Source organism: Colias eurytheme, chromosome 23, assembly GCF_061535395.1.
Source record: "Colias eurytheme isolate Ceu_HAF_F1 chromosome 23, ilColEury1 Martin Lab GWU primary, whole genome shotgun sequence".
In the NCBI taxonomy this organism is placed as follows: domain Eukaryota; kingdom Metazoa; phylum Arthropoda; class Insecta; order Lepidoptera; family Pieridae; genus Colias; species Colias eurytheme.
This window is the reverse complement of record NC_143002.1, coordinates 4,313,794-4,377,157: the sequence shown is the minus strand read 5'-3', so window position 1 is coordinate 4,377,157 and position 63,364 is coordinate 4,313,794. Positions and strand designations below refer to the sequence as shown.

The 63,364-nt window shown below is 33.3% G+C and overlaps 6 protein-coding genes across 6 annotated transcripts; 3 read left to right on the top strand and 3 right to left on the bottom strand.

Annotated features, from left to right (window-relative positions):
* Positions 1 to 2,867: 2,867 nt before the first annotated feature.
* Mcm6 (minichromosome maintenance 6) lies at positions 2,868 to 11,960 on the bottom strand. Its single transcript, XM_090115556.1, has 14 exons — positions 11,731 to 11,960; positions 11,161 to 11,584; positions 10,615 to 10,806; positions 10,055 to 10,227; positions 9,091 to 9,214; positions 8,433 to 8,571; positions 7,607 to 7,764; positions 6,899 to 7,051; positions 6,248 to 6,553; positions 5,372 to 5,553; positions 4,406 to 4,518; positions 4,016 to 4,144; positions 3,342 to 3,487; positions 2,868 to 3,022 (listed from the first exon to the last, which is right to left on the bottom strand). Exons 1-14 carry the CDS (start codon positions 11,820 to 11,822, stop codon positions 2,906 to 2,908), a joined length of 2,448 nt encoding a protein of 815 aa, XP_089971682.1. The 5' UTR covers positions 11,823 to 11,960; the 3' UTR covers positions 2,868 to 2,905.
* Positions 11,961 to 12,257: 297 nt separating this feature from the next.
* LOC149898253 (uncharacterized) lies at positions 12,258 to 13,298 on the top strand. The gene is made up of 4 exons (XM_090115621.1): positions 12,258 to 12,430; positions 12,505 to 12,610; positions 12,699 to 12,791; positions 12,882 to 13,298. Exons 1-4 carry the CDS (start codon positions 12,333 to 12,335, stop codon positions 13,296 to 13,298), a joined length of 714 nt encoding a protein of 237 aa, XP_089971747.1. The 5' UTR covers positions 12,258 to 12,332.
* A 1-nt stretch (position 13,299) lies between these two features.
* LOC149898252 (glycerate kinase) lies at positions 13,300 to 14,730 on the bottom strand. Its single transcript, XM_090115620.1, has one exon. It carries the CDS (start codon positions 14,728 to 14,730, stop codon positions 13,300 to 13,302), a length of 1,431 nt encoding a protein of 476 aa, XP_089971746.1.
* Positions 14,731 to 15,502: 772 nt separating this feature from the next.
* LOC149898251 (telomerase reverse transcriptase-like) lies at positions 15,503 to 17,739 on the top strand. Its single transcript, XM_090115413.1, has one exon. The coding sequence runs from the start codon at positions 15,529 to 15,531 to the stop codon at positions 17,662 to 17,664; it is 2,136 nt and encodes a 711-aa protein (XP_089971539.1). The 5' UTR covers positions 15,503 to 15,528; the 3' UTR covers positions 17,665 to 17,739.
* A 364-nt stretch (positions 17,740 to 18,103) lies between these two features.
* Positions 18,104 to 33,403, bottom strand: Tsf2 (transferrin 2). Its single transcript, XM_090115412.1, has 16 exons — positions 33,237 to 33,403; positions 32,925 to 33,124; positions 32,662 to 32,784; positions 32,058 to 32,219; positions 31,051 to 31,184; positions 30,537 to 30,703; positions 28,746 to 28,890; positions 28,069 to 28,257; positions 27,606 to 27,708; positions 27,178 to 27,360; positions 25,039 to 25,209; positions 24,116 to 24,285; positions 23,185 to 23,328; positions 22,256 to 22,443; positions 19,295 to 19,454; positions 18,104 to 18,764 (listed from the first exon to the last, which is right to left on the bottom strand). The coding sequence occupies exons 1-16, from the start codon at positions 33,274 to 33,276 to the stop codon at positions 18,494 to 18,496; spliced, it is 2,550 nt and encodes an 849-aa protein (XP_089971538.1). The 5' UTR covers positions 33,277 to 33,403; the 3' UTR covers positions 18,104 to 18,493.
* A 7,459-nt stretch (positions 33,404 to 40,862) lies between these two features.
* On the top strand, positions 40,863 to 43,608 carry LOC149898249 (uncharacterized). Its single transcript, XM_090115577.1, has 3 exons — positions 40,863 to 40,928; positions 41,058 to 41,213; positions 42,218 to 43,608. Exons 2-3 carry the CDS (start codon positions 41,086 to 41,088, stop codon positions 43,329 to 43,331), a joined length of 1,242 nt encoding a protein of 413 aa, XP_089971703.1. The 5' UTR covers positions 40,863 to 40,928; positions 41,058 to 41,085; the 3' UTR covers positions 43,332 to 43,608.
* Positions 43,609 to 63,364: the final 19,756 nt, after the last annotated feature.

The following is a 63,364-nucleotide window of genomic DNA, read 5'->3' as shown; positions in this document are numbered from 1 at the left end:
GAAGGAGCCTAACAAAAGTACCTACAATCATAGGCGGCTCGTGACAAAATTGTATGGCCGTGTTCACTTGAAATAAAACAACGAAAATAGGTACCTACAATAGCGTTAGCAGTACAAAAAAAATGAGCACCACATTATAAATGTCTATTTATACACTAAAAATTATAGAGTATTTCAAAACGAATTCAATTATTATTTAGCAATAATTAGAAAATCCCCGAATTTGCATTCGTGATCGTATTCATAGTGTTTGTCTACACTAATATTATAAAGAGGAAAACTTTGTTTGTTTGATTGTAATGAATAGGCTCATAAACTACTGGACATTTTACCAATGTTTGCAAGTTTGTGATTACTTTGATAGTTTACCGATTTATAATAATTGTATACTTATATCATTGTTTAAAAATATTCAAACACAATATGATATAGGTACTGATTTATCACTGGTTTCAGTGATGAACTGATGAGTCAATGTTAGCCACAATACTAATCACTTTCGTCATACATGTGTATGAACTATGATTGATGTGATTTGCAATGTGGTGAAATTTCATAAAAATCACGGGCCAATTTTTTGTTTTGAATCCCACCGAAAATACATATATTACTAATTGCGTTATTAGAATAATTAATTACTATACCCACGATCAATTATTACAATTTACAATATAGTCTCAAATGCATACTAGAGAAACATTGCAATTTGAATCAATTAAAATGCATAGCATACAAAAATAAATTCACAACACAAGAAATTCCGCGCGCAAATCATAGCGCGTGTCAATGAAATCAAGAATGTAATTTTATATCAAGCCGACGAGCGACGACGCCGAACTAAAGTACCTACAGTACCATTTACCTTCAGTGTACAATACAGTTTACAGACCTACGACGGACGAACAATAATGAGTAATAAATAAAAAAAAACATAGTTTCTAAGGTCATTAGTTTTATTTTATTTTATTGTTATTTTCTTTGAACGATTGGAAATGAAATTACTCAATTTTTACACAGAACTTTGATTTATTAGAATTATGCTCATTATGCATAAGATAACGAACGCGAATGCACGACATCTAGCGCGTCAATGTCTAAACATCGCCTTTCGTTTAGACATTGACGCGCTAGATCTGTAATAAGTATATAGTCTATGCGCTAGATGTCGTGCTTTATGTCGTGTTTCGCTTGGCAAAAGTCACGCACACTACTGTAGAAGTGTCAAATTTTTCCGGTATTTTACTGTTGTTTTTCTAAGTAAATATTGTAAATTATTGATTAAAAAGGTCGAACGCGCACACATTTCATTATAGAGAAGTGATAAAATGATTAGTTTTAAAGAAATAGTGTCTGTGTTAAGTGTTTAGAGGTAATCAAAAATGTATGGAGGGACGGTCGGAACATCAACCTTAAAGAAAAATCAAGCTTATTGTTTTAACTTCCAAGGCATATTCACAAAACGTACAAAAAAATTTCATTCAGGTAAACTGAAATCAGACCACCTGCTTTTTGGTGCGTTTTAATCTGATTTCTATTTGATAACTTTTTTGATACAGAAAATTTTAATTAGATAGAGATATTTATATTAGATAGATAGTGTCTAAACACACTATGCCGAAGTTCCGTGGCTAATTTTATGTGCGGCAGTAAGTGCCGAACTTACTACAGTGTCTAAAGCGCTGTCGTGGCGTACGAAACCGAACCGAATTTCGGTCGCTTTTAACGGTACATTTACATCAAACGAATGAATGCTCATTCTAAAAACCCACATAAGAACCCCACCAAAAGATCACGAAAGAATGCCCTTGCTCTAGCTCTATGTAACTATGTTCGTTTGATATAAACGCACCATGACGAATGCTCTATAGAATAAGTTACTGCAGAACACGCTCGACCGAAGTTCGGCTGTACGTAAGGCTGTACGCTATAACGCAACATAGTTTCGGCATTATGTGTCGTGAGTAATTCATTCAAATAACATTGCTTGCGTAATTGTGCTGAACTTCAGCAGTGTGTTTAGAGTTTAGACGCTTATGCTTAGAATACATATTATATAAACTGAGGTAGAAGCGGCATATGCGTAAAAAGTCAGTAAATTAGTCGTGTTGCATTTAGTCGGTTACGTTGGTAACTTTTTTTAGCTAAAGGATAAATAATTAATATAAAATATGTATATTCTATCTTTGTTTTACTACGGAGTATGCGAATGAACGTTACCTACTATGTATGTTTGTGTCTGGGTAGAATATTAGTGCTAGTCGCATAGACCGATTCTACGTCAGTATATAATATATCTATACTTACATATAATAAATCTGTAGAAGGGTCAATTCTGTACATTGAAAATATTGAAAAAATAAATAGCAGGGGGTGTTACTGGATCGATACCAAACCCAAATATGTGATTAAAAAAATTTTTGTCTGTCTGTATGTGAACTGTGAAGGCATCACGTGAAAACTAACGGTTCGATTTCGATGAAACTTGGGACAATTATACCTTATTATCCTGGGCATAAAATAGGATACTTTTTATCCCGGAAAAATACGTAGAAAAAAATAAATCTTATTTTTTCTTAATTTTTCCGCGCGGACGGAGTCGCGGGCGGAAGCTAGTATATGATTAAATGTTTAAAAATACTGTGAATTCTTAGTAGTGATAGATCATTTAACTTATTTTTAAAATAGCGTGAAATTGAAAAATACATCAAGTAATTAAATCACTACATAGTATAAAAGAAAGATCTGTAACTACGCAACGGATTTTGTTGCGGTTTTTTATAGAATGATTCTCGAGGATGGTTTTTGTATATAATTTATTATGTGTTAGACAAAGCGTGGAGAAAGTAAGTTAAAAATGAAACACAAAATAAAAAACTAAAACATTTATTAAACACAAGGCGGAATGTTACGCGTCGACAACATAATTGGGATGAACTACGAGTAAGGGGTCGTCTTCTACTTCTTGTTCTGACTTCTGAGTTGCTTTTAAACCCGTTGTTGAGAGCGGGATTATCACTTGATCCTGGAAATTTCATTTTTATATTAAAAATAATATCTTTTTACAATTTTTACGATCTACATTGTAAAAATTTAAACAGAAGAGAAATATGCAATAGCCTTTATATGAAATTGTTAATTTATAATTATAAACTACTACTTCAATTCTTAGGAACAAAAACACTGTTTTGGAAAATAAATTACTATTCAATGAGACATAGATTTAATTTTGCAGTAATATTCGGTAGTTATTTATTCATAATAACAAAAATTAAACATCTGATTTTTACAAACTTTCTAAATTTGTTACATTTTTTATACAGTTATTTTGCAAAAATACTCACATGGTACATAAGTCTATCAATGACCTTCTCGACCAAAGTCTTCCGTTCTAAAAGATCGTCTTCAGTTTCAATTTGTCCTTGAGCGACCAATTGCTCTAGATACCAGCTTACTAGAGCACTTTTGTGCATGCCTGCGCTTTCTTCACCTGAAAATAATGAGATTTCTATTAGAAAATAGTTTTAGACGATATTTTTATCTGTTGTATAGGTTTATCCAATATGTTAATAGTTTCATGTATCCTATTCATCAATCAGAAATCATAACAAAAATTGAATTGGATATTTACAATTTTGAATTTTAATTAGAATTTTGAACTTAATAGAGATACGCAATTAAGTAAGAACACGCAAGCAAATATTTTCGTTTAAATTTAATTTTTGATATATATATTTTTTTGGGAATTGATCCTTACTTTCTATATCACATGATTTAAAATTTTGTCTGATATAAAGTGGACATAGCCGCGCGTTTTGTTGATAATTCAAACAAGTGATATTACCTCTACTCTAGTGATAGTGATATTATTACCTCCAGTTACGACGAGCATGTTACAGAGAGATTTGTACTCTTCAAATGATAATGTTAGTTTTTTCTTTGATTAACTTTAATGTTAGTGATATTTACCTCTAACGTTAGTGATAGTGATATTACCTCTAACGTTAGTGATATTTACCTCTAGTCTCAGCCTCTCCCTCTTCCTTCCTCATGTACACGACCAGCATGTTACTCAGAGATTTGTACTCTTCAAATGATAATGTTAGTTTTTTCTTTGACCCAGTATCTGCACTTGACTGTTCAGTTGCTGAAATTATTGAAATGGGTTGAATTTTATGTTTATGTTCAATTTACATATTAAGATCAAAATAAATACATTTACCATTATTTGAATTAATTATTTAACTAAATAAGTTTTTTTATTAATTTATTTGAATAATAATGAAATAAAATTTGAGTGGTAATAAAAGGAGTAAACATTTAAATACGCCCAATACTATATTATAATTAATCTAAAACATTTACATACTTATAAATACGATGTTATAAAAATAAAAAGTATACATACCAGTGCCGTTTGGTGTGTCTTGATCGACGTCCATACTAGGCTCGTACTGCGGATCTTCTTCCTCTAAATGAATGTCGGGTTGTTCTACACGGATTATCGATTTGTTCAGTAACCTAGAGAGAAATATTTAGGTTAAAAAATAATTTGCGGTAAAATTATTAATTTTGAAACGTGCCTAAAATGGCAAAAATAAGTTAGGTTACGTTTATAGGTTTTTTATTATGATCTAAAACATAACATTTTTAACCCTATTCATATATTATAATATTGATTTGTTTCAACTGGGCGTGGACGTTGAAAATCGAAACTATAAGGAGTATCGAGAAAACGTATCGGAAGTACGAGGCGATCTTGATGAAAACTAAAATCATCAGATTTTTGTCATTCCTATTCGTTAATTTTGAATCGAACAAGTTTTTCAACGATATAACGATGTTGATTCATCATCATTAGTCCATATACGTTCCTACTACTGGGATATGGGCCTCTTATGAGGCTACAGGCGCCAATCCATTACGCTGGCCAAGTGCGGGTTGGCGGAAAACACACGTCGTTGAACTTTTAATTCTTCGACATGTCGGTTTCTTTACGATGTTTTCCTTCACCGTTCGAGCAGTGGTGATGTTGCATGTAGTTTACTTTCATCAAAATCAGCCTCATGACTTTACCAGCGGGCGTTTTTACATATTCCTCATAGTTTCAGATTTCATCTACCGTACCCATTTGAAAAAAAAATGTGTGCGTTTACTAGTGTACACACGTAAGAAGTGAAATTTCTTTATGACCTTATTTTTCAAAAAATAATTTACTATATGCAACTTTACAGAAATTCGCGTGGTAAGGATAAGAAAAAGATGGCGCGTAACGGAAAACTGTCATGCGTAACGAAAAAATGTTACACTAAATTTTTTTCCAACCCCGATAAAGAAGTTTCACTTCAATCACCCTGTATATACCCCATATGACCTGTAGGCCTCGTGCACGTGTTGCGCAGTGACGTGCCCGCTGCAGTGCATCTTGGCCATGGCCTCAGCCAGCCGCACCATGGACTCCAGCTGCCGCACCGTGATGCGCCACGACCCGCCGCCGCCCGTGCCGTCCCGGGAACGGAGTACTGTGTAGTACTCCACTAGGATCTTGCCCGCTTCCTGTGATGTACAGGGTGTTGTTTAAAGACGGGTTGCACTCCGGGAGTGCCAGCAGAAGTGAAAACTTGATTATTAACGTTGAACATGTTTGATATCCATCCGTCGTTGGGTATAAAATCATAAACGCGAGTTTATGATTTTATACCCAACGCCGCTAAAGAAGTTTTCACTTCAAAAATATTGGTACATAAGTACTACAACTAGCAAACCGGGCGAACTCCGTTTCGCCACCAGAGACACCTTTACTTTGCTATAAACCTCACGGAGCCCGAGACCTTTCCAACGAATGCAAAACCGTGGAAATCGGTTCGTGCGTTCTGGAGTTATAGCATCAGGAAGGAAAACCCAACTTATTTGTATATAGTAGATTAAAATTCGGAATGTTTCTCAAAGTTGTAATACATACCATATAATTTACAAGGTGTTTGTTAAAAATACAAAATGTTTTTTCTAAGTATTTCGAATATTTACAACTATTATGAATTATTGTGTTATATTATTGAAATGTGAGGGAATTGTGAGGAGAATTGAATAAATGATTTGATTAAGAAAACAAAAAATATTTAAAAGTTAAAACATATTTAACTTATTAAATAAAATCACTAGAGAGGCAAGACAAAGCAAACAGCCAACAGGCAAAAGCATATACAGTATAATGACATTTTTTTAATTTAAAATCAACATTTAATATTACCTCTGTAATAAGCGGCTTGAAACTCCTCGCAAACGCAATATACCTCAACAGATCCTCCCTCGTATACACACAATCATAAGTTTCCTCTTTATTACAATGTAGATCCACAATCCTTCTTGCAATCGCATAGTCAACCATTTCGCTACTTTCATCTATTAATATGAAGAATAGATCAAATCTCGACATGATAGGAGCACTGAGGGCGACATTTTGTTGAAGGGATTTGGCTCTATCGTATCTACCTCCTATGGGATTGGCTGCGGCTAATATTGATGTTCTAGCGTTTAGTGTGGCTCGGACTCCTGCCTGAAAGTGTGAATAGAAACTGACATTTATTGTTAGGTAAATAATTATAACCTAAAAAACAGAAAGACATTTTACATAAAATAAATTGGTATAAACAGCAAACTACGTATGATTTAGATATCATAATATTATATTTGTAAAATGATTGTATTGTCGTGTTGAATCGGTTAAATAAAATTAATCTCCGAATTATTATTTCCGATATTATTTAAGTGAAACTTCTTTAGGCGCGTTGAGAGTAAAATTCAAGGTCGCGTCATGGCAATACCATCAAGCCATGAAGGCGACGATTTTGGTTTCTTTGAATCTTGCCAAAGAAGTTTCACTTCTGACACGTTTTCTTACCTTGGCCAAAGAGATAGTCTGCTGTTCCATAGCCTCGTGTATAGCGACCTGGTCAGTTGGGTCCATCTTGTCGAACTCATCGATACAACACACTCCGTTATCTGCTAACATTAGAGCACCTGCTTCTATCACGAAGTCGAATGATTCTTCGTCCTGAAAATTTTACGTTGTTTAATAACACTAATGTTATCTATATGTATAATATATATATATGTAGCCAAAAATTATTATGATTGCAAAAAAATAATATTAATCGAATTAATTTAAAGAATAGGAAAAACATTGAATAATGCACACATGCTAAGGATTCAATGATAACACTGGATATATTCTATTGAACCTTTGTCCTTAATTTTTACAGATATTTTATGAAAATTATAAATTAAAAAGTTGTAAATGATTACGATCTATTTTAAACGAAAGATGAAAATAAAATAAATTCCACTAATCTATACTAATATTATAAAGCTGAAGAGTTTGTTTGTTTGTTTGTTTGAACGCGCTAATCTCGGGAACTACTGGTCCGATTTGAAAAATTATTTCAGTGTTAGATAGCCCATTTATCGAGGAAGGTTATAGGCTATATATCATCACGCTACGACCAACAGGGGTGGAGCCACGGGGGTGAAACCGCGCGGAGCAGCTAGTCTAATGATAAAAAATGTTAAATGACACATCAATATACTTTTTAAATAAAATAAAACATACCTTTACAACAGCCGCAGTAAGACCAGCAGCAGACGAGGCTTTCCCACTAGTGTATACCGCTCTCGGTGAGATCTCGCTCACTTGCTTCAATAATTGTGATTTTGCAGTACTCGGGTCACCCACTATACATACATTGATGTCTCCACGGAGGGTTGTACCTTTAATTAGTTTGGTATTTGTTTAGTCCTACTAATATTATAAATGCGAAAGTTTGTGAGGATGTGTGTTTTTGTTACTCTTTCACGCAAATACTACTGAACCGATTACAATGAAATTTAGCACACATATAGAGGGTAACTTGGATTAACACATATTACACATTAACACAGGTTTTATCCCGGAAATCCCACGGGAACGGGAACTATGCGGGTTTTTCGTTGAAAACGCGGGCGAAGCCGCGGGCGGAAATCTAGTTATAAAATATTTTCAATTAGTTTAGGTGTCACCATAAGTTTATTAGGTGACACATTAGTTTTAGTTTATAAGATTGTAAATTGTCGAAAATTAATGTTTTAGTGTAAATGGTTTGGTACGATTCATAATTTTTCGACTGTTTACAATCTTGCAAGATAGATTATAAATAGCATACCTATTATGTAACTGTTATCGTTAAGGATAGGGTATTTACCCTGCCTGCTTGCAGTCATGGCAATACCGTCAACTCATGGAGCAAGTCGAAGATTCTCATATCTTTGAATCGTAGCAAAAAAGTTTCACTTCTGACACTTGTGCTGGCCACACATGGTCTTTTTTATAAATTGCAATACTTCACTTATACTTTAAAATTGTTGCACATTTAGAGTATAATAATATAAAAATAACTAACCTTCAATGGTAGTTTTGGCAACACCACCAAACAGCATAAGTAGTACACCTCTTTTAACTTCACTGTTGCCATGTATACTCGGGAATAAACTTGTGATGAGATTATTATAGAGATTACGATCTCTGGACATTTCATATACCTGTATAACAAAAAAGAGATTTAGTAACATAAATTCAGTGCTAGAGTTCAGCGTTTGACACTGGCAAAAGCAAGTATTTCTATAAATTATACTATAATCTGGCACATGAGCTACATCATGTATTAACAAAATACGTTCAGTGGATTTTGTGTGAAAAAGGTACAAACATACATAATTATAAACTTTTGTGTTCATAATATTAGTACAAGTATCTGCTTTCTGAACTGGTGGTAAATATTTATTTATAAGACACATAAATATTATTTATGTGTCTTCTCTCAGCAATATAGTTGAATGAATAAATGTTTGAATATAGATAGTATTTATTTATCTATTTATTTATTCTTTATTGCTCTTAAAAATGACAAATTGAGACTTAATCTAGGATACATTGTAACAAATGGCGGCCTTATCGCTAAATAGCGATTTCTTCCAGACAACCGGTTGAACAGAGAGAAATTAAGTAAATTAGTAAAGGATAGGAGTAGAGAATATTTAGTCAGAATAATAAGTACAAACCTTATCCCATTCCTTATCTGTCATCTGTTTTCTCATATCTTCAGTAGTTAGATCGTCGGTGGCCAAATCTCCCGTGCCGAAACGTCGAGATGTCGCTTGTACACTACATGCTAGGAATGCTGTCCTGAAATTTTTTTATATTGCTTAAAAAATGTCGATTTAGTATTATTAATACTAGATTTATGTGTTTTTGAAAATAGAATGTATTATGTATGGCTAATAGTGAAGTTATTTATCATCTTTAAAAAGAATTATCGAATTCGTTTCAGCCGTTTTCGAGTTATGCGCTTACCAACACATTTTGCGATTCATTTTTATATATAAGAAGATAAAAAAAATAATAAAAATCTTTATTGACATAATAATTATACAGGTCTAGATAATGAATCCTTCGACTCCCGAACTAGTTTAAAACTGTGTCTCAGGAGCCAGAGGCTTCTCCCAATATTGATCATAGTATTATGTCTATAAACTAAACTAAAAGCTATATTGCTTAAAAAATGTCGATTTAGTATTATTAATACTAGATTTATGTGTCTTTAAAAGTATAATGTATTATGTTTGGCTAATAGTGAAGTTATTAATCATCTTTATTTAATAAATGTAAGAAGGAAATCTATATTCATTCGAATGTGGTTGGTGTTAGATTAATAGAAGAAAAAAAAGAAGGATTGCCCTCCGGGAGTGCCGGCAGAAGTGAAAACTTGATTATTAACGTTGAGCATGTTTGATATCCATCCGTCTTACGCTTTTTCGATCAGGTCACGTGTCCTGACGCGAGTTTAAGATTTTATACCCATTACAGAAAAAGTGCTCAACGCTGCTAAAGAAGTTTTCACTTCAAAAATGATGATTATTATAGTCTTACTACTGATTTATAATAATCACAGTTTTATCACACACATTAAATCACAGTTTGAACATCTTAATTCACAATATGAAACTTTATAATAACAATACTTACTTATAATGCAACTCTCTCACACCCAAAGCCTTCAAGCCCTTAATACCTTCCATTTGTCCTTCATTGGCCAGTTTAGTTCTAGTGGTAAGTTCGGCCTTAGCGCCCGGCATCGAGAGAGATCCTACATCAGGCACAACTATGAGTGTGCCTGTGAAATCGTAACGGTCACCAGCCTATAATAAAAATAACACTAAAGTAAGTTCTAGTTAATTATTATTATTATTTTAAAAACTGAAGAATGGAAATGTAAATTAATTATGAATAAAAAAATATGTCTTGAATAATTTCATATGTATTTTTAAACTTTAAAGTTATCAGCACTTTATTTAGAAATTTATGTTGTATTATTTTAGATAAGTACTACACAAAATTTTGTAAAACTTAATGTTAATGCAATGCAGTAATAACATTTAATTATATTATTTAACTTAAAATTAAGATACTTTACAATTTCAGATACACTTTAGAGTAGCACTTGTAGAAAATATTATAATCTATTAATTATCATATTTGAAGTAAGTTAAAGATATTAAATTACTCAGGTATTTGTAGATCTATACCTGTACAGATTCAACAGCCTCAGCTCTAAGTATAATTTCCAATGAGCGAGGTATACATCCCCTAGGTAATTCTGCCTGTGTCTCTTGTACTCTAATCTTTTGGAAGTCGACGAACACTGATTTATCTGCGTCCAGCATGAAACGGCGACGGTTTGCACACACTGGGTTACGGCAAATTGTTGGAATTGTGTACTGCAAATATAAAGCATGTTTATATAGTTCGTATTTTTAACGTGATAACGTTTTTAAAATCGTTTTAGTCGGGTGACATGTTCAGAAACTTGTCTCACACCAAAACCTCACGAGCGCGATCGCAGGTATAACGAGAGAGAGACGGACCGATCTCCTGTCTCATCTCGAGCGCTGCCACCAATAAGACGTTATCACGTAAACATCTCGATCGTAAACCTACTTTACAAACAACCAATTTTTTTTAAAAGATCTATGAAATATTATTATACTGAAATTAGTTATAGCAATATGAAACAACACAAAAAAGTGGAGAACATCAACAAATAACTTTACTGCTATCAAAATTATCCTTACCTTAAACTGTTGTTCCACATTTTTAATAACAGTCTGACAGTCCAAACACACAAAAGTACCCAATACAAGCTCAGGATGTACAGGGTGCGTCCTTACAATCTGTCCCGATATTCTGATGAGTGTTCCAATCTTAGCCGTTGTCAATTCCCTCACTTTATGCCTCGTCGGCACATCAACAAAGGACACATAACATTCTTTCCCTTGTAGCTCTTTTTTCATACCACTTTCAGCTAAACTTAACACATAATTCAATATAGCTTGATTCAAAAACGGATATATCCTGTAATATTCTTCAATGATTGTTGTGGCCAGATTTTGGTTGTATTTCTCGACATCGTCAAAACTTACTTCTAGTGTACTTAATTCTGGTTTTAGTAGCTCTCTAGCCTGTCTCTCATATTTTAGTTCATTGTCTTCTTTGAAACTGGAATTACAAAGATGCAAGTTACAGTAAGTATATTTACAAACCAACACGTTATCATGGAAAAAAATGGTATGAATCATGAATGTACTTAAAAATATTGGTCTCTAAATATTCACATAGCAATGAAAGTAAATAACAACACTTACTCTTCTAAGAAATCTTGAAAAAGTTTCTGACAACGAACTCCAACCTCGTCTTTAACTTGGCTTTGAGTAGCATATGTATCAGCGACATCCATTGCAACTTATGTTAATTACCACTGTTGAAAATAGTTTATAGTATATCACTTGGGCACTTTGATTGAGTTAGGAAATTAAAAACTAAACTGAATTCTGAAATAAAAATAAACGTTGCCGCCTGCCGGTGTTTGTGTATAGCATGACACATGACACTGACCATACACTGACATTAATTGGATTTGGCGGGAAAAGATGCGGTATTCGTTCAAAAACAAATATTGTTTACGGTTATTCCCCAAGTTTAAGATTTTGGACTGTTGTAAGTTGTTAGATACTGTGTTTGATACCCTGACTGGTTTATAGTCTTCTTAGGTATATTACAGTATTATATTATATTAATTATTAATATTACAAAAGGAGCGAATATTGAACGATGACGGTGATGTCTTTTAACCAGTCAATCATCACTGTCAAAATATGTCAAAAAACAAAAACATAACCTCCCTCAAAATGTTGATAAATTTTGTGACAAATAAAAATTAATATTTAAAGGTTTTTTGGATATAAAAATGAATGAAAATAGGTCCGATTTTTTATTTAAAGCAGCTTCAGTACTGTCACGGCCAGTAGAAAATAAAGTCAACGATATTCTCAAAAGTTATTACTTGTATGTATATCAAAGTTTGTTGAGATGTGATCAAAGAATTATCATTATATATTTACGTATATTTCAAATTATAGGATGCGATGTCCAGAATTCGTCTCCAACTATGACTCTAGCAGCAGTTTAAGCAAATTAAGATGTTCCCATTGCTGCTTAGAATGGAAAAGAAAGACAAAGTGTAGAGTGTGTATCTTTTAATATTATGGATGATGATTGTTAAATATTATACAGTAAAGCATACACTGTATTTATATGAAACATTTGATTTCAGATTAAATCAACTAAACTAAGCAAAAAACAAAAGCAAAGGATAAAAGCGAGTACTGACCCAAAGAAACAAAGTCTTCTTAATTCTAATCAACTGGTGTGTATGAGAAAGAATCTTATTAAATATATCCGATTGAGAATAATCAATAATCATATTATTTATTATATTTTAAAAATTTGCTTTCAGGAAAAGATATGTTCATTTTGTGGACATGTTACTTCAATAGATATCCCAAAATTTAACAAAAAGGTGAATAAAAAGGCAATTATAAATCAGAGGGAAGACAACAAAGTAGAAAGTCCAATCCAGCCAGATAAAAAACTTCCAATTAAAAAGCAGAAAGATTTATCAAAAAAGAAAGAAGCCCCATTAAATTCCATGAAGCCATTAAATGTTTACAGTAATACTTCTGACATATTTTCTTTGAAAAATGAAAATAATAAACTCAAATCAACTGTTAAAACCGAAACAATTAAAAACAACAAAAAGAAAAAAGATAAATTTGCTGGGTTATGTCAGCGAGCAGTTCTAGCATCTGCTAAAATAAAACAAGAGAAGGATAAAAACAATAAACTTAATTTATTTTTAAAACCATCTTCATAAGTTATTTTTTTATAAGGATTAAATGAATATCCATCACATTTGTGTTTGTATGCCCTGTAATAACATGTAATTCTCCATTTCTGAACTGTTTATAGAATGAATAAGAGTCATTATTTTTTAAATAAGTATCAACATCTAGATTTTCTTGTTTAGAATCTGTGACTAAATTCATGTAGCCTATAGCCCCTGCAGCATCTGTTGGCCCATCAATGCCATCTGTGCCAGCACTTAAGAAAAACACATCAGCATTTAGATGATTCTTCTGGTCATGTAGTAATGAAGAAAATTCTAAAGCCAACTGCTGATTTCTACCACCTATTCCTGATCCTCTAACTTCCACAGTTGTTTCTCCACCTAATATTAGGCAGATGCCTTCATTGAAATGAGCATCTAGCCCAACTATGTTATCATAAGAGATAGGTAAATCAATTTTATCAAGTCCAGATTTCAGGGATTGGCAATCTATTTTCTTGTTCATAAAGTCACAGAATAGTGCAGTCATTTTAAGATACTCCTTAGCAACATATTTAACGTTCCCTGTTATTGTATGAGAAAGGTCTAACGCAACATACCCTAAATTCTTTGTTTGTGATTTTGCTGCTTCTATACTCAATTTATTGGAACCAATAATGTAGTTGTGTACATTATTATCTGGAAATGATGGACTATCTTCACTTTTTTCTAATACATGTCTAATAGAAGCAGGCAGGTCATCATATAAATTATATTTATATATGATGTCCAAAGCTGCTGTTTTTGGGTCTTCATTTTTCACGGTAGGGCCACTTGCAATAAGATCTAGGGGGTCATTTACAATATCTGATAATATTAATGTTACAACTTGAGCTGGTTGAGCTTGTAGCGCTAATTGTCCACCTTTTATATCTGATATCCTTTTTCTCACAGTATTTAATTCTTTTATATCTGCTCCAGCATTTGCCAACTTTTTTACTAATTCTGTTTTCTCTTCTAATGTTATTGGTGTCTTGGGCAAGGGGAGTAGAGCTGATCCTCCCCCAGATAGTAAAACTAAGAGAAAGTCCTTTTCAGTGAGACTTGAGACTAAAGTTTTTATTTTTAAGCTGGTATATTCCGCTTCTTTATCTGGTAAATTATTTTTAGCACCCTCCAAATAGGTTAATAATGTTTTACTAGTATCACCACTTTTACTCCCAACAGGTACACTGATTATACCATTTTCTATTTTAGACCCAAATATCTTTTCTACTTCCAAAGCCATATTTTTTACAGCTTTTCCAGCTCCAACTATATATAAATTTTTATTTTTCAATGGATGGTCACAGCCAAAAATTTTAAGTTGTTCTGTGGCTGAGTTGTAATTTATAGTCTTTCTAATGAAGTTTTCAGGTAAAACCGGTGTAATACTGCTTTGAAATATTTTAAGCAGATGTTCAAATGTATGTTTAGCCATAGCTTTATTTTAAAGTACCTAGGTCCTGTAAAGAAAATGAAATGATTAAGAATAAGTGAATGAATATTGAGGTAAGAATAGGTAATTAATTTACTTACAGAAAAAAACTTCAAACCCAATATGATCTCATTCAATATACAGAGCAAAATAAATAATGTAGTGATCATAAAATTAAAATGTTTCTTTTTATCTTAAAACCAGATATGATTGTTATCAAAAACACAAATACACATACTTCAAATACCTAACCCACAGACCTAACCTTACTTATCTCTAAACTTATTCTTACTGATTACAGTTTTGTGATACATAAATTATAATTATAAAAAAATAATTATTGCTCTTATTGATCTGTGAAATAATAGTAAAGTGAACTTTGATGATATTAATTTATTTAATTAAACATATTCGTTGGTACTATAGATTTAAATTTTACCGCCAAAAATTCTGATATCGATATGTCAAAAAGTTAATAAATTTTTTTTTTCAGATGGTGTTAAAGCGTTGTTAAAAGTATAGAATTCGTATCAATACCGAAAACTTACTTATTATACCAATAATATAATAAGTTAATATATATTTATTTTATTTATTCCATCCATGATGACATTATTATATTCCTTAAAATGGAACGTCTACTTACTACCCCATCCCGTAGAGCGAGAATCCCCATCCGCAAGTCGCAACACATACATGTTTGAACAAGTCGCCGCAAAATTTGAATTAAAGCATAGTGGTCGCTACGAAAGTGAGATCTGTAAATTGTAATATTGTAGTCAATATTAAGATATTATTAAAATGATTGGTTCAGTTTGTTTTTCTTACAATTTTCTTAATAAACAAAATGCTAGATCATTCAATAATGTTTTCTGTTTAAAAATATTAAAAACAGAAAATCATGAGAAGTTTCTTTATACCATTTTTCAAGAAGACTATTCGGTAAGTAAATTACCGCAGATTATTCGCGAGATATTATCACGTTTGAGGATTAATATTAAAAATAATTGTGGTGACGACTTTAAAAACTTTTTAAATAATAAAACAAGCGGCAAGTCTTTGGAAATTGTTGATAAGAAACTAATATTAAATGGATCTATACTGTTTATGTTAAAAATTATGCCGAAATTGTTTTTTGGAAACAATCACAACATCAAAATATTTAAATCGTGCATTAGAAGAATAATTTATAGCATGAGAAAGGAACATATATTTTTTGGAAAACTCCTTGAAACCTGGGATTTCACGGCTGAAATGTGGAAAAATTTAGGAGTTGCTGAATCTGAATCTCAATATATTTTAGAAACTATTTTGATGTGGGTATTTCGAAATATTTTATCTGCATTTATATGTCTAAATTTCTATGTTACAACTTGTAAAGTAGACTCGGACGAAAACAAGCTCCATTATTTCTGGATTAATGAATGGCAACGATTTTATGATAAAGAACTATCAACTATGAGGATAAATAATATAATAACCAAGTATGAACCGTATTGTTTAGGAAAAAAGGTGAAAATAAAATATATTTTGCAAGAGCGAGTTGATATAAAACACATCAGTAAAGAAATACCCAAACTTCATCTCGTACTAAAATCTAACAATGATTTTAGGCCGATTGTGCGATATAAAAATGGAACTTTAAATAACACGGAAAAATATAAAATAAAAGAACGACTTGCTTTTCTGAGAATATTGCACGGAAAGCAAAATGATAAGCTGGAAGCGCAATTTGCCGCGCTTCATTCGTGTTGGATGAAAAATAATAAACCGAGATTGTATTTCGTGAAAACCGATTTAAGTAATGCTTTTGGATCGATAAACAAAGCATTGCTCCAAAAGATAATCTCCGAAAAATTTAGTCTGATACAAAAATCGGATTTATACCCTCTACATGTAAAAAATAAGTTTGCTCTACAATATAAGGAAATGATGGAAGAGCTTAAGAAACCGTTGCTCATTCGTGCTGGATCCACAGTATATGAGTGGAAAGCTGGACTAGTCCAAGGATACAAATATTCGCCAGCGTTATCCGAGCTATATTACTCGTACATGGATAAATTAATTTTTTCAGAACACATGAATATATCAGATAATCAAATAAAACTATTTGTCAGAGTCGTTGACGATTATCTTTATATAACCGACGACATTGATGATGCACATAGTTTTCTGAAGTCGTTATCCAAGTATAAAAATGTGAATTATAGTAAAACTGCCGTTAATTTCGAATTTCCAGACATAAAAATGTGCGAGGAAATAAATTTTCTGGGATATACATATAACACGAATAATTTAAATGTAAATAGAGCCAGTAATATTTATACTGGACAGATGTGCTATAAAATAACTTTTTCATCTGCAATAGAAGACATGGAAAATTTTATAGAGAACAGAATCGGTCAATCTGGAATTCCGTTAAACGATCACATCTTTAATTTAAAATACAACGACGAAGAAACAATTTGGCGTATAATTTTTACATCATTTTGCGTATCGGCAAATAAATTTTGTACAATTTTGTCCCTACTGTGTAAGGAGAGAGACATGTTAAAATATTTGACACTGTACAAGAAGAAAATCACTGTAAAATTATGTAATACGATGATTGAAGTGTTATTGAAAAATAAACCGCATGACTATCTCTTTGTGTATTGTATAAATCATTTTCGGTATTTATCGTTTAAAGCCTTGTTGTTATGTGCGAAAAAGACTCCGAAATGTAGTTCACTGATACCTTATATAGATGCTGAATTATCGAAAACAAATTGTATTTTTGGGAAATGGCGGGAGCATGCGTGTCGAATAGAAAGTTCTGGTGAAATCGGACGTCCTGCTGTCAAAATAGTTTGTAGACGACCAGACCTCAGAAAAATTATGAAAACATTTGACGATTTACCTGCTGGCTTTCAGTGTTATAAAAATATATTTGTATAGCGTATTTTTTTAATTATTTGTGTCAAGGAAATTGAGTGTTTTTTTTAGAAATAAAACTGGAAACTTTGTATAAAATTGTTTTATTGGCGAAACATAATAATAAAGTATGTTTAGGAAACCCTTTGAGTCATGATTTAAAATGGACGGATTAAATCTATGCTATAAACTAATATCAGGCACTTATCATTGGATGGATTCAAATATATTTAAACTTATTGAAAATATAAAACACAGTGCTTCTTATATAATAAGCAAAATATAAAATAAAAATACGAGATTCAAATTAACTTTTGTACAATTAAGTAAATCGTGCTTACTTATTATTTATAAATTGCAAGCAACATTTGTAATACCTATAAAAATGAATCTCTATTAGATTCCATTGAAAAATAAACATCATTAGAGATGTTATGTGCGTAAAGACACAAAACTTTAAGGACATTGGTTTAAGAAATATTTCTAATCTTATAAATTAAAAATATATAATATTATCAATTTGGACAGAATCTGATCAAAAGTACACACATTTCAAAGAGAAATTCAAAATTCGTAAAACATTTCACGAAATACATATTCCAATCAAAATAACATATTACAATTTATTGACGGTTCTAGCTGCTCGTGGAAGGGACTTGCCCGCAATTTTAAGTAAATTGAACACTGGTTGAAGAAATATTAGTTCTCTATAAAAAAAATTGATAACATAATATTTAGACCTTTTTCTTTACAATCATCTCAAAACACAATGCCATAGACAAACATAATATGTTGTCTATTAAATGGTATTAAGATTTATTGATTACAAAATATTTTGGTACTTTTTTCCTAATCATCTTAATAAAGCGAGCATAGACAACGCAAAAACAATGCCATAGACAAACACATATTCTCTATTAGCATGGGACAAAAAGTCTGGATCCGATGCGATATAATACGACGCATGCGGCGCGTCACACGAAACAATTCTAGCCGCCCGTGGAAGCGATTTGCCCGCGATAATTTCAGCTGATCGCTTGTAGTGTGGCAGGGGCTTTAGACGGACCGCTGCGTCGCTGAATATTAGGTCGGCGTATGGCGGTTGCGAGTAGAACATGCTGAAGCTGGAAATTTGGTGAAAAGTTTGTATTAAAAGTATAAAAATCTTATCTTAATCTTAATCTTATCTTAATACTATTATAAAGGCGAAAGTTTGTATGGATGTTTGTTACTCTTTCACGTAAAAACTACTGAACCGATTACAATGAAATTTAGCACACATAATATAGAGGGTAACTTGGATTAACACATAGGATAGGTTTTATCCCGGAAATCCCACGGGAACGGGAACTATGCGGGTTTTCCTTTGAAAACGCGGGCGAAGCCGCGGGCGGAAATCTAGTTAAGGTAATAAATAGATAGCACAATATATTATGCCATATTTAATAATTATTATAACTTTTACGAGTAACAATCGCTTTAATCAATTGAAACAGAATTTATATTATGTTGAAAAGCATAAAAGTTTCAAAACAGTATACAATAATTTTAATTTGAAATCGTTACATTACAATAAGTGATCGGAATTCTGCTTTGAATTTTTCTATTACTTTTATATTACTTAATATTTTCACTAACAACACATAAAACTCACCTAAAATCATCATTAACAGTGGCGCCATAGAACTGCTGCGCGTACAGCATGAGATTAGAGAAAGTATCCAATTCTGTGTGATTAGCGCGTCCCATGAGCACTGAACCTGGGACTTTACCGAGGTTACAGTTCTTGTATTCGTGCACTTTAGCTCTGGTGCCTGTAATGTACATATTGTTATTATTTTCAAGTGATGATAAATATTTTTTGCTATTTTTAACAAAATACGATATAAAGAAAGAAAGAAAGAAAGAAAGAAACATTTATTTGGCTCCATGATACAATGAAAATAATACAACATAAATTTAACGATGTAAACACAGATAACAATTTGAAAAAAAGAAAACAAGTAAACAAATAAAATCACGATATGCAACAATCTTATTACTACAGTAAAATAAAAAATGAAAAGTAAAAATTAATAAAAGAAACAGTATGTGGAGCCAAACCAGGTAGCCACTCAGTATATGTTGCAACACAGTTACAACACTGATTTTCAGTGGCCCCTCTTTGTAGTGATTGGAGCGGCAGTACGTTCGCAAATATATTACAGCTAATTATAATATAATATGTAAAGAAAGACACAAGATATACATACACATAAATAAATTTCACATTTTTGAACAATAACAATACATAATAAAGTAATACCTATACAGATAGAATGATAATATACCTACATAATATAAAATATGTTATGCCCTATCTAATCTAATATCTAATATTCTAATATTCTAATATATATTATAAAGGCGAAAGTTTGTAAGGATGTATGGATGTATGGATGTATGGATGTTTGTTACTCTTTCACGTAGAAACTACTGAACCGATTACAGTGAAATTTAGCACACATATAGAGGGTAACTTCGATTAACACATAGGATAGTTTTTATCCCGGAAATCCCACGGGAACGGGAACTATGCGGGTTTTCCTTTGCAAACGCGGGCGAAGCCGCGGGCGGAAATCTAGTGAGAAATACGCAACTACACGCAACTAAGGTTGGATTTTGAACTCCTGTAACAGGTGTTTTTTATATTTATTTTTAAAAGAGTGTAATGTGTTGGAGTTGAGTATTGGTGGTGGAAGGTTGTTCCAACACTTAGTTGCGGAGTATTTGAAACTTCCCCTGAAAGAAATTGTGAAACTCCTCGGCATGGCGAGTTTACGAAATGAGGAACGGGTCTCATAGGCGCTGCCTTCCCCCATCCAGGTTAGTTTGTCGTATAGATATTTCGGGGCTTTTGTTATGACCACTCCAAAAAGGAGTGACGCGAGGTGCAACCGCCTACGATATTCCATTTTAAGGCACCTAGCCTCTACAAGGTACGGAGTAATATGGGTCCTGGGAGGAATGTCCCAACAAAAGCGCGCACACGCGTTTTGAACACGTTGTATTGCATTCTTGCTACGGCATAATAACCTGGGACCGTACATAACGTCAGCATAGTTGAACTTGGAGAGTACCAGACTCTCACAGAGTCGGATTCGTACATCGACGTTTAGGTGTTGTCGAATACGATACAGGAGCTTAAGACGATAAAAACAATTAGCTATAGTTGTGTTCACATATTTTTCGAAACGAAGGTTTTCATCGAAGATCACTCCTAAATTTCGAGCCTCATTTACTCGTTCTATAGAATTATTTTCAATGAAAATAACTGGGTTCTCACACTCGATCCTACGGACCATATTAGGTGTGCCTAAAACCATATATTTTGTTTTGTCCTTATTAAGCACCAGTGAGTTCTCGCGAGACCAAGCTGATATACGATCTAGATCGCTGTTAAGTTTTGCGGTTGATGCTGCTGTCTGTGAGGGATCAAATGAAATATATAATTGAATGTCATCAGCATAGGCATGGTACTTACAGTGCTGTATACAATCAAAAATATCGGCACTGTAGAGAATAAACAACAATGGACCGAGTATGGATCCCTGAGGTACACCCCTGGTTACTGGTGTACACTGAGAAAATGAAACTGATCCGTCCTCCTTGTTCACGGCAACCGTTTGGCATCGTTTACCACTGAGGTAGCTACTGAACCACGCCACTGACTGCGAACTGAAACCATAGAATGTTAGCTTGGATAACAGCAATGGCACATTGAGAGTATCGAAAGCACGTGAGTAATCTAACAACACCAACAACGTACCCTTGCCACCATCGTGCGCGCTCAAAATATTGTCCAGCACGTCAGTCAACGCCGTAGCCGTACTTCGGTTCTTACGAAAACCGGATTGTAATTCAGGCAATATATTATTGCCCTCAAGATACGCCATCAATTGCTTATGCACAACTTTTTCAAGCACCTTTGACAGACATGGTAAAATGCTTATCGGGCGGAGGTCTTTATCAGCTAAAGGATTTTCTTTTTTGGGGATAGGTTTTACAAGTGCATGTTGCCATAATGCTGGAAAGGTACTGGATGATATAGAACTGTTAACAATGTCCGTTAGCACCGTTAAGGTCATAGACGTTGTTAGATGGAACATATCTAGTGAGATATAAGTTATACGAATTAAGTAAATTGACAAAATAGAAATAATTTAATAAGTAGTCACTATCTGCTTAAATTTCTAACGAAATATTCATTAAATTTCAACAACTTTAAAAATTTAGATTATTTAGATACTGGAATTAGTGCAGTAATTATGGTACTTTATATTATTGCTTATAACAGTCGTATCTACCAGTCATTGCACCTAATACCTTGGCACAGAACAGCTGCATGTCTTCCACAATAGACCAGCAGCCGCCACCTCCCCCCGCTGTCACGTACCGCGTGTCACACAGTACCCCCCCCGCACCACTTCCCCCGCTGCTCTCGACGTGCTACACTGCGTGTGCGCAGCCCCCCGCCCGTTGCCTCGCACCTCTTCCCCCGCACACACAGCAGCCGCAGGCCGCAGCCCCACCCCTCCCTTCCCCTCTACCGTCACCACTGCCGTCTGCCACTCACCGTCGGGGCACAGCAGCTGCAGGTCGTCGGGCAGCAGGTCGCGCGCCCACCAGTCCCGCCGGCGGCCGGCGGCCACCTCGTGCGGCGCGCTGTGCCGCACGAAGGCCGCATGCCCGCCGCCCTCCACCATGCACCGCAGCGCGCCCGCGTGCCCGTAGTACGGCTCGCTCGCGTCGCGCCGGCACCGCCTGCACACACACACACGACATCATTACCTCACACACATGTTACACGCGCGTGTACTGTGTACACTTCAGTCACAGAATACATAATAGTAGCTAAACGCTACAGAACGGACACTCTCCGCCTCCCGCCAAAATTAAACACCTCACCTCACCCCGCACGATCAGACTAAAAATGGTCCACATTTTTCCGTAAGGACGATACGCAACGAAGATTGACAACATTAATCAAATTGACTTAAAGTAATTTTATTATTTTGGATTAGTGATTATCGTTTTTCGTAGAAAATGGTTAGGTATTGTGCTGTTTACGGATGTATTTCATCAGAAAAACGCGAATTTTTTTTTTACGCTAGTCACAAATGTGCTAACCATAAAGCGTTAACACACACATTTGCAGTCTCTACAGTGTGACTGTCAAAACGATAATTTTGTATGGAGTGTCCGGGGTGTGCTTATACATTAAGCAATCGCACCCTACGTTCCAAGAGACTAATTGAACACGCGCGTATACACACAAATTGAGTCATACAGTTGTGTCATATTTGGACCATTTCAACATGAGCCATCTAGCGTGCACATAATTAGTTCAATGCACGTCGATAACAGTATCTTAAATAAAAACCTATTACAAAAATTCAACTTCACCATCGACCGTCAAATATAAATATTACGAAACAACATAATCACATACAATACACACCACAAAAACATCCCCGATTTTTTTTATCTATAAAACAAACTCACCGGAAAGAAGCGCCATGACACAAGTGGCACAGATTATCGTGCGGCACAGTACCCGAATCCACGTACTCCGTGCTCAGGGAGCCGGGCGCGCACGACTTAGCGAAGTATTGCGCTGCTGCGTGCGCTCCGTCACACCCGTATGGCCTGTTATTTGTCACTTATTATTACCAGTAGAACATAATATGATGATGTAGACCAACTTATTATTACAAGTTGAACATAATATGATGATGTAAACTGTAAAGTGTAGACCAACTTATTATTACAAGTAGAACATAATAATGATGATATTTGTAACTTATTCTTACAAGTTGAACACAATATGGTGATGTACACCAACTTATTTTTGGAGTTTTGGATATTAAATTAACATCTGTGTATTCATTTAGAATGTAAAAACTTTTACAAGTAAAACTTATAGTGATATGAATTAACTTATTTACGGAATTTTACATAATTATCCATCAGTCCCCGGAATCACAGACACAATAGATAATCTATTGTGTCGCGCCCCGATCGGGGCGCTCGGTGGTCAATGGGTTAAATTAAGATCTGTGTTATAATGTAGAACGTAATATTTACGTAACGTAATATTTCTCTACTAAAGTCATCTAGATATCAAAATCATTTGTGGTATAATTTTTTTAATTTAACTTATAATATTTCATTAATGAAATTGTACCGGAACTTTTTCCTTACACAAAACACCAGTTATAACAAAATTTAAAGCCACTTTTTTATTTCAGAGTCCAAACAAACTTAATTGATTTCTTATCTACTAAAACAATGATTTTTTATAGCTATTAACATAATATAACAACCGCACACATTATTTAAATTAAAAAAATATATATATAAATTTCAGCCAAATCAGGTCAGTGTTAAAAACGTAATAAAAATTTTTTTAATTAAACAATTTTTGTATTTATACCTGATCCATCCATTAGACATCAAATACGCGAGCGGGTATATCCAACCCGCCGCCATTCCTATACCCGTGTGACATGTATTCTTTCCTCTTAGATATGTCAGATCTGTGTCCGGATCTTGCTCTTTGGCTACAGCCACTGCGTAGTACCAGCTATGACCGCTTGAATACACCTGAGTTCGAAAATAAACATGTTAGTATCCATGTATTTTTAACAATTTTTCCATGTTGCTACAAAAAACTGCAACACTACACGCTTAAGAAATAAATATTATTATAAAAAAAAAAAAAACAATATCACACCCTGGACACTCCATGCAAAATTATCGTTTTGACAGTCACACTGTAGAGACTGCAAATGTGTGTGTTAACGCTTTATGGTTGCCACATTTGTGACTAGCGTAAAAAAAAAATTCGCGTTTTTCTGATGAAATACACCCGTAAACAGCACAATATCCAACCATTTTCTACGAAAAACGATAATCACAAATCCAAAATAATAAAATTACTTTAAGTCAATTTGATTAATGCTGTCAATCTTCGTTGCGTATCGTCCTTGCAGAAAAATGCGGACCATTGAGGCATGACTGATCGTGCGGGGTGAGGTAAGTGTTTCATTTTGGCGGGAGGCGGAGAGTGTCCGTTCTGTAGCGTTTAGCTACTACATATTATGTATTCTGTGCTATAACGTCAGCCCCCCTAGTCAAGTGGCTTTCTGTTAGCGTAGCGTTCAATAGAATAGACTACGAATGTATGAGATTGACGTAGGCTGTAGATAAACGTATCTACAGGTTACGTCAATCTCATACATTCGTAGTCTATTCTATTGAACGCTTCGCTAATAGAAAGCCACTTGACTAGGGGGGCAGGACACAACCAATCCGAGCGCGTTCTAAATTCAAATTTTAAACCTATATAACCCTCACCTCTTGCATGAAAGGCACCAGTCGGTGCTGGTACGCCGCGTGGAGCATATCAGCTGCGTCCAATAATGCCATATCCGCCGTGCCATCTGCGATAGCACGTTCGCAGTGTCTTGCTGAATGTGCTCTCCAACATATGAGTACGGGTGAAAGGAATGCCGCTTTTAGCGCCACCTGGTATGGGATATTACGTTAATTTTGAAGAATATGGAATTTTGACGACATATAAAGCAAATAGTTTTATCTACTTGCATGAAGGAAGAAAAAGGAAAGATTTTATTTTTATAAAATATGAATGAACAGAATATAGGGCATAAGGAAGTTGATACGAATTCAGAGGATTCAATGTAAGTATCATTATTTATCGAGTATAAAATAAATATACTGTAATACAAAGTTCAAAGTGATACATAAAGCAACTGCTAACCACGAAATAAAATAATAAATGCAGCTGTCTAACAACATGAAAAATAGGTTTATGTACTTTTGGTATATAATACGAAATAAACAAATACACACATCAAACACATTTAGCAATTACACCACTCACATGTTTGCAGCTCCAATAATAGTTTTTATTAAAATTTTAAAAGACACTTTAGTACATAAAAAAAATGTTTTATATTTAAAATACTTAAGTATGTGAATACAATATATAAATTTATTCTGTTTTTGCAGTGCTTCTCCTAAACGACTGAACCGATTTTAATACATTTTTGTGATGAAAAATTTAGAATATCTTCATCCTTCAATTCACACGCAGTTTTAAAACTCCTGAAAGAACTCCAGTAAGGAAGTGAGATAATTGACTAATAAATCACTTCAATAATGGGGCAATCAGCAGTCTAATGTGGAGCGATGTCTTCTTGTAGTGTAGCTGTTGTTCAAATGTTGTTAATTTTACACAATACTTATAGACTACAGGCCCATGTTGAAAAAGTTATGAGTCATTTGAACCACTAGGTGACCTATCTAGAACGATATAAGAGCATAAAATAATAAGATTCAGCACTTTGCCGTCACTTGTAAGCTGAGTGCAGATGAGAATTCGAAAGTACAGGTAGAATTTTTTTCCCCTGGTCTCCATGATTTTTATACAACGTTGCGGAATAATAAATTAAAAGCAGTATTAAAATAGTATGACACAGATGCCGTACAAAAATGGTGGTCCACAAAGCCGGAATTTATTTTTATTTTCCGACAATTATTGCCGGGGTAAATTTGGTCATTTAATTTTGTACGGCATCTATAGTTGTCTAATATATAATTTATGATACAGATACATTAATAATATGTTAATAAACTTCTATTGGCTTATTTAAAAGTACATATCAGTAGCGTGTAGTAGGTACATAAACTTTAACAAACAATATATTCAGTATAAATTAATACATGTATAATCTTTATACCTATGATAGGTACATATATGTATATTTTTTATAAATAAATCTTTAATGTGCAATATATTATAACATATTCCGATTTTAATCATAATAACTGGACCGCTATATTGCTCCTGTATAATAAAAAAAGACGTGTGACACTCGGGGACTGCCGCGGTAAAGCTATTGCATGCTATGCCTTCAAGCCACACCTCCGCGCCCGTCCCCGTGGGGAGCGTGAGGTTTTTTCGTTACGGAATTTCTCGATTCGGTCCCCGCGCTCAAGGCCCGCAATAGAAGCTATGCAATAGCTTAATAAAGTTAATATTTCTACCTACCCGCATTTTAACACACTTCTCCATTTCGGGATCACTAGTAACACATAGCACAGCCCGTTTCACCGGACAGTCTCGTATACCGATCACGGCTTTCTCTGCTTGTTCACCCACGTATTTACTATTGAGAATTTACTCTACCAAGTAAAATTACTCTTTCCTTTCCAACATTATTATGCATTCTACTAAGGTTATAAATGCGAAGTATGAGGATGGATGTTTGTTACTCCTTAACGCAAATACTACTGAACTTATTACAATGAAATTTCGTATGCCTGTAGCTGAAGACCCAGAATGAGACATAGGCTACTATTTATCCCGGAAATCCCACAGAAATGGGAACTTTGCTAGATTTCTTTGAAAACGCGTGCGAAGCCACGGGCGGATATCTAGTAAGAAATACATATATTTATTTATCCACCTACCCGCATTTTAACACACTTCTCCATTTCAGGATCACTAGTGACACATAGCACAGCCCGTTTCACCGGACAGTCTCGTATACCGATAACTGCTTTCTCTGCTTGTTCGCCCACGTATTTATTGTTGAGTATGTGCTGTGCAGCTTGTTCCTCTTCTTTGAGAACGCGGAAACTTATTGTTGCGTCCTGGGTGTCAATTAATTAGGTAATAGAATTAAATATAGTGTGGCATAATAAATGTGCTTCAATATTATGAATGTAGTTCTTGTAGTGTACAATTTTAATTTTATCATATTGTTCTGTATCTGTTATTTTAGTCAATGATAATAATGAGGTAAATATAAATATATATATTATTGTTATCTTGCATTTCAAACCAAACACTAGAATTAAAAGTTTCAGTAATAAATCAATTTCGGAAAAAGTCTTACCTGCAATAGCAAATCAGTAGTTCCTTCTGATTGAAACAGTTTAAACGGTAGTTCAATGGGCTGACCACGCCCATCTACTCTTGGCTTGTATGGCGATAATGTACTGAAAATGTTTTGCTTATATCAAAATGTAATCATAATATAGAAAACAGATTAGTATACAACAAATAATAGAAAAAATGTTTTATAATAAAAATCATTCGTGTATGAGGCACTAAACAACTTAACAAAGAAATTATATTGTACTCAGCATGTTACTGCTAAGGTATTCTGAAGTACCCAACTTTATGCTTATATTCTAACAAACAATATCTATAGTTAGACGCAAAATAAACAGATTTTAATTCAAAACTTTTTGCTGTTATGTTCATGAATTTATTAAGAGCTTTTGATTACATGCCCATTTGAACAGTATTGATGTAACTTTACATTCTTAATATACTACTATTTTTCTAAGTTTTACCTGTCCTCATCAGCCTGTCTATCAAACTGGTTTCTTCTAAACTGATCGAAATACCGCGCTTTCTCCGTAGTCGAAGATAACCAATTCCCATACGCGTCTTGTTGATACGCGTCCGTTCGATTCGACATTTTGTTCATTGGATTCGGTTCACCGTATAGTTCTACTATTTTCATTATTAGGTTTTGGTACCTGTTAACAAGTATTGTTGGTTGGATATAAGAAGATTTTGTGTAGAAATCCTAGTTAAGTTTGTGGTAAATTGTGTTTTTAAAGGGGGGTGTCCCAAGGATCACTTCTGGGATCATTGCTGTTTCTAATTGACATAAATGTATATTATTAATATTTAGCAAATGCGAAGAGTCCTTTAGATTTATATTACTGCTTGGAGGGAATAATACACAATATTATATTAGCTAACTATATTATAGAACTTATTGATATTTTAATTGGTATTATTACTTTGCTAAATTAAAATTTTTATAGATATGCATTTTCAGATATTTAACTTGAAATAAAAGTAATGAGTATTAAATGTCACATTGGAATTGATCATTAATCATTATATTATGTTGCATTGAATTGTGTTCTTGATTTATTTCTCCAATCCATTCTTCTATTTAATAAAATTCGCATTTATATGATTGTCTATGTAAATATGTATCATATTCTATACATACTTAGCCCTCTGTGCAGATGTAGCAACACTAGATGTCAACACTGCATCTGCCGGGACTCGACCCCAGTTACATGTCTCCCAAGACGTTACTGACGCGCGAGATCCATCACGACATATCAGTTCAAAGTCTGATTCTGTTACCCCACCTGTCACATTAAAATACATATTTATTAAAACTAGCTGTGCCCCGCGGTTTTACCCGCATTGCTCCGATCCTATTGGTCCTAGCGTGATGATAGAGACCATATGTTAACCCGGCCTGTTAGTAATATTCATGCAAAATTTGAAGTAAATCCATGCAGTATTTCTTGAGTTTAACCTGGACATACATACAGTTTTGACTTTGGTATGATTTTATTATATGTTTAAGATAAGTTTTTTCGCCTATTACTTTGAGCTATGCATATCTTAAATGAAAGGAAGGAAAGAAAATGACACCCAGTCAGATACGATTCTGTTATATATCTATGAATGATAATTTTTTTTTTGCAAATTTGTTTGTTAAAACGGGTAGTACCTTAATCGCCATAAGAAAAAGAAATTCGCTATTGCAATGTTATCCATTATGTTAGTGACCGGTGCAATATTTTAGATGAGATATTAGTTTTAATACTTCAAAGGAAATACTCGAGAATGAATAATGATTTTTTTTTTACTTTATGTTATATTATTTTTAGCACAATTACATTACTAGAAGTATGCTAGGTAAAATGCTGAGTGCAATATTAAAATAAGTAGGTTCTACTTATGTCCTAATCATGACAGTAGTAAAGTATTAGTGAAAGCTTTAAGTATTATTTTAGTACTAATGGTTGTAAATTTTTTGTTAGTTTGCCATTTCCTTTTACGCTAACCTATGCAATTTGAATAAAGCATATTTAAAGTACTACATATAATTTATTTTAATTATTCAGATACAGAATATATATAAAAGCTCCAAAGTAAACCACACCCACAGCTATCTAGCTATATAAAATTAGCGATCAAAGCATACATTTTTGTTTTCACATACCACCACCAAAGAAACCACAAGAAAAGAAAGATAGTAAGACCTCCTCTGAAGCAATCCAATCTACTGTTGGAATCTTCGAACCGTCTATAAGAAGAACAACTGATAGACAGCTAGAAAACTTCCACAGCATTCGGTATATATTGCATCTGTTAGTAGGAAAATTATTGATGTAAGCATAGTGAAATGGAGAAAATAACCATATATATAATTTATTTATAGCGACCAAGTTTGGTAAAATTGATATGTTGATATTCCAAAATTAGTCTCAAGAGCCATGCAAACTCGTGATTTCTCTAAGTTTAAAGTAAAAGTAAAAATTGGCAAAATCAGTTTCTCCAGATTAACAAAGAGTGTTTATTTCTCCAAACATTTGACTCATAAGTCATAACATTGCAGTATTACTGCCATGTATGTTGCTTATAAAATAAGATCTTCTGAAGTGTAATTAGTAAGTCCACCTTCGCCATGAAATATACAGGGTGGATTTATGAAACGGGTCAGTAAGGTGGTTAAATACTGACCCGTCGTCATAACTCCAACCTGTACATTTAACAAACTGTTCATTAAAATGTATGCAATATTATTAATACAGAACATATTCTTATCATTTAGAAATTAAAGATTTCAGTCGGACAGTCTCCCCGTGACCACGATCGCTGCAAAGTGTGCGAAATGTCGGGATAAAATGAATAAATCGCATTTAATATCAGTTAATATCTTTAATTTCTAAATGTATACTCGCGTAAAATCAAACAGGTGAATACTTCTTATTATCCTTACCCAAAATCTTGTGCGACAATAAAGTATGTTGTATAGTGGTATCTCTGACAAAGGCAATTTCTCCTGTTCCGTTACTAACGAGGCATTTTAGCGCTCCTTCATACCCCGCGTATGGATCCGCTAATGTACAACGTATTCCTGGACCGCCGGTACATAGCTTGCATAACCTAGGAATTAATGAATAAATGAATGAAGGTGAAAATTGTAGCGGAAGTTGTTTAAATGAGATTTTATTAAATATTGAATCTATATATGTAATAGAAATGAATCGCCAAACGTGTTGCTAAGGATAAAACTCAAGGACGTCTCTATCGATTCGGCGTTATTACGTTTTTGTTAAGACGCAAGGAACGTTATAACGGATAGAAAACACAAAAAAGGAGCAATAGGGTAGCAATAAATTTCATTTTTTCATTATTGTACTTTCTAATAAAAATACAAGTTAATGTTTTTTTATGTGCTATTGAGAATATAACAAGAAATATTTTTAACTAAATATATAAAATACACTCACTGGTCAGGATTATCTCCAATAGGGTTGTACATATCTTTCAGTGAATTAGGTGCACAAGATTCACCAAAGAACTCAACTGCAGATTTAACATGATTGTTGCAGTCTGTTATTTTTAAACCACCTTCTCTGATAAGCTAAAAAAATATGATTCAAGATGAATTGAACTGATGTTAGAAACAATGCAAAGTAAGAAAATTTATGTAACAATTGAAATTGTAAATTTTGATGAGCAAAAGCCCATTCTAATATAATACAATAAATTTGAATGATTGCTTTATTTGTGTACTGGAAATGTGTCAAATCTAGGAATTATATACATTTCCTAGAAGTTGTACATATACTTTTCATATTGCGTTAGGAAATTACAAAACGAATGTTTTGTGCATATATTATAATCAATAAAACACGTGCTTAAACTGTAAATCAAAATAAAGATCAAGTTTCACAAAATTTAGTTTTTGGAAGCACCCTAATTGTTAAGTTATTGTAGTAGTAGACGATTCGAAAGTGCTACTAAATAGTAGTCTAATTGAATAAATGAATGTTTGAGTTTGAGTTTTGTATTCCTCAATAGTGGGAAACGCCCTAAAGTCGATTCTGGCACTCGGCTGGCCGCGTCACGCTTGCTTCACTCAGCTCCAGCGCTAAATTACCAACAACCAAACACTATTGTTGCTTTGCTAAACCATTTTAACATAAAAAAACAGTACATTTCCCCTCGCTAGTTATTTCACAAATATTCAATAATTCTTAGGACAACATACATTTCCTAGGAATTGTATAAAATGACAGATCTAATACATTTCTGGTAACTTATGCATAAACCTATGGACATTAATTAGTTCTACTTAAAACCAATGCAAAAGCAGTAACACTGAAATGGGAAATTGAAATCTTGGAACTGGTTTAACTATTTTGAAACTTACTACTACTTAGTTAACTGTAGAATTTTCTGCTATAAATGAGGATATTTTTAACACTCAATATTTATTTATTCATGTACTTACCACATGTACAGGCATCACCCATCCAGCCAGCGATCCCACACCGGGGAAGCAGGCTCTCGCTCCTCGGAGACCAGCCAACCCGATACCAGGTTGCACATGCGGTAGGGCTCCCTTCTTTACCACTGCGACTGCATATTGATATGGTTCGCCAGCACCATAGAGCTAAGCATAATAATAATAGTTTAAAAAAAATAAAAAACACGCTTTTTATAGAAAACCAAATAGAAAATCTATTGTGTCGTGGACCGATCGGGCAGTTCAGGGCTCAATGGGTTAAATGTTTCTTTGTTTTTATTTTATTTCGTGTAATATACAGTTGATTTATGGTATTTTTGAATTTAATGTTTGGTTTCTATTTGGGTATACTTATAATGTATTAGGTTTTATGTTAAAGTGTGTTGAATCTATTTACGAGTTTTTTATTTATTTATGTTAGTGTGAAGTTATGTTGAACACATTTTAATGTAGGTAGATATTAGTAATATAATTTGCATTTGCCATTCATTAAGATAAATTGATTACATTTCTTTGAATTTTTTTATTTGGTAAGTAAATACATAAACTTAAACAACAATGAAAATAGCAATTTCTGAATTTAACATACCTCTTGTAACAGCGGCACAAGGGAATGGTATCGTCCAGCGACATACACCTCGCCTGCGTCTAAAGCAAGGAGGGACGCATCACCCTGGTCCACCCATGTCATACATTCCTCTACATCAAACGCCTGTAACAATATGTTAGTAAATCATGGAACTCTAATATAAATAGGAGAAATACTTCATTTTTATTTATCAGTTAAAAAGTAATTTATGCATTTGATGTTTGGAAGCATACAAATAAGTTCATTGGAAAATAGGTACTTACCCTTTTACATTCAATTTCAATGAAATCTTTCCCAAACAAACCCTTGTCCTGCAACACGGCTTTCGCTAGTTTTTCGCATTTCGTTTGTTCTGGTATTGATGTTGTACACCAAGTGACCATGTCCCTGCCTTCGACTTTTTCTTCTCTGTGAATACCATTTGAAAGACTTTCGCTACCGTAATAACTACTTCTTACGGTTGCTAAAAACAAATATTAATGGGTTTTCAACGTCCTACAGAAACTTTTAATACATTATACCGAAATGAATATATTCCACGTCCATGAATCCAACAGGTTACTCAAAAAACTTACCAATTAATAGCGATGATAAAATTATACACAAGGTCCACATTTTTATATGTTTCTACACGAACATTTTGTTTATTTCAAGCAATTTTTTTAAACTTTTTGTGGACACACCCGAAATACTGAATTGTCAATCGTTTGAAGCCGCTGCCCGCTTTGTTGCTGAGATCAATTTTCTGTCAAGTGTCAAACACAAAACCAATTCACCAATGAGCATCAAGAATTTTGTGTCGCTGGTCAATAAATCTGCGTTCATACCAGGGGGTGTCAACTCTATACGTCGAAACAGCGACATACCTACAAGGGCTATTTCAAGTGTGGCGATAGTTAAAAAAAAAAACGGGACGTAGTATGCCAGACTAAAAAATTTCATTTTTCATACCACTAATGTCAAGCTAATGTCACTTCTGACTGATGACGTACTGACAGACTGACTATGACCAAACAAGATGGAGGAGTTGTTTGTTTTGCCGTAGCGTCCTGTTGTGCAAACTGCAATCAAAGATAATTAAAACACTACGATAAACTGTTTTGTTGTAAGTTTTTTTGTTTGTTTCGACTCAGTGCGATCTAAATATCTTGAGATAGTGACTCTGAATTGTGTGTTGCGAGATATTGACTCAGTTTATGCGTTTTGAGATAGTGACTGTACCTACCTACCTGTGTTTTTTGAGAAATTGACTCTGTTTCTGTTTTTTGAGAAAGTGACTCTGTTTGACTGTTTGTGTACATATTTCGAGAAAGTGACTCTTAGAACGTGACCATGTCGTCGGTAATAAACGCCGAAAGTCGACGACGATGTTATAAGTGTGGACGTTCACCGGCTGAGGACTCACTCACTACATTGTTTCGCTTTCCTAAACCCGGAAAAACGAACACATTACGGTATGTATTCATATAATTTATGATGAATTACCTACATATTGAATATTGTATGTATGAATTGTATCAGGGCTTCGGTTCGAATACTTAATATAATATAGTAGTTTTATAACATTTAGATTGATTCTGGTTCACTATCAACCATCCTATTGTCAGTTTATTTTGATGTAGTTATAATTTTGTTTCAGCTGTGAATTATGGGCAAAGTACTGCTTTCCTGATAAACAATACTGGTCACCAGAATTCCAGAATAAACTTCATACAGAACATAAAATGCTCTGCAATAGACATTTTCCAAGGACATCATTTAGTGATTACCCGGAAACTTCAAAGAAGCTTCACAGATTTGCAGTTCCTAGTGACATCAAAGAGGTAATTCAGTTATTTATTTAGTACACATAATATAACAAATATAATCTTTTAAAATTGTCACATAATATTAAGTTTATAGATGTAGTTAGTAGTTTCATATTAAAATGTTTGCAGTATGTAAAACAATAAATGTTGGTTCAGAGCTCTATGGGATATACTACTAATATTATAATTAATGTGAAAATTCATGAAGATGTTTGAAAGCTTATTACTTAACAAATCTTAAACGGCTAAGCGAATTTGGATTTAACCTGTCACTCAGAAAGAGCATAACCTGCTTAAAATATAAGTTAGTCTTTATCTCAGGAAAATAAACAGTTCCCAAGCGATACACAATAAGTTTTCTGTATTAGATAAGCCAGCCCAGCTGGAACCGCATGCAAAGCCTATAGAAAAACAAAGGTTATATAATGTTTAAGGGATTTTGAGATTGTATGTTAGATTTTACAACTATTGTTGTAGTAGTAGATTATGATTATTACTACTACAAAGTTTTTTTACTTAAATTTCAGGCTGAACCTCAACCAGGTCCCTCATATTGTCAGGTGCAAGTTTTGAAAGATGTGACCAACTGCTATTCTGAACCAAAACCAGTACCAACCTATAAAAAACCAATACTTGAACCTCTACCTGGGACTTCGCATGTGTTGCATGCTTCATTTGAAGAAAATAAAGTGCTGAGTGAAATTAGCACTCCTCAGACACTAACAAATGAAAGGCAAACTAAAACCCCAAAAGAAAAATATCTTTTGGCAAAATGCAGAAAACATTTCAAACATATTTGCCAATTGCGAAATAGAATAAAAAAATTGAAAAATAAGGATATTCTAAAAGAATTAAATAAAAACGAGTCAGTTGATAAGTTAATGAAAAAATTGACTCCTACATTTGCCTTGTTGCTGCAAGCACAGATAAAAAACATAAAAAAAAAAACCAAAGGAAGGAGATGGACAACAGAAGAAAAAATAACAGCACTGAGACTATATAAAAGATCACCAACTTGTTATAGACTGATGAGAAGATTGTTTTGTCTACCAGCTCCATCTACCTTAAAATGTCTTTTGAGCAAATTCTCCCTCGAAGTGGGAGTCAATAAATGTATTTTCTCTGTGTTAAAAAGAACAGCAGAACTTCAATGTGCATCTGACAATGAATACATCATCATGTTTGATGAGATGTCAATTAAAAAAAATATAAAATATAATCAAAAGACAGATACAATAGAAGGATTCCAAGACCATGGACTTCAAGGCAGATCACCAAAATTAGCAACACATGCTCTAGTGTTCATGTTAGCTGGCATAAGAAAAAAGATTAAGCAGCCTGTGGCTTACTACTTATCCAGCGAGTATGTAACAGCAGACCGTCTAGCAGTCTTGATAAAAGAGGTAATGTTATCAAAACAATCCAAAATACTAACATTAAAGCTACCTATCTAATAAAACACAGAACTCCATTTTACTGTTATCTTTTATCTTTCTGAAATATTCTGCACACATATATTTAGAAAAAAGTAATTTGAAACATAATTATAATGTTAAAGAATAATTTTAGATATGTACTGAAAGTAAGTAATATCATAACCCAAATCAGTTTCCACAAATTAAAATAAATAATCATGTGTGTGTATTATTAATTTGTCAATTTTTTTTAGATAATACGTGAATGTCGTCAGGCGGGTCTTAGCATAGCGGCAACGGTTTGCGACATGGATGGGGTAAATCGACGAGCTTTGTCCATCTTGGGTGCCACTAGTGAAAAACCCTCCATTACTATTGATGATATAGAGATTATCAGTATGTATGACCCGCCTCATCTTCTTAAGTGTTTCAGAAATCTATTTCTGAAATACGATATCCAGTGCACTACACAAATTACATCAAACAACAAAAGTGGAATAGGTAAGAACTAATATTATGTGTTCTCATTTAGTAGATCATAATAATGCTAAATACCTACACATTAGTTTTTTTTTAATTAAATGAACTTCTTTATTTTAGGTGTTGCAAAATGGAGCCACATAAAAACTTTTTATGATCTGGACAATCAGAACCCCAATTTTGTATTTGCTCCAGGCTTAAAATTAGAACACCTCAATCCAAACAGCAAGCAAAAAATGAAAGTTAAATTGGCGGCACAAATCTTAAGCCATACGGTTGCTGCTGGGATGTTGGCGAAAATTTCAGAAGGTATATAAATAATATAGTTTTTACTTTTTAATAATATTATTTCAATCTATTAACAGAACTCTGTTTTTTGGGGCTCCATACCCAAAGGGTAAAACGTGATAGTAAGACAGTTTAAATTTTCACAGATGATGTATTTCTGTGGTTGCTATAAAAACAAATACTAAAAAAATAAATATTTAAAGGGGCTCCCTATACAACAAACATGATTTTTTTGCTCGTTTTTGCTCGATATTTATAACGGCAACAGGTAGACGCTTGAAATATTCACAGAATATTTAGTTACATATTCACTTTAAGAATAAATAATTAAATTAAAATAAAACAAAAATTAAGGGGGCTCCCATACAACAAACGTGTTTTTTTTGCAGTTTTTATAGATAATGGTGCGAATTCCTTCGTGCGCGAGTTCGACTCGCACCATGCCGGTTTTTTTTTTATTATTCGTTAAGCAAATAGTTTAAATACATTTTTACTTTCATTTTCAGGAGTACTGACTTCAGAAGCAGCTGTAACTGCAGGTGTTATTTCAAAAATGGACAAGCTATTTGATTCTGTCAACAGCGACTCCTCAGATTTGCGCCGCGGGAAAATACATGCGACTAATTTAAAAGAAACAACACCACATCTCCAGTTATTTAAAGAAATGAAATTATTTTTTAATACTTTAAAATTCTTAGGCTGCACACGCACACCGCCTTCAAAAGAAGGGTGGGTGTGGACTCTGAATGCAGTCGAACTTTTATGGAATAAACTACGTACTAAACATTCAAATGTTCAAAGTCTTGCCACCCGCAGACTACAGCAGGACCCATTAGAAAACCTGTTTGGCTGCATTCGGGGTAATTGTGGTGCTAATTACAATCCCACTGCTGGACAATTTGTTGCAGCCTTAAAAACTTCTATGTTAAGCAACCTAGCTCACCTAAGCACTGGAAACTGCGAAAGCGATTACTGCGAAAGTATAATTGATAATTATAAAGAGATATTGACCAAATCCACAAACATATGCACAAATGATACAATTTTACAAAATTTTTCATATTCCTCAGATTTCTCTGAGGAACTTGAAAATGTATGTACTGCTGAACCATCAACTGGTGAAGCTCAGGCATGTGCATATGTTTGTGGATTTTTAGTTAAAAGACTTGATTGTACCTGCACAAACTGTCTTAATATTTTAATTTCTAAGGAAAAAGGGTCAGTAGAACATTTATTTATTCAATTTAAAGAATACTCCGAAAAGCAGAGCTTGAATTATCCCCATAAAAATATAATAAATTATGTGGAATCCTGTGCTTTGGTGGCAAACAGAATGCTTGAAGATATAGGACACGAAAAGCAAGTACTTAAAAGAGTAAAAGAAAAAATTATAGAATCAGTTGATCATGAGTTTTTAAAGGCTTGTCCAGCACATTGGGAAAAAAATCTCAATTATTTTATTGACAATGTATCATATATTTGTATAAAGAGGCACTGTACATTAAAAAATCGTCAGTTCTCAGAAGAAGCTTCGAAAGCTTCCTTAAAGAGAAAAATTGATATTTTAAAACACAAATGAAATTGAAAAATAAAGAAAATTATTATAATTCCTGAGTTTTTTTTGCTAATGTTAATGTAGGTCATGTTTTTGAAGTTACATTTTTCTTTCTGGTTGTGCAATAGAAATGAAAAGTTATAACAAATTAGCATAATATATGACGTAGGTACTACGTCATATATTATGCTAATTTGAGATAATTATTCATTCCTATGGCACATCTAGAAAGAAAAATTCAGTTTTGAGTAATTTTCTCTAAAATATTTCAAATATCCCGCCCTAATCGCGTTCTTTAGTTGTTCTGGGGGTGCCACTAGATGGCGCGCAGCAAAACTGTCTTTACTTTTTTTGTACGAAGTCGTCGTTCTTCTCCCTAGAGTATATTTGTTCTGTGGTTCATACGTAGATGCGCAGTACAGGGCTCAGGGTGTAGGATACTCAGAGGAATAAATAGGTTTATTCCTCTGAGGTAGGATATTATATTTTTACGCAGTACGCAGAAGATAAGTTCCGCTTGGTACTCTTGGCACTACCTTGCCGTTATTGATTACATACAGGGTGTCCCAAAAAGTAGTGATGAACGGAAGCTGGGAGGTAGAGGACCAAGAGGGCTATCCGAATCACCCCCATGTGTGTTATGCGATTTTTCGTATTTTCGGAGTTATTACATTTTTTTCAATTTTTCATCTATCGCCGAGTACGATGAGATTTTTATTTATGGTGACGTGAATTATTGCGCTAGATGCTTGATTTTTTTTGTGTGCTAAGCTGAAAGATAGGCCAATTCAGTATGGTAACATTTACTATCGTTAGATCTTCGAATGGAATAAAAAAAAGAATTAAATGCCAAGAAAGATAAAATTACCCAGTATGTTCATAACTTCAAGGGCCCATAAAAAAATAAAATCACATAAAAAAGGTTTTCCATTTGGCTTTTAAAAACTTGCTCTATCGATCAGGTAGCCACCATCAAAATTTCATTTTATTATTCTGAAGGCTTCAATCGAAAAATTGAAATCTAAATGTGGTAAGTGCAAAATTTTTATTAACATGATGATCATTAAAACCAATAAATAGGTGTTTAATTACCAGAATTTTTTTAAATAGCCCCGCTGTTGCTCAGTGCAAGTGCGACATCACCGTAAAAAGTTGTCTTTTAAATGTCTGAATGCTTTTTTATCATTTTTAATGGTTTCTTCTGCTACTATGAATTTCCGGGTTATTTCGTCCAAATTGGGGCATTCTCTCAAGTAGCCGAGGTCTTTTTAGTATCCCCATTGAAAAAAAATCAATGGGGTTTATTCGAGGGACCGTGGAGGCCAGGCTTTAAAGCAGGCGTCACCGGCGCATGCGCAGGCTGCAACGACCAATCCATCTTTCAGGGTATTTTTGCCCTTTAGCCTGGCCTCCACGGTCTCCGGACATAAACCCTATTGAATTTTTTCCGTGGGGATACTACAAAGACGAGAGACTGCCACAATTTGGACGAAATAACCCGGAAATTCATAGTAGCAGAAGAAACCATTAAAAATGATAAAAGAGCATTCAGACATTAAAAAGACAACTTTTTACGGTGATGTCGCACTTGCATTGAGCAACAGCGGGGCTATTTAAAAAAATTCATTTTTAAACACCTATTTATTGGTTTTAATAATCATCATGTTAATAAAAATTTTGCACTTACCACATTTAGATTTCAATTTTTCGATTGAAGCCTTCAGAATAATAAAATGAAATTTTTAGGGTAGCTACCTGATCGATAGAGCAAGTTTTTAAAAGCCAAATGGAAAACCTTTTTTATGTGATTTTATTTTTTTATGGGCCCTTGAAGTTATGAACATACTGGGTAATTTTATCTTTCATAGCATTTAATTCTTTTTTTTATTCCATTCGAAGATCTAACGATAGTAAATGTTACCATACTGAATTGGCCTATCTTTCAGCTTAGCACACAAAAAAAAACAAGCATCTAGCGCAATAATTCACGTCACCATAAATAAAAATCTCATCGTACTCGGCGATAGATGAAAAATTGAAAAAAATGTAATAACTCCGAAAATACGAAAAATCGCATAACACACATGGGGGTGATTCGGATAGCCCTCTAAGTCCTCTACCTCCCAGCTTCAGTATATCACTACTTTTTGGGACACCCTGTATAATATTATGATATTTTAATTTTATATAAAAATTAAAAAGCAACCATAAAAGTTGCGTTGTTACGTGACTGTAACTTGTAAGCTGTTTTATAGAATATCTATTCGTTTTATTATGTTTCGAATTTAAACGTAAATTTAATAAATAGGTGAAATCGTGGTGTAATCTATTTATTATTATTGTAGATTAAAGATTAATCTTCTGTCTTCAGGCGAATTGATTGTCTAGGTCTACCAAATCAAGAATGGCCATTTTATGTTTATGAGCAAATTATAGATTAAATTGTAGATTTATATATATATTTGTTTACTTATATACTACGTATACAGATTTGTGCATTTGTGGTTTCGTGTTTGGATTCAGCGAGAACAACTCTTGTTTTATACATATATATTAACATTGTTAGTACCTGTTAGTACTGGAAAATCTACAACCTTGATCGAACGAACCAGATAGAACCATAGAACTTAGAAGTGACAACTGACAGTTGACAATTCTGAAAGGTTTATCGACAGGCGACAGCACATGTGTTATTTCTTGTTCCAGAAAAATATTGATATTGTGCGTATTGTGAGTTTTTTAAATTTAATGCGACTGCGATACCTTATATTTCAATTAATTAAAATATATCATCAAATAATAGCGAGTTATTTCTCAACTCTATTAAGAAGCAATCTTTTCTATTTTCAGATTACTTTTGAAAATTTGCAAAAAAAATATGGTTGTGTTTACTTGTGGTCATTGCGGAGAATCTGTTCAAAAACCGAAAGTTGAGAAACATTATTTGACGAAATGCAGAAACAAGAACCCAAACTTATCGTGCATGGACTGTTTTAAGGATTTCCTGTGAGTATGAAAAATCAATAAAATTTGTTTTTGTTTATATTATAGTTTATAGATTCAATAAACATCGTACAAGTGTCAGAAACATGAGGGTGATAAGTTAACAGTTTTTATTTTGTTTTATAATGATTATTGCCCTTATTTGTGTATGCCACGTTGGCTGCTAAGTGCTAAATGAAAGTAATATTTAGCACATGTAGGTGTCGCAGGCAAATTGTGTAATTATGCAGTTAATAAACGGCATAATGGTGTAATAATGTCATTTATAAACAGCATCTGTCACTTTACAAACGCTCAGCATATTGTAATATACTGAGAATTTATTTTTTCCAAACATAAAGTTACCATGCTATTCGTAAACTATCTAATTATTTATTTGCGTGTGACATATTATGTGTATTAATAATAGGCATTAATCATTATTGGTCTTAAAATAATTACTAACTTTTCACCTACAGAGTTATTTCATCATGATATTAATGTATTATTATCATAGGTATTATTTCAAATGCTAATCTATCACTGTCCTATATTTTGTACAGTTCTGTACTGTAGTTCTAGTATGTTGTATACATAACTTTTTTTTTTTCCTCGTTTCATCTGCAATCAGCGGTTTTCGCTATAAGCGGATGTGTTGTCAGGCAAAGTTTGGCATGTAGAGCGAGCCCTCCAGTAAGGACAACTGCTCTTCAAGTAATAAAGCTAGATTACATCTTTTCTTTTGAGACGTTTGTGGTAGGACCTTTTTATCAGTTCCTACCACAAACGTCTCAAAAGTATACATAACTTGACTCACTGAAATCTATCCATTGAAATGTTTAAACTTTAACATTTGTAACATAGGTAGGATTAGTATATTGTATGACTAGGAGTATTATTTATTTGAAGTGGTTAAATGTTTTATTATGTTTGATAAAAATATAAAATACTCCATCTTATATTTTGGGTGAAACTAAATGTATTTATGTATAAGAATGTCTCTCAACCAGTTTTTGGTATGATTACAGGGGAAATGATTATGAGTCACACACAAAGTGTATAACTGAAGAGGAGCGTTATTCAGGAAAAGGATTTCAAGCCAAAGAAAAGAAAGGTGAGAAGAAGCAAAATGCTTGGGTGGAAATGTTGCAGGCTGTGCTCGATGAACAAAAGGATGCATCCAAAAATGTTTTGCGCATAATTGAGACTATTAGTAAACATAACAATACACCAAGAAAGAAGCCTAAATTCATCAACTTTGTTAAAAATGTTTGTGGACATAAAACAAACCCGAAAGACATAGATGCAGCTTGGGACCTCATTTCTGTGAAATTAGGAGAACTATCCAAATTGAACTCGCAAAATCAGAACCAAAATAAAAAAGAGAATGAACCCAAAACAAATGGAACAGATGAATCTTCAGAAACAAGTGCCAAAATAGAGAATGGTCATGATGAAATTAAAAATGATGAAAATGATGATAGTGCTAATGCAGAAAATGGAAAAGCTGATGAAGGTGAAGAAAATAATGCGGAAGAAATAAATGGAGATGCAAAAGAGCCTGTGAAATTGTCTAAGAAACAAAGAAAAGAAGAGAAAAAGCGACAAAAGTATGAAGCAGAGCTTCTAAGTGCTGAAGCACCAGCTGCAGATGATGCAGAAGAAGATGGCGAAACAAAGAAGAAAGGCAAGAAGAATAAAAATAAGGCTGAAAAGGTTAATGATGAAAATGTACCTCTTGATGGTAAAAATAAGATCAAAAAACGTAAGAGACAAGATACAGTGACAAATCCAGAAGTTGTTGATAATGGAGTAGTCACTAAAGAGAGTAAGAAAAAACTAAAGACTGAAGAAGAGGCTGAAGAAAGTATTTGTCTTCATGACCAGAATGTTGCTAGAAGTGAGGACACAGAAGAAAAGAAGACTGGTAAATTCGATTGGCATGAGGTTATCATATCTGTTCTACAGAAGAAAGGCAATGAATTGCCATTCAAAAGGCTACAGAAAAAGGTCCTGGGGGAATATTCTGAATACACTGGTGGTGAGGTAGATGACAGAATTGCTGATAAATTTATAAAGAAACTGAAGAGTGCTCCAAATGTGAGGGTTGATAAAAACAGGGTTACGCTTATTGAAGAGTAAAAGGGAATTTTAATAAATGATTTTCTTTCAACATATAAGCAGCCCACTGCCATAGAGGGAGTTATTATTTTATTATTTGTCTATTGACCACCCAGACATGCAATAATGATGTAGGAGAACCAAACATAATTATAATGTACTTATACAGTTCTACCAAACACATATTGTAACTGATTTGATATTTCCTACATAGAGTTATGTACATTTTTTGCAACTATATCCTGTTTCATAAAATATGTTGCAATCTTTAAATATAAAATAAATGATAATATAATTACATTTCGTTTTTATTATTGTATAATTCTTCTTAAATACACTGGATAAATGAGATGTCTATTATAGATGAATATTATAATCTTATAATTTGAGTCTGTCGATGAGTTGAAATTGTGGTATTTCCTAATTATTTGTGTTTCAATAGAACAATTCATTGTTCAAATTATATCCATTGTTTGTAATGGAGTACAAACTGCACTTGGCAAATATGAATCCGATGGCTTTATGTTCTAATTTGAAATTAATAACCGAATAATAATAATTTAGTTCAAAATTGGGCTTTTGTTATATTGCAGTAGGGAAACTCCATAAATTAATCGATTCAATTTATTTACTTACATGTTTTCACATGTAAATAAATGGAATCGGTGAAACAATGATTGGAAATCAAGAGCAATTAATTTTAGATCAGTTTTAGGTCGTAGATAGGATTTGCTTATACCTATAATATTATTCTGTGTTTCTGCTCATTTACGATCACTTTACATTCTAAACGACTTAACAGCGAGGTACATACATATTGATATGCCTAATGTTCAATGAAAAAACATTGATGAAATGGTAAATGTTGAGAGAAATGTTTATCATTTATGTCTGTCCATATTATCACAATGTTATTGTCTGCTCTACCTATGTTTGTTTTATAGATAATAAGAATTGTTATTCCTACAATTTCGCATAGACCTATAAAAAGGTCTTTGGCATTTGCATGTCGGATCAACGGTTACAAACAAAAATCGCCATTCCCCCTATCGGCCATCATTTATCATTCCTTTTCATGCCCTTTATTCCCTGTTCTATTTCTAAAGTAAGATTAATGGTTTAGTTTCAAGCAATGCTAAATTTAGCTGGCCGTTGATCTCAATTAAAATCGGGTTGTAATAAGGTAAAAATAAAAAAATGAATCTACGCCTATCTACCAGATGTTGAAGAGGTAAATGAACCTTCTTTTTCACTTGTATGTAGGTACCTATCAATTACGAGCTAGTCATAGTCTATTCTGAGGTGGAAAGCCTTCGTATAATTATAGTGGTTACAAAGTATTACTTATATTCTTCTTATATTGATTTTAAATAATAATTTATCATGTACCTACCCATTCAGAAATTTTTTGATAATTTATAATTACATAGATTACCTAATATTATAATGATAGTGAAGTCAATTTATTCAATGTTTTATTTCTGGTTATTCTGTGACAGTCACTAGCGTTTCCGAGGTTTATGAACACTTGCAAATCGGAAATCAAAGCAATTTATTGGTCTATAAATCTTTCCAGTAGACATATATGTATGTATATTCGATTTTGTTTACATCGGTTCGAGAAGGGCTTCTTTACGAGTAATGTCTTAACCATATAATTGATTATTATCTTTTACTCATCTCATGGCAACTTGCCAAAAGTGTTTCTACTTGACATTGCTAACTAAATAATATTAGAGGGATATAACTAAATAATGAGAAGAAAAATATAAATAACGAGGGCGTAATCTAAACATGTAGGCAGGCACCTAATATAGGTACCTATGTTATGTACAAAGTAAAACTGTTTATATTAAAATATTCTAGTTATCCATGTCGCAATAATGGCATAAGCATCGTTTCATAAAAAGATGTCATACTGTGTTTATAGCACTCAGCTGACGAGGCAATATAGTCACTTTATGTTATGTCGGCTCAACATTGTAGGCGGTAACTTGTTATTGCCATAAGCTCTTTTGTGGAAATATTACAATGTACATATTTAAATATTACCTAGATACCAATTTGTGCAACATTGTTAAATTTACGGTGTTTTATATTGCGTAGGAACTTAGTTGTTGTTTTAGTCTAGTCTTTATGGAAAGCGTGTTCGCGTGTTCGTAAGCTTTTATTGAAGCGCTGTTTCGACTTTCGAGTCTATCCATATTAAGTCAAAGTATAGTAAAAGCACGTTAAATGGTACCTAATAATGTAAAAGTTAAACTTATGCAAAATCTATGTACATGTAAATTTAACCTAAAATCATCTATTTTATGAAAGGAAAGTGCTGAAAGCTGAAGCTAATGATAAACTTTTAAGGCGTTACCCGGCAATTTCGACTATGTTCAACCTCTATAAAGTCTGGTACAACATAAAGCACAATACCGAAAAAAATATATAAAATAGGATGGTCTTTGATCTTTAATTGCTCGCGAGGACTTTTTTCCAAAGTTAATAGATTTCTAGAAAAAAAATGTGCCGTGGTCATCGATTTTTCCGCAAATACTCTATAAACTTCGTAACCTGCTGACTTAGAGCTCTGAAAATTTTATGTTTAATAAATTATCAGTTACACAACAGTCCCTGACGAGGATTTTTTGTTTCACTGATTGGTATATTTTTAAATACAAAATGCGAGGAAAAAAGTAGGTGCAGCGGGAGAGGTTTGAGATCCGTCAAGTATGGTCAAGGTTATTAGCGCATGTATAAGCCTTAAATGTATTTAACTAAAATAAACTATTGGTATTTACTGAGTTGTGATCTTGATTCTTGACTACAAACAATAATTGTTAGTAGGGTACCTATTCCAATACGCTAACGGACTAATTTTTAGTTTTATTTTACATTTAACGATCGAACGTTTACCTAATAAAGAAGAAATGCACAAAAAGCTGCTTCAATAATCTAATTTGAGAAAATTACACGTCCTGTAATTTCTTATTTATTTAATAGTTAAACAAGGGGTTCAAAAACTTTACCTATTTATATTTTATTCGCTCTTCGTCATTAATCTGAACCTGTTAATCAACTTAATTAAAAGTTTCACAAAGTTACCCTTTAGGTATCTACTGAATATACATGACAACAGGCGGTGTTTTTGCGCAGATAGTACCTACACCTAGTATAATATTTATAAATATGGATGTAAAATATAGCACGGTCTAAACATTTTTGAGAGGCAAGACGCGTTCACTATTTTCCTTAGAGATTCCATAGATGGAAGTACTTCCTCGTTGAGTCGTCTTGCAGTTTTATGCCAAGAAGTCATACATAGTATGTACATACATAAAATGGCAAAGCACATAATATGATACTTAGGTACATAAACATGTAAAATAAAATCTTCAGTGGTTGATTGCTTTGATATTTTCATTTATAAATTTCTGCAAGTAGAAAAGAAATGTATTTCTCTCTGTGCTATATATCTATTATATCTTAACCGATATCCAAATCCATTATATTCAGAGTCATTCTGCAATTAATTATTGTACGAGATACTCGTTCGCTAGTCTAGCTTTCGTCAAAGAGTAGGTAGGTACCTAGAGTTAACATTTCTCAGCACACAACGTACGAATTTGATCCGTATTATTAATATTCACAAAATATATAATCGTATAAAAAGCTACATGTACTTAAATCGCACGGCTCAAGCTAAGCTGATCCTTCTTATCTTTCAGCGTCAACATCTCGTATGCGTAATCCGATTACATATTTGAGTGTAATGTGAGGCTTAGGACGAAGTTTGGAAAACGTCGATTGATGTGAAATAATAAGTGACCTAGTAGTTAAAACTATGTCGGGTGAACACCCACTATTCTCATAACTTAGACTATGTAAATAATAAATTTTCCGTAACTAAATACATCAGAAGGCAGAAGCTTAATCACTATAGTATTATATTATCTGTGGTCACATCCCTGCTTCAATGAGTGAAGGGACTTAATAACTAAAAGATTATATCAGTAGCCTGATTTGGGTAAAAATTGCAAGGTGTAATATAACAGATAACATGGCCCATGTAACATGGGTAATGTATGTCGTATGAATTAAGTTAAATATGAAATGAAGGATGAATATAAAATTATTTTAAAGAACGTGGTTGAATATCCTTATAACAAGCATTGTGCTAACAGATAAACCAAAAGAGCAATTTATAGAACTTTTCACTATTGTGTCTTTGTTCAAGTTTCACGTAAAATCTACTGAATAGATGTTGTTATCCACTTTGTAAGGGAAGTTTTAATGGATAAAACTTTTACTTTTCAAACCTAAGTAACCTGAAAATCTAATAAACCCTTACATTCAAAACTATTACGACAGCCTATCTGAGTGTAATTTGAGTGACTTTCAGTTAATATTCATTGTAACGGGTAAATGATAAGGGGTCTGTAAGCAGCTAAGGTCACGGCAGTAAATCCACTCCCGAGTTATAGTTGTAATGGTTATTCCAGGAACATTTTGATGTCTGAGTCCGATGTAAATCGAGTTTATAGCTTAAAGGAGCTTGCACACTAAATTGTAATTTCAAATATTAATAACGAAGATACATATATATATTAATAAAAATAAAAATTTATTTAATTTGATAGGTACAAGTAGAAGTTTAGATCTCTATTAACTGGAAGGAAATCGTTGATGTAGACGTACGTAGGTATTACGTTATGCTAACTTTAATCATAAAGATGCAGTATATTAATGTACATTTACAGACCTCATATTAATATCTAAATCGTGCATAAAAATATTTATCAAAATAAATAAATCAATAATAAAACCCGTGTCACACAACGCGACCAAAATTTACGAACTGTTTAATTAAACCATGTGCACACAATATGCTAAATATTCGGACCAGTAAAATGGAGCGTAGTGTGGAGGCTTGCTAATGTTTTCGCTAAACTGTACAACCGCAATTTTGTCGAGATTGTTCAATTTAGATACGTATCATCTGCGTGTTTATTTAGTATTTCGTTCGCTTTTATGAGTTACTTTACGTATTCCGCTCGAGTTGCATGTTGTTTACTTGATTAACACGAATTTGGGTGTATAATATAAAGTTATTTTATGATTATTGTGGACCTATGTTAAATGAAATACTCTTATTGTATTTAATTTATTCATATAGGCACGCGTTTACGTGATAGCCTGTAGGACGTAGTTATGTACATACCTACATCGCCTTTACATAGCACTTGCCACCATGATTCATGAAAGGCGTCTGCTCGTTTGCCTTCTTATAATATTAAAAATGCCGTAAATAGGTATCTGTAGAATTATACGCACTGTACTATCTAAGTAGGTATTCAAATAACTTTATGAAATAATTGTATCTAGAAAAGTATCTACAAAACAAATGAGCTCAATCCCAAGAGGATTATTGTGATTTACTGAAGAGTTCCATAATTTAGCTTTTGTTCGGTTAGCAATACATATTTTATTCTTCTTTTTTAAATTAAACTTAAAGGAAATCCATATAAAAAGATTTAGAATGTAAAAAAAAACAGTATTAAAGCCGATATTCTAATGACGTCGGAAAACTTAACCTTATTTGCGGCGTGCTTATAACCCATCTAATATTAAACTTCAATATCTTATTATTATTTACGTTCATATATGAGTAACATCGTCAAGCCCTGGTACATGTTATGTTTAAATTGAGCTCAGCTCGTAGTACGATATTTTAATATATTAAAGGGTGTACTGAATAAGTAAATATCTTTCATCCGAAGCAAGCAGATGCGACCCATCTCATACACATATTGATAATATTACTCGGCGTAGCTTAGCATATTAGATATTTTAAACCAATTGGTTTTTGTTAGCTAATTGAGTTTATAAACTTTAATTTTTTAAACGGGTTATCGTCGGATACATTATTTTATACATATAAGAGCGAAGCTATAAAGTTGAAATGCGAGGTAAGCTTCATTTTTCAAACACATTCAGGCTCATAATGGTAAAACCAGTTAAAATAAATGGTCAAAATAAAAATAAGTTTATCAATTAATGTAGGTTGTTACTTACTTAGTTATAATTGAATGAAGATCGCTGAAATTTTTTTTTTAAATAATAAAAAAATATATTTTAATTAATGAATGGGCGACCTGATAACCAACTTTAATATCAATCGATACGTCTGTATCAATTAGAGACAACCAAATTTCCTTTGTTCCTAAAAAAATCTAAAACAAACAATTATGCCAAAAAATAAATATAGCTGTAGTCCCTTATGAATAATTTATTTAGGTCTATAACTGAATAATTAAGATAAACACTGACATTACTGACCTGTTAAATATTTATATATTATTGTCTATGATTTATTTAGGACGTGGAAATGAAAATATTTGTTTGGGACTATTGTGTGTTGTTGATTTTAAATAATCGCTGATACTGTAACGGTTATGCTGACTTAATTAATGTTACATATAGGGTAAAAGTGGGATAGATGCCGCACTAGGATAGATGCCCCATTTTCAAAAAACCTCACTTCCCAGAGTCCTGACTACGAATTAATGATTTAAATAGGAGCTCCTATCACCCCGCACCTCGTGTACGCATGAGCTGTTGTTTGGTGAAGACGTGTTTCGCTAGTGCGTGTTATAATATCGGCGGCGAACTTCACGAACACGTTAAAATTTAAAAAGGTTGATATTTGCCTTTGCATAACTTTATAAGTATTAATAAATTTCACTATATTTCTTATTATGTCTATACACTGGTTCATTAATCTAAGTGAAAATAGTGGCTCTTTTGTTTTTATTTAATAAAAAAACTACTGGGGCAGCTATCCTTATCAAAAAGGATAGTTGCCCCTTTTTTTTCGAGGGATAGATGCCCTTAGGGGCCTCTAAGGGCATCTATCCCTCAATACATATGTACATGTTAGTATCGATAATCACAGGTACTGTTTATATTTTTACCTGATTGCGTCAGAGGTTTTCTCTATGTTAACCGATTTTACTCGTTTAATTTGCTTTTTTTTTGTTATGTTTACTTACTTATTAATGATCTGCCCTTATACTGATTGTAGGAGAACCACGCCACGAAAATACAAAAGAAAAGAAGGAGTGCGAGCGCAAGTATATTCTTGGACAACAGAACAACTATGTGAACTTGACATTTGCTGGTTTATCATATTAATTTTATTAGATTTCGCGTTTATAGAGTATGTCAGGCATCTATCCCACTCTGCAGGCATCTATCCTCCTTAGTATTTTCATGGTGGGGCAACTATCCAACTAGGTAGGCATCTATCCTCAAAAAAGGTGTTCTACAAAAATATTTATTACACATTATCTATAAATGATAGGATAAAAAATATATATAGTAATTCAAAACAGATAGTTAACCTAGCTATATTCATACAAAGTGTTCGTATAAGATTCATGTTTTTTAAATTATGAGGCTATTTCAAAAAGTGGGGCATCTATCCCACTTTTACCCTATTTATTATAAATATATGCAGTTTAGGCAGTGTATTGCACGCCTCATAAGCGAAGCGTTGAGGTGGGTACTACTGTCACTTCGCGCAAAACATCTGATTTTTCAAACTTAAAATGTCTTTATGTATCATACATTGCACTTGTAAGATAATACATACACACATATATTAAGAAAAAACACTATTTTTAACGTTCATGATATTTTTGATGTCATTTTTGTTATTTAAACTAGTTAAAAAACAGTTTAAAAAAGTTCTGTCTTGGACGTCCGTGTGTCTGTATGTGCGGATCCTTTTTCTTGTTAACACGATAGCGACCGAAATACTTTACTAATCGAGTCTTTTTTTTTCTCTTACGCTTGAGTATGCTCAGGAATAGAACCCTTTCATTTTTCAGGGTCTGATTCGATGTGGTTTAATTGTTATTAAATAAACAAAAATAATAATTAATAAATATTTATTAAAAAAAAATTATGAGGCGTGCACTTTTGGATTTTCCAAATTATTTTGATCATAGTATAAAGAGATCTCTCTTAGGTAGATAGAGACCAAGCTCTACTGCTGCCTTCCATCTCGTCATATAAGTGGTTGAGAGAATTTAGTATAAATTCCCACTGAATCAGTGATACTTTTAAATATAAGTACTCGTAATTAAGTCGGTTAAAATAGGAGAATTGTTGATTTAGTAGATAGCACTTAACCTACTATAGATGGTGAACAAAAACTCGACATTAAAGAGAGCTCGAATAACTTCCAGAGCCATTTTTAATGAAAGGTGTTAAAATGGTTTGGGAATTAATTCCCGTCGTATAACACAAAATTCATTAGGAGTTTTTCAATTCAGTCATTAAAACAACTTCGCGCCCTACAAATGAAATAAAAAAGTTTTACAATAGCACTTAAAGCCCAAGAGGGTGAGAAAGGGCTAGTTCATACTGTACGATTTTAAGGGTTATTATCTACCCAGGTACTTATATTCTAAATGCGAAAGTTTGTGAGAATGGATATGTATTACAGGCAGTATGGATGTTTGTTACTCTTTCACGCAAATACTACTGAAGACTACTGCGGCTTCGCTTGCGTTACAATTTAATCATTTCAATCCGATTACAATTAAATTTGGTAGGTAGCTGAAGGCCCAGTATAAGACATTATAGCCATACTTTTTATCCCGTAAATTCCACAGGAACGGGAATTTTGCGGGTTTTTCTTTGAAAACGCAGGCGAAGCCGCGGACGGTAATCTAGTATTATCATACTTTAACTTCCTAGAAGAATGACAAAATAACAAGAATATCATAAGAAGGAAGGGGATAAGAACAATTCCATTTATTCTATGTTTTATAATATGTAGATATCTTTTTGCATAACGCAGGCGAATTGAAAATGATTGATAGCTTGAAAAGTTATGGGAAAAGCTTTTTGCATAAGTAAGCAGTTATTTATACGGTGGAGACGAACACAATAAATTGAATTATCATTTTTATCAAAGAGGAGGAGGTTATCAATTCTATAGTATGTATTTGTTCGAATTTAGTTGTTTCTTCGAAATGTGTGAAGTTTAAGTTTGTAGATTTAAAGCAGTGTCAGAAGTGAAGCTTTTAAGTCGTTTCTGAAATAATTATGTAAATAAAATCAATATAACGGAAAGTTTTTCAAATGAATTGCAAACATTTGTGTTCATATGATATATTATTATGATCCTTTCACAACCGAACATGATCAAATTTCATTATCAGGACAATAGGGTGCCTGGATGGTTGCTGATAACAATAATTGATATGTTATTCATTCGTCTTATATTACTCGACATCGTTGTTACCCGCAGCTTCGCCTGAATGGTCCTAAATCAAAATCTGCTGCGTAATTTTAAAGACATACAGAATGCAGAAAGCGACTTTGTTTTACTATCTAGTGAAGATTAATAATGACTATAAAATGAGATTAAACAATTCCCTTATGTAGGTCATACCACTGAATTTTAATCTCCCTTATTAATGAACTTTTCCACCATGCATTGTGATGTAGACCCTGAAGCCAATATAAATGCAAATTGCCTTCATTTTGACTGGATATAATGAAATACTGTTGCATTGACAGCTTCATTAACAAATAATAATACCCTACGTTAATCATAAAAATAAAAATAAAAAGGGCGTGTGTGCCGAGCACACGTGTTTGAAGTGAAACTTCTTTGGCAAGATTCAAAGATACCAAAATCGTCGCCTTACTCCATGACGTGACGGTAGAATAAGTTTTACTTCAATATCGTAACAATATATGTGTTGTTTTCATTATAGTTAATCGTAATTTGTAACTCAGATTCACTTGCCAAATAATTATTTTGTTTTCATAACAATTATTTTGTTGTTAGTTAAATATATTTGGCTATAACACAAATTCGGTTCTTAACCGTACAGCTGCTTTAATTTAATTTAACAAGCGGGAATTATCTCAAATATATTAAAACGAAATATTACAGTCCTGGCATGATGCCAGAATGTTCCACATGAGCATATGTTAGGGAATAAATTAATGCATTTGGTTTAGTGACGACCACATACTTAGGCATAATATATAATAATGTAGGTACATATATAACATATTATACTAGTATGATTTACGTATTTTAGATTGCTCTCCATCGCGGTGGTGGTTGGGTGTAGGTACATATGTATTAAAGTGAAACTTTTATTACATCGTCTCAAACTTTTTGGTCTGTGTAGCGCATGTCGCGTGTATCGCGGCTGCCGAGTAGGTATACCTACTCGGCAGCCGACCGACACGCGACATGCGCTACACAAAGCAGTGTTCGGAACCGTTCGAACAGTTTCACTTTTACCGTGGTTTCATAAAACCACACAACATTTTTGTTGTTTTTGTAATTTAATGCATTTGAAAGTTTCTGTATTATATTGTGTAGGATTTATAGGATAGAACGCCAGTTGATAGAATCCTTTAAAGCTCGTCCGTGTTATGAATTTACTAACATTAAGGCACTAAACAAACTAGACACAGTGCTCTATTTTATATCTTAATTTAGAAGAATTCAAAGGCATGATCGTGGAGAACTTCAGATAATATTATAATCTTTTACTAAATGAGCCAGTTGGATTTTTTATTGAAATAATTTTTAACTGGTTCAGAAATGACAGATAAATTGTTAAATCCTGCCTACCTCTAAAACCGCTTATGTTCGTTGTCGGATTTCGACTGACATTTTCCTTGATTTAGCTAGTTAGGGCTACTATCTACTATCTAGTAATGGCCCTTTCTACACATCTAGAAACTTCCATGCTAATCTTGTTTTAGTGCTCTTAATGGTATTAACGGATTTAAAAAGTTAGAGATATAGAGAAATTATAATATTATTTAATGTGGAAACATTTGAAGTCTTTAGATATGACTGCGAAGTAATTTTCCGACTTAGTTGAAGAGTTGTTATTTACTTTCAGCGTATTCAGACAAACTCAACACAAACATTGGTTTACTCAACTAAGCATCTTTTTCAAGTGCTTTTGAAATATGGACTGTAATATTAAGAACTACTAGCAGCTTGGGACTTTGCTTTTATAAGCCACATATTTTTATTGTACTTTGTACTTTTTTACGAATTCAAACTCAAACTCAAACATTCATTTATTCAATTAGACTACTATTTAGTAGCACTTAATTTACTCTCCAAAATATAGACCGAAAAAGAAAATTGACCCCACATAAAACTTCAACTTGAAACACGAACCCCTACCATATGCATTCACGTAAAAGGTATCATTTATGAACCTACCGATTATCTTGCATTGTAAGATCGATCTCAAGTTGTGGTTCCATTGCACGATTGTAGACCATGCTACGGGATCGTTAAAGCCTTTGAATCCATCGTGTATTTCGATGCAAATACGTAGTACAATTTAAATAGAATTTCCGATCCTTGTGAATTGTTATTTTATTCGTAGCTAGTGAATCTATTTCGATACGGCGTATTGAATTGGTTTGTGAACTATTGTGTGGTCCGTTTTTTTCGGACATAGAGACAAGGACATACATTACGGGTATGAAAAGTGCTGTGCTTCAGGTCCAGACTTTTCAATGCTAAAAGTTTTAAATAAATATTCGACGTTGAATATTTGAAAATAATAAATGTAAACAGCTTCTTTTTAACTGATTTTGTGGTGACGTGGCCGGGGTAGTGCATTTAAACAAATTCATTTTTCGATAGCCTTAATATCTAAGTAATCATTTTATACCTTATGCATTCTTTGAAGATGGTAGATTTACGGTAGAGTTAAGCCTGCGTAAAGGTCGTCTCTAAATTTTGGTTACGCAAAGAAAATATTTATCCATCCAGGAGTTTTTGTTAATTTCCCGTCTCCTTCAAGCGATGTTAATAAGTGGTTCTCGCTGTAACGCCTTAATTATGAACGGTTCTGCTAACTTGATAATGAAAGAGGCCAGAAGTTTGTTTGTACTAGTTAAATGATTTAATTTGACTCTTAGATTAAAGGGATTTGGTAACGAAGAAATGGAAGTGGTGTTTTGTGATGAGATTATTTAAGCCGTTTATCGTTATTGTTCGTGTAATGTCAATCAGTTTTGCTCAGTGGTGGTGTAAAAGAAATACAACAGCTACTGCAATAAATATAATTACAATTTACAGGTATCTTGAGGCATATATTGAAAGCTCCGTCTTAAATAAATTAAAAAGCTTTTTTATACGTTAATAAAACGTCGCGACATTCTGAGAACCTGTGTGAGAACCTAATATAAAATAGGTTTAAGAGTGGTAGATTGATTTGAATAAAAATCTGGTTCAATAGTTTGGAGTACGATCTACCTCTTAGTAAAATTTCAAGCATCACAAGCGAAATTGAAGTGCTATTTCATGCCACATTTTATATTAAAATGCTGTATCATCCTGGATAATTGTCGAGTTTCATACTGCTACGAAATACATAACTAGCGGAACGAATGCTTTAATCTGGTGCATAATGCCTTGAGTTATTACTATCATTTTAATATGCAAGCGGTTTATGAAACTCGAGAAGAAATGGTTGCTAATTTAATGTTTTTACAACGGATTTTACATACGAAATTATTCAGCAATAATAGTTGGTAAATTCCGTTGGTATATTTCAGTTGTAGATTTATTTTGATGAGTTTTGAATAATTTTTCTCCTTTTTACCAGGCTTACTCACAAATGCTAAAAGCAGATAAAATATAAATGCGAGAGTATGATGTGGGAATGATAGGGTATTCTAAATACATGTTATTATACATAGAAGTTGTATTTGCGAGTTGCACGCTGTAATATTGAAATTCTCATCAGTACAAAAGTAGGACAATTAGATAGAGTAGGTACGACATGTGTCGAGAAACTTTTGTAGATAAGAATAATCGATAAAGGATATTCCTTTCTATTCAATAACTTAATTTGTTTTTTTTAAGATTTAATGGCCTGGTTAATTTAATTTGTTTAAAATATAGTTTACATTTCTAATATCCATTTACCTATTACCTTAGACAAGATAGTATGTATTATATTATCTGTGGCAGAGAATTCATAACAACAGAATCCAGTAATTAGGGGTCTAATTATAATCTACACGAACTATACATTCAAATTTAGGCGCGTTGTTAAATAAGGGCTGTAAATTACTACATTAAAACCCTTTGTTTCTACAACAATGTGATTACAAACATTTTGGGAATATTTCCATCCCTTTTAAATCTCTTTGAGTAAGAAACCATGTTAGAATTTCAAGGTTCGTTGAATTTTATACTTTGTAGCGAAATTTGGTAGCTCATATCGTAAACTAATTGATAATATTCGTTACTTATGTGTGAAAGTGGTAGATAATGTTAACTAATTATTTTGGGTGTGCTTATTGTTTTAAAATGTAATAGGTCCTCGTAATTTATCGGGCAGAGTAGCGATAATAGTTTTAATTTTTATACTATATTTTGCATACATTTGTTAAGGAGCAAATACGTGTCAATTAAATATTGAATAGATAAGTAATTCCTTCCTTTTGTTAGTTACATAATAGCGTTTATCTTTTTTTTAATAATGGTAATTGGTAGTTTACTAAAATTTTCTAATTATTTAATAATGGTCAATTGATTTCATGTTATTTTTTCAATTAAAGTTCCGTCTGCATATAAAATAGTTCTAATTCGTATAAGATAAAATGGCCTAACAGAGGCCAAATAAATAATAATAACAATAATCGATTAGATGTTTTATTACCGCTATCGGTGGGTATAACACCGCAATAAGAAATAAATCCTCTGAGGAGGTTATAACACCATTTCCTATAACTAGTTGTAACGATTTGCGCGGAGGAAATTTATGGCATAATGAAACGTATTGAGGCAAACATTTGCAGAGATTCTAGGGAAGTTTCTTGATTAAAATATTTGGAGACATAATGGGATTCTATGTAAGTAGATGTAATAGTTCTATTGAATTGTTGTACTTCATAAGTATACAGTTAGTATTTTATTTGGTGCAGATATTTAAATTTTAAATTTGTATGATATAAAACTACATGCTACTACAGTTTCTTCTACTATATTATCTACAGCTGTTTTCGATAAATTCCTAATAAGATATAATGGAAATCATAGTAGAAGAGTTTTATAAATGTAGATTCATATTAAGAATAAATTTGAATAAAATACAAGAAGAATAGTGAAACCACTTTCTTTACAATTAAAATGTTTATGATACTGTGAAAGCCATCATTGTCCAGGTTATCAGTCCTATAAGATGCTTAAGATAAATATGTCTAAATGAAATAAGCATTACATTATCCCTTTTAATTCTGAACGAATGCGAATATAAAATTGATTCCTCTTATTACAAACATGGAAATGTTCACATAATTAAAGCATATGAAAGTAATTATTATTCTTAACAATATTGTTTGAATAAGCCCAATGTTCCTTCAGAACTCTGCTTGTTAAAAGCCTTAAAGTATTAATGTATTTCTTCGTTTATTCCTTAAGGCTCTATTTGTAACAAGCCTGTTTGAAATACGCCGATGTTTTGCCGTTCCTTGTTTTTATAACATGTGATTTGTTTAATTAACCAACATGGTAATGTTTCCTTCATAATATCCTATATTAATAATACTGTTGTTTGTTGTAATATACAGGTTGTGCAGGATTTCATTGGTGGTCTGAATAATGAGGATTTTTGTTTAATATTTTTGAAATTTTGACTTATGAAAGGGAAATCAGAGCAAGCATAGTTTATATTGGAGAAATGGAGGCAATCAATTTTAATTGCACAGATTATTGACATTTTTCTAATGTTTAATACAAAAATCTTGATATTCGCTTGCTTTGTGAAGAAAAAACAACACAATAAGCTACAAGCGTTTTTGACTTTGTAGCGACGACAAGCCAATTTACGAGTTACCGAATTTCAAGTGTAGTACCTACCTACTAAGAAAGTTCACACCATAGGTTCACACGGTAACTCGTATATAAACAGTTCGTGCGCTATGCATGAACAGTTAAGGGCTTGTCGGGACGCGGGTTGGTCGCATTAGGTCGAATATTAATTACATACGAATATATATATGTAGTTAACGAAATATAACCTTTGCGTAGTTATCCATCTTTTATTACACCCGCACATAACAAGACCCTACATTGGTGACTCCCGACGAAGAGTGAACATTATTATAGTGAATTGCATAGATATCGTTTGTTAACAATTAAAAATGAATCCGGCAGTTCCAGTTACAGCAGTTTCGTCGGTACAGTTAAACCTTCTCGAGCAGTTAGCACAATTAAAGCAGCGGGTAAACCAGCTGGAATGTGCAGGCTCGAGAGGCAAATCGTTTAGCGGTCGAAAGTATGGAAATAGCACGCATCGTTCCGCATCTCGAAATCGCGATCGTGCAGGGATATCAAAACAGAAAAATCCCAATTGGCTATGTTTTTTCCATTACCGCTATAAGCATAACGCCAGCAAGCGCATTCAACCTTGTGCGTGGCAGAAGCAGCAGGAGAGCCAATTAAAAAACTAGATACGGTACAGACAGAGGCGGATGTTTGTACCACCGTAAATAAACGCCTGTGTATAAAAGACAGGAAGAGTATTATTAAGTTTTTAGTGGACACCGGCGCAATATTTTAATTTTACCAGTGTCGAAAAATAACCAATCCGCGAGTGAGTGTACTGTGTAGTGATTATAAAGTGTAGTTTAGTGTAATTAAGACATTTGGTACTAAGTTAATGACTTTAGATCTTAGTTTACGGCGACCGTATAAATGGTTATTTATTATCGCCAAGGTAACTCAACTTATGTTTTTGTTTATAAGGTGCAGATTTTTTTAGCACCCTAGGGCCGATGCATCGCTCGCACTTATGACGGACGCATCGGATACTCATGTAGGTTATTTTTCTAAGAATCTATCTAAGATTGAACGCAAGTATAGTACGTATATAGGGAGTTATTAGCAATTTACTTGGCTATTCGTCATTTTCGGAATATGGTCGAAGGACGACAGTTAGCAGTGTATACGGATCACAAACCGTTAATTTATGCATTTTCTAAAGTAAATAGCGAGAAAGAGTTACCCAGACGTACACGACACTTGATATTCATTAGTGAGTTCACAACGGATTTGAGACACGTAAGTGGGCAAGATAATGTCGTTGCGGATTCGTTATCACGAGTCGCAACAATAAGTTGTCCCACTGTAATAGATTACGCGGAACTTGCTAAGGAACAACAACAAGATTCTTATATGTTACAATTATCTAATTCGAAAGACGCTAATAATAGGTTAAAGAAAATTATGTTACCTGAAAGCGGTACATTTATTTATTGTAATTTAGTTATTGATAAAATTAGACCCTACTTGACTGATAAATTTCGACGTATTGCTTTTGATAGTGTACATAATTTATGTCATCCCGGAATAAGGACTACACGCAAATTGATTCAAAATCGTTTTTATTGGCCAAATATGATTCGTCACGTTGGCCAATGGGTTAAAAGTTAAAACATGCATTGAATGTCAACGATCGAAGGTTAATCGACATACAATGTCAGGTTTAGGATCGTTTCTGCAGTGCGATAGGTTTGAACATATTCATGTTGATTTAATTGGACCTTTACCCACTTCACCCGAAGGTTTTAGGACGTATTGCCTAACCATAGTGACAGGGGGACGCGATGGCCAGAATGTTTTCCTACGAGATATATAACTGCTGAAACGATTTCGCGTGTAATATATGAAGGATGGATCTCTCGTTTTGGTTGTCCGAAAAAGCTAACAAGCGATCAAGGACGCCAATTCGAAAGTCAATTATTTGCTACACTAATGAAGTTATTAGGTATTAATACCACCCACAGAGTAACGGGGCGGTAGAGCGTTGGCATAGGTCGCTTAAAGCGGCATTAACGGCTCGTTTATGCAATATATCATCATCTTGGGTTACGGAATTACCAACTGTGTTGCTAGGACTTAGAACAGCAGTAAGAAGTGATACCGGCATAAGCGCAGCAGAAATTACGTACGGAACAACTTTACAATTACCAAGTGATTATTACGATAAAAAGTCGAGTTTAGAAATAGATAGCAGTCTTGAGTATTTAAGTAAATTACGAGACTCTATTAGGAAATATCAGTCAGTAGCTATTAGGCAGAATGAAAAGCGGAACATATTTATTCACCCCGATTTAGAAAAGTGCGATTATGTTTTTGTAAGAAACGACGCAGTACGTAAGCCTTTACAACCAACATACGACGGTCCTTATCGTGTGTTGAGTCGAGAGGAAAAGGTATTTTACATTCAAATGACTGGCAGGAAAGTTAGAATATCTGTAGACCGTCTAAAACCTGCATATTATTTGAATGATGATTGTGATACGACATCTGGGGCAGATACTGAGGTTCCGTTACTAATTCCAAGTAGCGAATTGCCTAATACACATACCACGCGTAGTGGAAGAGCTATACGATTACCAGTACGATTTAGGTAATAGTATTGTATTTGTAATTGTTTCTACTATTTTAAATTTATTAGAATTACGATGATTATAAGTATTCATAAGACTTCATAGAAATGTATAATAAATACTTAGTAATCAACACATCGTATTTAATAAATAATAGCACTTATGAAATTTGAAACGAGTTCATTATTAATTGTATAACGTTTAGTATGGTATTTCAAATTTATGTTTGTGTTGAGTTTTTATTGAAATGTTTACTACTTAGAAATTTAAGTACTTTTGATTTATGGCTTATGAGTGTATAGTAATAGCCTTTGTAATATTAAACGATACAAGTGTAAAGAACGTATTGAGATTTGAAATGTTAATGTTACTAAGTGTTAGATGACGTGTAACAATTATCGCACGCCACTTAGAAGAACCAACGCAAGTTTTTGTAATAACGTAAATAGTTTAACGAAATTAGGTGTTAACTTTTAACCACTTGTATACTTACGTTATGATTGATTTATATTGTGAACATTTTTTATTTTTATATTGTAAACATTTTGTAACCTTATATAGCGACATTTTATATATACCCATTTGTTTATTGTTTAATTTTATTGTAAGATTTTTTTACTTGTATACCCTTTTTATTTTAAGGGGGGAATGATGTAGCGACGACAAGCCAATTTACGAGTTACCGAATTTCAAGTGTAGTACCTACCTACTAAGAAAGTTCACACCATAGGTTCACACGGTAACTCGTATATAAACAGTTCGTGCGCTATGCATGAACAGTTAAGGGCTTGTCGGGACGCGGGTTGGTCGCATTAGGTCGAATATTAATTACATACGAATATATATATGTAGTTAACGAAATATAACCTTTGCATAGTTATTACATCTTTCATTACACCCGCACATAACAAGCCCCTACAACTTTATTCGTCGAATATAACGTACATTTTCTGTTCCAAGCAACAATAATGGCTATCAACGCTCAAACTGCTTACAGTGGCTAAAACGGGAAAAATCTTAGCCGCAGAATAAAGAAAAATAGCACTAACACTCGTCGAGTACAAAATAAAAAGGGTACCCAGGAAACAAATGGAGTGAAACATGAAATTTTTAAGTTCCAACAAAAAGTTGTGATCCGGGATTTTCGAGAAGTTTCACCGGTTTCAGAGCCCCGGGGAGTGGAAAATATGAGTTGTTGGTGTCCACGGTCCGTGATTTATCCGGGATATATATTTTAATCTAATTTTAAGACGAAATGGGTCCGCCGTCCACTCGAGATTTATTTCGAAAGTTGTGAATAATTTTGCAAACTGTTTGTCATTTTTTTGATTAAAAATCACTGCGTCTTTGTTTGGGAAATATTTTTGGCTATATCTGCTACGAATGTTGGCTACAAATAGATATAATATAATACACAGTAATACATAGTATGTACCTACCTAAGTTGATTTGATTTGATCACAAATTAATAATGTTAAATTAAAAAGTTAAGAGATATTCCGTATGGTATCGTAGAGCCTTTTTCGTGTTATTTTTAAATGTATAATGGGAAAAAAACCTGATTTAATAAAACGTTTGGTTCCTCTACTCGTTATATGCACGGCAGATATATGAGTACAACCGCATATGGATTTCTCTTCGTTTGTTCAGGTTTTGCAATTTATTTTATTTTTTTGATGAACGATTTCAAATTGATTCTTGCTGATATAGAAAAAACAATATATTGTGTGTAGTGCAGCTGTTCCTAAATACTTATTTTTATACATAGATCATTAAAGAGGTGGTTATTTATTATAATTGTATTTAGTTTTTTGAATAGAGATAGAGTGTTTTTAAAATATTTCTTTATAATTTTTTTTATTGAGAATATGGAAGCGCTTGACCATCTCGCCTGATGTTAAGCTGAGATGTGGTCTAGATGGTACGCGCTTCCCTAGAAGGTACCTGTTCACTCTACTCTTCCCTCTTTAATCTATACAAATATTATAAAGAGGAAAGGTTTGATTTTTTGTTTGTTTGTTTGTTTGTATGAATTGAATAGGCTCCGAAACTACTTGGCAGATTTGAAAAATTCTTTCACTGTTGGAAAGCTACATCATTTCTGAGTGACATAGGCTAGGTTTTATCTCGGAAATCCCACGGGAACGGGAACTATGCGGGTTTTTTTTTTAAAACGCGGGCGAAGCCGCAGGCGGAAAGCTAGTTAATCTATACAAATATTATAAAGAGGAAAGGTTTGATTTTTTGTTTGTTTGTTTGTTTGTATGAATTGAATAGGCTCCGAAACTACTTGGCAGATTTGAAAAATTCTTTCACTGTTGGAAAGCTACATCATTTCTGAGTGACATAGGCTAGGTTTTATCCCGGAAATCCCACGGGAACGGGAACTATGCGGGTTTTTTTTTTAAAACGCGGGCGAAGCCGCAGGCGGAAAGCTAGTTAAATATATTTAGGTAGTAGTAGCGTGTAATGTGTATTTAATAAGAAATGGGATATGCGAATTGCGAAGTCACAGGCGATGAGATGTGCGATGGCATGTGTGAAGGTACGCGAAGACATGTGCGATGCCATATGCGAAGTCATGTGCTTTG

What these genes read in the sequence shown, in the direction of transcription:
- Mcm6 (XM_090115556.1), bottom strand. Translation starts at nt 11,822, where the DNA reads ATGGATGTCGCTGATACATATGCTACTCAAAGCCAAGTTAAAGACGAG. An exon ending in ATGTGGAACAACAGTTTAAG is followed by an intron (nt 10,807 to 11,160) that starts GTAAGGATAATT and finishes TTATATTTGCAG; the next exon opens with TACACAATTCCAACAATTTG. An exon ending in CAGATAAGGAATGGGATAAG is followed by an intron (nt 8,572 to 9,090) that starts GTTTGTACTTAT and finishes TTTGTTATACAG; the next exon opens with GTATATGAAATGTCCAGAGA.
- LOC149898253 (XM_090115621.1), top strand. Translation starts at nt 12,333, where the DNA reads ATGAATGAAAATAGGTCCGATTTTTTATTTAAAGCAGCTTCAGTACTG. An exon ending in ATTCTCAAAAGTTATTACTT is followed by an intron (nt 12,431 to 12,504) that starts GTATGTATATCA and finishes TTCAAATTATAG; the next exon opens with GATGCGATGTCCAGAATTCG. An exon ending in TTCTTAATTCTAATCAACTG is followed by an intron (nt 12,792 to 12,881) that starts GTGTGTATGAGA and finishes ATTTGCTTTCAG; the next exon opens with GAAAAGATATGTTCATTTTG.
- LOC149898252 (XM_090115620.1), bottom strand. Translation starts at nt 14,730, where the DNA reads ATGGCTAAACATACATTTGAACATCTGCTTAAAATATTTCAAAGCAGT.
- LOC149898251 (XM_090115413.1), top strand. Translation starts at nt 15,529, where the DNA reads ATGATTGGTTCAGTTTGTTTTTCTTACAATTTTCTTAATAAACAAAAT.
- Tsf2 (XM_090115412.1), bottom strand. Translation starts at nt 33,276, where the DNA reads ATGTGGACCTTGTGTATAATTTTATCATCGCTATTAATTG. An exon ending in TTGTGCCGCTGTTACAAGAG is followed by an intron (nt 32,220 to 32,661) that starts GTATGTTAAATT and finishes TATTATGCTTAG; the next exon opens with CTCTATGGTGCTGGCGAACC. An exon ending in TGTCATGGCGCTTCTTTCCG is followed by an intron (nt 22,444 to 23,184) that starts GTGAGTTTGTTT and finishes GTGTGTGTGCAG; the next exon opens with GCGGTGCCGGCGCGACGCGA.
- LOC149898249 (XM_090115577.1), top strand. Translation starts at nt 41,086, where the DNA reads ATGGTTGTGTTTACTTGTGGTCATTGCGGAGAATCTGTTCAAAAACCG. An exon ending in GACTGTTTTAAGGATTTCCT is followed by an intron (nt 41,214 to 42,217) that starts GTGAGTATGAAA and finishes GTATGATTACAG; the next exon opens with GGGAAATGATTATGAGTCAC.